Source organism: Dipodomys spectabilis, unplaced genomic scaffold (assembly GCF_019054845.1).
Source record: "Dipodomys spectabilis isolate Male_0828 unplaced genomic scaffold, ASM1905484v1 ptg000050l, whole genome shotgun sequence".
Lineage (NCBI taxonomy): Eukaryota > Metazoa > Chordata > Mammalia > Rodentia > Heteromyidae > Dipodomys > Dipodomys spectabilis.
The window spans coordinates 14,215,244-14,287,332 of record NW_024870727.1 but is presented as its reverse complement, the minus strand read 5'-3'; the positions used below and the strand labels follow the sequence as shown (position 1 = coordinate 14,287,332).

At 41.9% G+C, this 72,089-nt stretch overlaps 1 protein-coding gene across 1 annotated transcript; it reads left to right on the top strand.

Moving 5' to 3' along the window:
* The first annotated feature begins 26,313 nt into the window (after positions 1–26,313).
* Positions 26,314–38,189, top strand: Otol1 (otolin 1). The gene is made up of 4 exons (XM_042678821.1): positions 26,314–26,677; positions 31,904–31,993; positions 36,400–36,471; positions 37,285–38,189. Exons 1-4 carry the CDS (start codon positions 26,314–26,316, stop codon positions 38,187–38,189), a joined length of 1,431 nt encoding a protein of 476 aa, XP_042534755.1.
* Positions 38,190–72,089: the final 33,900 nt, after the last annotated feature.

The following is a 72,089-nucleotide window of genomic DNA, read 5'->3' as shown; positions in this document are numbered from 1 at the left end:
TTTTAAAGCTGGAAAGGAAAAGAGTTGGCTCTTTCTGCTTACCTGAATGCATTGAATATTTATGCACTCAAATAGTTGATGAAAGAAAGTCCTCTTTTTTATGGAAAATTTTATTACACAAATCATGTTAAAATGGTTAGCAACAGCATTTTATTATTCATGAGACAATACACCATATATATATATATATATATACATATATATATATATATATATATATATATTTATCATACGAAAACCCAGGAAAGCAAAATGGATGTTGGTTTAAGTTACAAAGTAATCTATGGAAAGCAATTTGGCTTAACATTTCTTCATGTTCTTAGGCATTATTTAATTTGATAATTGAGATAATGTTGGAGTTTTTTTCTCCCTTTGGCCTATCACAAAGTGAAAAGATCTCAGGAAAGTCCATTTAAGGCAGAAAGAAGTTACTCTGCAAAGAAAATCCGGTGCCTGAAATTTTAGTACTCTGACTCATTGACAGCTAAAAGATCAATCTATATTGATCACCAGTATCGGAAATGAATGAATATTCCTATTGGAGAAATCCTATGAAGATATGTCAGCTATGAGGTAAGTCAAGTTTGGTATTGACGTAGGGCTGAGCCACGAGACCATAAAATATTTGAGTATGTTTATATTATAGGTCATTCTGTGGAGTCAGAAAGTAGATTAGGGATTGCCTAAGGCAAGGCTCCCCCCCTGGTCATTTCATAGCTTAGAAATTCCTTAAAATACATTACCTTTTCATGGGCACTTATGTCCCACAGAATGCAGTAGGTACTCTATAAGAGCTTGTGGATTGAGAGAATTAGAATTCTTCCCAGTGTCTGACGCATTGCAGGAGCTCTATGTTTGGAGAGAGCACTGTATGTACCTCTTCCATTTCTGTACATCTCTGAGCAGCACTGACTGCCTTTGTTATAAACTCTATCTCAAAGATGTTTGTATAATTAACAGCCTTGGGGGAAAATATATATAAAAAAGATTAAGTACTTCCCTCTGGAGTCATGGACAAGCTTGTTTATTATTGAGTATAATGTTGAAAGGGATCCAGATACATTGAATTCATAGACTGCTTTCTTACTTGGCAACTCCTTTATACAACTATGTAAAGATGAAGAAGAAGAAGAAGAAGATGATGATGATAAAAAAAGATATCTCCATTGGGAAGAAAGTCCAGGTAAATGGACTTCCTGTTACAGAAGACAGAATCTCTATGCCGAGGGTCCGTCTCCTGCAGTAGAGCGCATGGCATAAACAGGCATCATTTACCCTCTTGATAGTACACTCTAGGAACCCGGGCTTAGGAAACTGGCACAAATGGATGCTCTGATTATTGCTCTTGCTCTGAGCAATAAATTGTCCTTTGTCTCTGACCCAGGAGTCTCATTTCTTCTACCAGGACTCATTAGACTGTGGGAGGCTAATGCATTGCTTTGTAAGTAGGTTAAAATCTCAAGTCCTTCATGGTTCTTGATTCTTTATTCATGCTTCTTTCCTTTTTCTTTTTGGTACGAAAGTGCATAGTCTCAGGAAAACCTTGATAAAGTCAGAACAAGTAGCCACATCTGTTGGATCAGGAAAACAAATAAATAAGCAAAATAGCACCACAAATTCCCACTCCCTTAACATGCAAAATCAAGCCTACTTAATTAAGTAGGCACTGCATTGCTGTGGGAAAGAAGGAGACAGGTATTCCTAAAAGCTGGTTCTGCTAAAATGCACTGGTTCCCCACTTGAGTATTCAAATGCCCAATGGGAAACCAAGACAAAGAGAGAAGCTTGGTTCTCCTCCACCATTTTGTGTCTGCATTTGCACTGAGCACTCCAGCCATTTGGAACCCAGCAAGGACAGGAGAGATCAATAATGCCTGGTGACAAGAGTAAAGCCACCCCGTAGGCCACAGTGACCTTCTGTGGTGTTCAGTACCTGACCAGTCCTGAGATGATTTAGTAATTCTGCATCCCTTGAACCACCTGCTACATGCCTTCTGGTCTGTACCCCATGGATGGGCTGTAGAACCTACTTTGCCTCTCTCTGTGATGAACTCATGCTGTGGACCGAATCTTCCTTTTCTGCTCTGCTCCTCCTCCTCAGTCCTTTACCTGGTGTCTTGGGGTAAGCTGTGGGAGCAGACATGTTGGAGTCCACAGCTGGAGCTCTCTGGTCTAGAAATCCTGTTTATGAAGGAGTCTAATGCGTAGTAAAAGTAGCAGATGGAATCAATGACCGGCACTGGAAGAAAATGAAGAAACTAGAAGACAATAGAATGTGGACGTGTGACTCTTTAGGAGAGGTTGATTCAGAAAGCTTCCAGAGAATGAATAAACAGGCTGTTCCTCGGTTGTGAGTCATCTTCATTTCTGGAAAGAACCACAGACTATCTCTCTGAGCGTTGCAGCTTCTGGATGCAGGATGGAAAGAAATGGATTTTGTGTATTTTGCATTTTGTACCACCAACAAGTAATATTTATTTGAACAACACATACAAAATTTAACTTAAAAGACTGATAATGAGTTTTGATGGAAGGGGGCATTGTTTTTTAAATATTAAAAATGACTTACATTGTAGAGAGAGATTTACTGAGGATAATGTTTCTTTCAGGATTGACAGCAGGCTGGTTTCAAGGAGGTAAACGTATCTTTACTTTTGGAACTGACTACAGTTGTTAAAGAAATTCTTCAGAATAGGCTCTTTCAGTCCAGGCATGTAAGATGAGTAAATTCCTCCCCTGCTTTCAAGTAGAAGTATAAAGTTACCTTGAGCCAGAAAGCATACATTGTATTTTATTAATAATGCCAATTATGTGTGTTGTTTTCACTTCTATAAGAGGAAGGAAATTTATACATAAAAGCTAAAAGACATAAAAACAGGACTGTTAGTGCCCTTGACTTGGGTTTAAGATGAAATCCGTATGAATCTGAGACCTTGCTTGTAGCTGTATTTTGGGGGATGTCAAAGGGATGTAATTTGTTCAGACTTTGAGAAATTCTTCTAGTACTCTTGTTCTAGGCATGGAGTGTAGCTTATTCTTGAACTTTTCTGGCCCATTACTGATTGGAAAACTACAGTAGCAAATTAATTTGGATGGTTGCAGTTACTCTGAGCAGCAAACTCTTGACATTGCTTGACTTTCTGAGGAGGATCAGACAGTAAAAACCACGAATGGATCCTTTAGGCTAAATAAATCGTGAAAGAATCCTTAAGAATCCCGGGAATAAGACAGGGACTTTTTTAGAATTATAGATTGGGATGGACTTAAACTAGTACTGGACAGTCCTTCCTTTTGGGTATTCTAAATGTCTAATATTTCCTTTATAATTACAAATTCATCTTACAAATGGGAAGCCTTTCATTGTGATTCCTAGGTCTACCTTTCTATGTCTGTTTGATGTTGCTCTAATGAATTCTACAGACTGAATAATTTATAAATTGGAGACATTAAGGTACATATAGAACAAAGGCACACAAGACAGAACACTAAAATCACCCTGTATGTCCCTCTTTTTTTCTTTTTGGTCAGTTGAGGGTTTTGAACTCAGAGCCTGAGCACTGTCCTTGAGCTTTTCTGTTCAAGGTTAGTGCTCTACCACTTTGATCCACAGTGGCACTTCCAGTTTTCTGGTGGTTCACTGGAGATAAAGAGTCTCATGGACTTTCCTGCCCGGGCTAGCTTTGAACCACAATCCTCAGATCTCAGCCTCCTGAGTATCTAGGATTACAGGCTTGAATCACCAGCACCTGACTTTTTTTTTTCAATAAAAGAAGGGTCAGGAAGCCCCATGAGTGATAGCCATGTTTGCTGTCACAGCATTCACCTGTTCATGGGTGCGGCCCTTAAGACCTCATCCTGTTATCTTCTCTGTCTCACCCACCTCTCAGCTCTTCCAGTGTGTGGACGTGGGGATCTTTATTCATATCCGGTCTCAGCAGCCCACTGCTGGCTCTCAAACGCCGGTCCATTTCACCCACAGAATGCATTCATTCCATCGCAACGGTTCTCATGTACTAAATCACTAATCAGTTACTTCAGCAGCAACACAGAAATTCAAAGTTCAGCGTCTCATGTGAGTTGGGTGTGGGAGGTCCAGGCAGGATTTGTCCTGAGGGAATTCTTCTTCCCTATGAGTCTGTGAGATGAACAAGTTCCACCTTCTTAAATAAGAGAGGGGATCGGGCTGAGGACAGAAATCCTCATTTCAAAAGGGAGAAACATGCAGGAACAGAGAGATACTGGGTCCAGAAAGGTCTAAAGCCCAATAAAGAAGACACTAATAATTTAAGATTATTTGTCAACACTGGGGATTGAAGTCAAGGCCCATGCTTGTTATAGGCAGGTATTTTACCACTTGAGCCACACATGCAGCTCCCTTTTGCACTAATTATTACTACTATTAGTGTTTTGTATGCTGGTCCTGGGGCTTGAGCTCAAGTCCTGGGCACTGTCATTGAGCTTTTTTTTTTTTTTTTTCTTCTCAAGGTTAGAGCTCTACCTCTTGAGCCACAGCTCCATATCTGGTGTGTGTGTGTGTGTGTGTGTGTTTAATTGGATGAGAGTCTTACACACTTTCCCTCTCAGGCTGGCTGTGAACCACAACCCTCAGATCTCAGCCTTCTGAGTAGCTGGGATTACAAGCATGAGCCACCAGTACCTGTATTTTTGAGATTGAGTCCCACCTGCACACTAGATAAGCCTGGGCAGTGATCCTTCCACGTGGGCTTCCCCATGTCACTGGGATGGCCTGGATGTCACTGTGGACAGCACACCCATGTGCTTCTCTTATAGCTGGGTAGTAGGTGCATAGCACCATTCACAAGCCATTGGTTGAGACTTTTTTTTTTTTTTTGGGTCCAGTCGTGGGGCCCGAACTCTGGGCCTGGGCGCTGTCCCTCAGCTCTTCAAGTCAAGCCTAGCACTCTACCACTTGAGCCACAGCGCCACTTCCGGCTTTTTTCTTTTTGCTTATGTGGTGCTGAGGAATCGAACCCAGGGCCTCAGGCATGCAAGGCAAGCGCTCTACCACTGAGCCACCTTCCCAGCCCCTGGTTGAGACTTTTATACCAACACTAGCTTCAAACTATGCTCCCTTGACCTCTGCCTCCTATGTAGCTAGGATTATAGCCACTCAATTGTTTTCAGTTAGCATAAATTAATTGTACAGAGGAATTTCATTGTGATGTTACATACTTTGATTAAATTCATACAGTCTAGATGACTATTTCTTTTCTTTTTTCTTTTTGTTTTTGGTCGGTCATGGGACTTGAACTCTAGGCCTGGGCGCTGTCCCTCAGCTCTTCAGCTCAAGGCTAGCGCTCTACCACTTGAGCCACAGTGCCACTTACGGTTTTCTAATGGTTTTACTGGAGATAAGAGTCTCACAGACTTTCCTGCCCAGAGTGGCTTTGAACCCAGATCCTCAGATCTCAGCCTCCTGAGTAGCTAGGATTATAGGCGTGAGTCACTGGCACCTGGCTAGATGACTCTTTCTTAACTGCCCTACACCTCCATCTTAAACAATATTTTTGATGGGTTTCATTATACGATTTTTTTGTACGTACGTCCCTTGATTATGGAGTGCCTACCCATGGGCACATGTCTAGAATCTCAGCTCTCTGGATGCTAAGGGAGAGGATAGAGTTAGAGGTCAGTCTGGGATGTATGTCTGGGGCCAACCTGGACTACAGCCAACAAACAACAATGATGCCAGTGACAACAAGAGGCAACATATTCTGCACTCCCTCTGTCATATTTTAGGGGTGTCCTGAGCCCCATCCCATAGAACTGGTGAGTAGGTGGGTGTCAGGGAAAGGCGAGCTGAGAAGCATAAGGACTAAGACTACTCTGGGAGAGGAATCCATTCTGGGGATATGTTGCTGGTTAGAAAGAGTAACTTGTCCCTACGAGATCTATGTGACTTAAATTTATCCTTCAGGCCACCTGGCCCTCCTTTATCACATGTCTGGGTTTTACATGGAGAAGGAAAGAGAAACAGAAGACGTTTCTCACTTGAATTCCAGAGGGTTTCTAGTGCTGGCAAGATGGTCTAGAGCAAAGGGGAGGCAGTGTCATTCCAGCTGTGTGATTCAACATCTATCTCTAATGTTGGAGAAGCAGAGATGGAGTCTACTGACGAGACCCCTCCAGGGAAGGCTTACACATGCCTAGGAGGTGCTTGGAGGATACAGATGGAAAAGCAACTAAAATGTTCATCGCATCACACTTAATGGAGTGTAGAGCATGGACAACCATCAGTTTGAGCATATGTTTTACTTGCAAGCCATCATTACATTGCTGGGGTTGTTTTGCAGCAACACAAAACCATCTCTTCTGCACAAACTGTGGCTCTGACTGAGTTCAGATCACCAAAATTAGTTACTATGCATTTTAAATAAGCAGATATTAATGTAGCTTAGTGATGGATGCACTTTAGCAAATATTAATTGGTTTTATAGAAGGATACAGAAGTATAACTCTACCAGACCATAGAAGAATGTGTGAGATGAAAGAACTGTTCTTAGTATTGAAATTAAATTGCTTGCTATACCCAAATATTTCAAAAGTCCCTGGTGGGAAATTTGCCTATATTCTGGAACTCTACTTTATTGAAAAAAGATCCTCAATGTTATAAAACTTGAATATTTCAGGAAGCCAAAAGCATTTTCAAATATAAGTTGTTCAAGGAACATTAGGTCTTTTATTGCTTGGATCAATAGGAAAAAAAGCTTAATGGTTTTAAAAAAAGGTTTGAAGAAACCAAAAAGAGAATCTTTCTTTTCTCCCAGCAGTCAGCCTGAATGATATGAATAACTACAGAGAAATGTGTAGTTGTTAAATTTTGACTTTATTTACACATTAAATTATAGAACAGAAAAGAAAACATCTCCCTACTCTTTTGATTTTTTTTCCTACCATAAGGTTTGAATTTTCCCAGAGTCAGAAACAAATGAATATATTTTGCAATAAAATTTGCAGTAAGAGGAAGGACGAAACAAAGCTTCAGAGCAATTAAAATCTTTTTTTTTATAAAGAGTAAAATTAATTGTAAAACAGTCCCTGTTACCAATGCAGCCATAATTCTTACATAGCTAAGTTTAAGGAAAATGTCTTTGTAAAAAACAAAAGGCTCTGCTACCAGACACTTTCTGTTGGACATAGTACAAGGACGCTTTCTTCTTTCCTCTTTTGTGTTTGATCAAAGTAGGCAAGGTCGAGCGTGCAGATCTTTGACAACAGATATACAGCTGGAGAGAAAAGGTCAGGGAGAGATGAAGTGAGAGAGCTCAGAGAGGCTATATGGATGGATGCCCGACAAGACCGATGGATTCATGTGGAAACAGAGAAAGCTGAGATGCTCTTTCAGTTCAGAGTCAGGAATACAGTCAGCCTAGAAAAGGAGCTTTGTCCTAGGCCTTCCTTAGTTTCTTTCTAATAAATTACACTGGGTACAATGCTACACTGAAGAGGAACACACAAAATACTTTTGTGAAGCTATTGAGAGATTATGCATCATATAGAATGAACACCCAGATCTGATTTTTCTCCTGCTCATAATTTGAATCCCTTCCTCCCTCCCTCCCTCCCTCCCTCCCTCCCTCCCTCCCTCCTTCCCTCCCTCCTTCCTTCCTTCCTTCCTTCCTTCCTTCCTTCTCTTACCTTCCCCCTCCTCCTCCTCCTCCTCCTCCTCCTCCTCCTCCTCCTCCTCCTCCTCCTCCTCCTCCTCCTCCTCCTCCTCCTCCTCCTCCTCCTCCTCCTCCTCCTCCTCCTCCTCCTCCTCCTCCTCCTCCTCCTCCTCCTCCTCCTCCTCCTCCTCCTCCTCCTCCTCCTCCTCCTCCTTCTTCTTCTTCTTCTTCTTCTTCTGCTGCTGCTGCTGCTTCTGCTTCTACTTCTCCTTCTTCCTCTTCTTCTCCTTCTTCCTCTTCTTTTTGTTCCTTTGCTCCCTCCCTTTCTCTGACTCCTTTCCTCCCTTCTTTCCTTTTTTCTCTCTTTCCTTTTTTTGTGTGTCAATACTGGGGCTTGAATTCAGGACTTTGGGTGCTGTCCCTGAGCTTTTTTGCTCAAGACTAGTACTCTACCATTTGAGCCACCGCTCCATTGCTGGCTTTTTGGTGATTCTTTGGGTTCTCGAGTCTTATGTCCTGAGAGGCTCTGAACCAAGATTTTTCTTATCTCAACCTCCAAAGTAGCTAGGATTACAGATGTGAGCCTGGCCTTTTTTCTTTCTTTTTTAAAATCATGTGTACAGGGCAGGGAGGTAGTTCAATGATAGAGGGCTAGGCTAGCATGCACCGGCCTTGGGTTCAGTCTCTAGTATAGCACACAGAAGTAACTCAAGGAAAGACTTTAAGCAATCATTAGGCTGACATAAAGAGAAAGGCATTACTGACCCTCTCTAAGTACTCGGAAACGCGTCTGGGGAATTTTCACAATTTTCTCCCGTACTAGTAACGTATCCTAATAAAAACTGGACAAAACATTTAATGAAAAGACAACCTCTTCCATAATTGTGTTAGTGCAAGAATGCCAGTGGTCAGGTTAAGATAATGTAGTCAGGGGGAAAGTGTAGTTTATTCTGAAGTAAAACATGAATCACAGGCATGGCTCATGGTGTTCTTTTCTTTTTTTTTAATCCCCAAGTGCCTGATGGATAATCCACTCCAGGTATGAGGGGGTCTGCTTTAGCCTCGTGTTATCTGAGATCTGGGGTGGCTGGAAGTGGCTGGTGTTCAATGAAGGACACTTTTATCAACATACCTTACCTCACTGCTCACCTGTCATCAAAACAAATTAGAATGCTTGACACCTGTATGCTTCCATCGGATTGTCTATTATAACCTGAGTTCTTCAACAAGGCTATCTTTAATTAGTTAATTTTTATTTACTTATTTTTACTGGTACTGGGTGAGTTGAATTTAGGGCTCATGCTCTCATTCAGCTTTTTTATTCATGGCTAACACTCTACCACTTGAGACATGCCTCAGGTTCTAGCTATTTTTTGTTAGTTAATTGGAAATAAGTCTTGACAGTTTATCCACTGGGGCTGGCTCCGAACTGTGATGCTCAGATCTCAACTTCCCAAGTGGCTAGGATTACAGGTGTGAGCCACTGGCCCCTGGCAAATCGTACTTTCTTTTGGTGGGTGTATGCTGGTCATGAGGCTTGAACTCAGGACCTACATGGTGTCTCTGAGCTTCTTTGTTCAAGGCTAGCACTCTACCACTTGCGCCACAGTAGCACTTTTGGCTTTTTAGAGGGTAGTTTATTTGATGTAAGGTCTTATGGATTCAAAGCCAGCTTTGAATCACTATCCTCAGATCTCCACCTTCTGAGTAGCTGGGATTACCAGTTCTTAGCCAAATTGTGCTGATAAAGAGACTGTGTTGACTGGATGAACATGGTCTCTTCTTTAGTGGTTATCTCCTGCTGTCCCTGTCCCCCTTTTCTGTGGTACTGGAGTTTGAACGTTGGGTCTTGCTCTTGCTAGGCTTGCTAGCTTAGTTTAGTGTTCTACCCTTCTAACCAGTGCTGTTGTTTATTTTGGAGACGGAGTCTCATGGAGTTTTCTCTGCCTGGACTGGCTTTGAATTGTGATCTTGTGGGTCTCTGCCCCCTCGAGTAGCTAGAACTACTCAGTGTGGGCAATTAGAACCTGGCTCATGTCTCTTTTAAGCCCAACAATCCAATCAAAAGGTCTCCGTCTTCAGGAATGAATTACCCACCACCCCAAGCTCCCACTTAATGTGGAGATTTGGGATTCAAAATTTGAACGTATAAACAGTGAGTGCCATATTGAGCCCACAGAAGGGACTTCTGTGCATGCAGTTACATTTGAATTGGCTTATAAATGATGAGGAAGTCTCTTAATTCCATCTGCAAAGAAATGTATAAAAATGACCCGAAGAAAATCACATACTACTTGAGCAAAGCCAGTGTGCATCAGACGTAACCACAGCTAGTCCCCAAGCGAGCTGCAACTAGCCAACAACTGCTTGGAAAACATTATTTTCAATTTTATTAAATGGAAGTAAAGATGAATGATTCATAAGTGCAGCTGCATATATTTTATCAGCATTACCAAGGGCTCAGGCAATGAGGTGTTCTAAGCGATCTAAGTTTAGTGGTACATAAATCCATCCAGTGCCAACACGCTAGGGAGTGTAAAGAATGATAGGCTGGCATGCATCCTTAATGCGGCTCAGGGTAATGTGCGAGGTCTGGTGAACACTCGCATGTGAATGGATGAAGATCCTACGGGCCAAACTCCTTTCAGTTTCACACTCAGAGAGGTTGTTTCTTGTACAGCAGCAGTAAACTCTGGCATTAATATCTAGAAAGAAGGATTAAAAGCCATAGTTACATGTAGATCTGAGAGGGAAAAATAATACAAAACATGCTGTCAAGTTTCACTTTGACACCAGACAGATCTGTGTTTAAATGCTGTCAGGTTGAACTTAAATTTTTTTCAGTTAAGGCTGGTGCTCTACCACTTGAGCCACAGCTCCATTTCCCATGTTTTGCTGATCGATTGGAAATAAGAGTCTCATAGACTTTCCTTCTTGGGATGAGATTCCTACCACTATCCTTAGAGCTCAGCCTCCTGAGTAGCTGAGATTATAGGCGTGAGCCACTGGTGCTCGGTTTTGAATAAACTTTTTAATCCCCTCTGCTTGATTTTTTTTTCATCTATGAAGCCAGGGTAATAATACATGCTGAACAAGATTTCAGTAATTGCGTTGAAGGTAATTAGTAGCGTGTTTGTACTTACAGATCCTCCGTCATCTTTCTGGCCCCAAACAGACATGAATCTTTAATTCATTTAGATTCCCTCTGTTCCCTCTTTCCTGTCCTCTCCTTTCCTCAGAGGTCATTTAGGCAGGTGTAGTACACCTTTAAGAGATGAAATGGTTGTTAGGACGGTGGCTATAAGCCATGCTCCAGCAGGGGGCAGTGCGAATTAATTAGAGAGATAACTCATCAGAGGGGTTGGGAGAGAGCTGATGGCTGGGAGGATGGGACCTCAAGGAAAAGGACCTTGCTGTGGGAAGGATCGCTGGGTCCTGGGTTCCTTCTGTATCTCAGTAGACACAAGGGTGTATTGGAATCCAGGTTTAATGACAAGCCAGATAAGGTTCTGACCAGGGGAGTTACAGCTTCACAGGGAGTGTGTGAACCTTGTAAACTATTTTCCCCTCCATGGAAGAAGTAGTTACTAAAATCACTTAGAGTCACCTACTCCAGGGCTTCTGCAAGGTTAGTGGAAAATACCTAAGATGCGTGTATATGAAGAAGCCTCGGCTCTCACCCACAGACTCCAGCTCGCATTCTGGGGTGGAATCAGAGAAGCCGAACTCCAAAAACCATGTTGGAAATAAACTATATACAGCTTGGCGGGGAGGGATGCTGGGAAGGGAAAAACTGGGAGAGAACGAGGGAGGGGTGACACAGTTCAAAAGGAAATGTACTTTGTAGCTAGGTACTTAGTATCTGGGTTATGTAACTGTAAACCCTCTGTGCATCACCTTTACAATAAAATTTAAAAAAATCTAAAAAAATTTAAAAAGTATCATTGTTCTTTTTTATTTTTATTTTTGTTTTTTGTGATTTGGGTGATGAACGCCAGGACCCCCCCCTTTTTAAAAGTATTGAGCTACATTCCTAAATAGTCCAAAGTAGACATGAGTCTTTAGCTTATTTAGATTCCCTCTGTCCCCTCCTTCCTTCCCTCTCCTCTTTCCCTGAGATTATTCAGGTAGGTTTAGTAGAGTTTCGAAATGGTGGTCAGGTGAAATGATCATATTGTGAAATGGGGTCTCTCTCTATGTAGCCCAGGCTGGCCTTGAACTAATGTTTTTGTGCTTTTGCCTCTGCCTCCTGAGTGCTAAGATTACAGGTGTATGCCACCATTCCTGGCTTTTACTTTGTTTTATTTTATTTGGCTGATATATGAAGCTAGATTCAGGCTCTTTCATTTGATAGTTCCTCTTGGTGTATCCCTGTATTGATAATTTTATAGGACCTGTGAAAGATGTAAATATCCAAATGGCCATTGACAGAATAAAGCTTTTCTCATGCTTGACTGGTACGTGGTTTAAAAAAATTACTGTTATTATAAAGATGATGTACAGAGGATTACAATTTCATGAGTCAGGTGACGAGTATATTTCCTCTCATACAGTGTCTTCTCTTCCTTCACTCCCGCCCAGTCCCTCCCTCCCATCTCCACCCATGAGTTGTGTAGTTCGATCTCATCAGTGTCCAGTGAGCTCCACCACCACACTTTCCCGCCCTTTTCCCCTTGAGTTCTGTGCTCTCTCCCCAATCCTCCAGAAGATGTACACATGAACAGACCATAGATAAATAAAAAGACAGAACAATCAAAAACTAAAAAAATTTAAAAAGTTAGAAAAAGAGAGAACTCTTGTTTCCATTATCTTGGAGTTCATTTCAATATATATGTTATGTTATACAAATATGAAGAGGCACCTATGCATTGTGCCTTTGTGTTTCTCACCTAAGAGTATCCTCTTTTGGTCTCACTGTGTTTGTATATCTAGAATCCTGTATGATTTATCATATCCCAGCGCATTTTAGATCTAACTTATGCATATCAGGGAGGACATGGGTGATTTGTCTCTCTGAACTTGGCTTACGTCACTTAACATGATCTGGCCTAACTCCAGCCATTGCCCTGCAAATGGCATTATTTTATTCTTTCTAATGGTTGTGTAAAATTCCATTGTGTATTGATACCACATTTTTTTTTTGATCTGCTCATCTATTATGGGGCATCTGGATTGTTTCCAGTACTTTGTCCTTTGGCTTGTAGTAGTTCACAAGTCAGTTTGTTTAAAGAGTGCCTCAAGGGGTAGAGCACTTTTCTAGCAAGCGTTAGGCCCTGAGTTCAAACTCCAGTACTTCCAAAGAAGAAAAGAATAAAAAGCCTTCCTGAAGAATCCATTGTCATAAAGCCACACAATAATCCTCTACGACTTCACTTTATTTTAGTTTCTTCTTGATGCTTATCTGTGTCTTAGTAGTTGTTAATTACTTTTAGAGCATATTAGATTTCACCAGAAAACCATGCAGACATCCAGGTACAAAGAACAAAGAAAGGTTTATTGCCGGGAAAGGGACTGGCAAGACCCCTTCTCACAAGGGAAAAGTGAGAAGAATCGCCAGCTATTGTGTGAGGTGACCTATATAACCTATGGAGGCTAGGAGGGGCTAGAAGGGGCTAGGAGTCAGAGACTTTGGTGTAGATGTGAGGGCCAGCGGCTTCATCATGGCGGACTAGGGTTTGTGGCTGCTGTCCAAGTAGTAGATAAGGGTCCTGCAGCTGCCCAGACCTGAAGGTCACTCTAAGGGGCTCTTGCTGCCTTGTTTGGTGGTAGCTGCCCCAGAGGAGTGCCATCCCAAGGTAAAGGGGTGTGGAGGCTGATTGTTTACTGCCTTTACTACATGGGCCTACTGTTGCCTAGGAAGGGAGCGTGCCAACCTGTGGAAGGGGGAAGGAGCTTGCTAAGCTATGGGAAGGGAGCTCATTGGGCTAACAATTACTATTTATATACGTGTGTTTAATTTTTTGTTGCATTTTCCTTTAGGATATAAGCCCCACAGAACAGGGTAAATCTTTCTCCCTCTGTAGGACTAGCATGTTGAAGAGGTCTGGCACTTGACAGGTTCTCATGAATGCTGCTGAATGAATAAATACATGCACCAATAAATGAATAATTGCATCAATGTACCAGTGAATGGTCTGCAAAGGGGCTAGTGGTATTTCTCCCATTTGTTAGTCTTTGGGTCACATGTAGCACTTGTGGTTACCCCCAAATGACTGGAATGTCTTCTTAGAAATGCAACTAGCCAATAATGAGCACATTTTGGTTAATTCTTAAGGGCCGGCAGGCTTACTAAGTAAATGAGGGTGGAAGTGGGGGTGGGGGTAGGGGGAATGTATGTGTGTGTTCACAAGTGTTGCGCATGTAGTTACTGTCCTAATTGAGGCCTCACTACAGCGTAGACAGGTCTGGTTACCCACATGCACCCCAGCAGTAGAGTCCAGTGCAGGGTGTACTTCAGAACCCTGTAATCTTAGTAAACGGGACAGTTGCTTTGACAGGCCAGTGCCCGCAAAGTCAGAGCAAGGACAGGAGTATTCCCACGACATTTGCATGTCATCAGATTTCAGGGCCTTTCTGAGAGTCTGAAGAAGTTACTGCTTCCTTTATCAAGGGAGCTCTTGCTTTTCATTGGGTAAGGGCAGATAGTGAAAGAAATAAAGCGGAGCCCCTCCCTCCCATCTCCTGACAAATGAGATTGAATTTTTCAATGTGCTGTCAGGAGAAAGTTTGCTGATAAGAGAACATCCGGAAGGTAGGAGATGATTACAGACATTGATTTATTCTATCTTCCATCAGGCCCTTTGCAATAAGATCCCAAGCATAGAAAGATCCTGCTCATAGCATTTAACTCAAGGAAATAAGAATATGAACAGACTTAAAATCATTTTTCCCTCCATGGTATTAAATCCATTTTTTGGTATCGATTTTTGAAATATGGAAGTCTGGGGCAAGGCACATAGAAGAATCATTCTTAATTTTAGAGTTACTAAGTTTGTGAGATAAAAAAAAGCCATGAGAGAAATAGAAAAAGGAAATCGTAAAAGGAATTACTTGAGGAAGAGTTACATAGTTTAGGGAACTTGAAATAATTAATCACCTTTCAGAGATGATATACAGGGAAGTTAAGTTTTGTCTAGAATGTAAGAGATGTGGATAGTTGTATTCTGTGGTTTCTTTCATAACAGCTATTTGATCAGGAGAAGATATTTTTCCATTAAAATATGATATGCCTGTGATATTCTTCAGAGCCATTATGAATAATAATAAAAAATTTAATATGCATTTAGTTGCCTATGATAGAATTAGTGGAACATTCTATTTGTAGATCTATTGGTCATTTAATTTCTGCCCTCTCCCATAAGGAATTTATAATTCATGAATAAAAATTAACTGCAGTGTTAAACTTGTCTTGAGGGTTTGTAGGACAAAAATTAATTTTTATATATGATATTCTTCCTATCATTATTCATAGAGGAAGCATTATGGTCATTTATTTGGATGCTAAATGCTACGTGCACTTTGAAATTTCATGAGGGAAACATTGTCATTTATTTTCTGTTTTGAAGAAGTCAGTTTTTTTTTTTTCTAATCGCATCTGTTTGAAAAGAAAAAAAAGAGAAATGCTCTGCTTTTAGGAGAACGAATTCAGGCAAATCATTAGCAGAAAGATTTTATCTAAAGACTTCTTTTTTCTCCTATAGTTTTTATTCATTTTTATTCATTTCCCATCATCCTGAAGCCCACTGGCAGAAAGTTAAGAGAAAACTAATAAGTGTATTTCTGACTCTAAAAAAACCAACAACAATTAACTAAAAAGATACAAGGCATTATTTAATTAGGCCAAAAGCAGGAAAGAAGATAATCAATTCAAGGCGGATAATCCTTTATTCCATTTTCTTTATTGTTGAGTATAGCCTAGACACTTGACTGCTCTTTTCAATTTCAAGGATTTATGAGATATCAGGCCTGGGCCCTTGTTAAAAATGAAACTTTATTTTCATTTACCTACTGTACTAATATGACATTTACCATAATTTAGTCTCACTGGGTAGCTCATAAGATTTGGACTCTAAGTGCTCAGCACAATGTCCTTCCAAGTGTTTTAATTGACATTCTGCTATAATGAACCCCACAGACCATTACCTGGCTAATTGCTTGAGTTACAGTGCTTACACAATGCCATTCTTTGTCCTTGGCCTTTTGGGGTATTAAGTAGCAAGTCTGTCCCCCCCCCCCCAGAGGAAATGACTGCTGTTTTTCAGGTGATGCATTAGCGTCTTGTAGTATTTTCAGAGACAGGGTCCCTTCTGTTCTTCTCTGGGTGATACCAAGCCAGAAATGGATCAGACGGCTGTTATTCGGGTATTCTCAACTCTTTCTAGGCCTCTGACCTCTAACAGTGTCCCCAAGCTACTGCTGCAGGCAGACCATTCCTGAATGGCCTCTCAAGTCCCACCACAGGCCCGGAACGAGGGGATGTGACATTACTGAATTCGGAGTAGTCACGATTCGCTGGGAAAAGACTCTCCAGACTTCGGAACTAGAAAAGGGCACAAAATTTCAGCTCATCGTTGATGTGAGGATACTAAGCCTTGTGGGTAGACACTGATCTCATGTTCCCAGGCTCTCGGTTCCTTTTTATGAACTCAGGACTTGATGAAGTCTTCAAGCCTGATTGCCAGTTATGGGGTTTTAGCAGGGCAGTAAAGTCTAGGGCCCACCCCAACCATGATTCCTGCCTGTTGTCCAAGATGGTCTGTGATGATGACTTCAGGAATGCTAAGCAAGGAATAGACATTTGTAAAGAGCTTTCTGAGAACTAGAGGCAGGCTTAGAGCCAAACTCTGCTACCTGTAGATCTAGGCTGATTTTCTTCTGGTTAAAGTATTTCACTGACAGGATCTATTCTTTTTTGTCGGTTGTAGGGCTTGAACTCAGGGCTTGGGTGCTGTCCCTGAGCCTCTTTGTGATCAAGGCAAGTGCTCTAGCACTTGATTCACAGCGCCACTTCAAGTGTTTGAGTGCTTAATTGGAGGTAAGAATCTCGTGGGGACTTTTCTTCCCTGGCTGGCTTTGAACCATGATCCTCAGATCTCAACCTCCTGAATAGCTAGGATTATAGGCGTGAGCCAGCGGCACCCGGCAGGGTCTGCTCTTATCTTGGTATGGGATGGTAAATGTGTCTGAAAGTAGTTGAGATGCCAATGAGTGAGAGAGAAATTGGTTTTATCATGGAAAAGTGTATGTGTGTGTGTGTGTGTGTGTGTGTGTGTGTGTGAGAAATATATAACCTGACTTAAATGATATTTTTGCCTAAGTTATTTCTGGGCCCAGGAATAGATCTTTTAATCTTTTTGGATTAAAAAAGAAAAGGTGGAGGGGATCCTCAATATTGCAGAATCAGAAGACAGATGGACGTTTGATCACTGGACGTCATTTTTATGAGAAAACATTCCTTTCGCATCATGTCCTTTGCATTCCTAGCCGTGGGTGTGGGAGGAGGAAGCCCAGATCACCAGAAATCAGCTCGGACCTTCCTGCCTCACGGCTCGGCTGGGCTGTCGCAGACAGTGAGCTGCTACTGGGGATAGAAATTCCAAATCTTCACCTTCTCCAAAACAACAACAAAAGTCCATTTCTTCAAAGACAAACTTTCAGCTGTCTTTCTTCAAAGCCAACTTCTTCAAAGCACAGCTGGCTGTTAGGCTGTGCATCCAGAAGCATCCCCAGGGCTTCCGCTTGGGGACCTTTGCTCCCTCTGGAGGGATGATGCAGCCTGCACCAGGCCTTCTGCTTAATGTCTTCCACTGAGAAGCAGCCTTGGGCTGGCATTCCGCTTTCTCTCCAGAAAAGGCAAAGAGGTCTGCTCAAATTTGGTTATACTTATAAGAACTGTTATTAGTATGATGATGATGATGATGATGATGATGTGCCCATCCTGGGGTTTGAACGCAGGATCTGGGCACTGCCCCTTGAACTTTTTATTTGATAAAGGCTAGCACTCTAGCCACAGCTCCACTTCCAGCCTTTTGCTTGTTAAGTGGAGATGAGTTCCCATGGATATTCCTAACTGGGCTGGTTTTGAACCATGATCCCAGATCTCAACTTCCTGAGTAGCTAGGATTACAGGCATGGGCACCAATGCCAGACAGTTATTCTTATTGTAATGAATGTATAGATGTTCCTATTAAAGAAATAGAAAGTACTCAGTGACTCTACTTTAACATGCACTCTGGTTCCGTGTAAGTTCTGTCTGGTGGATACTGTGATGGGAAAGAAAGGATTTCTCTTGATCTGTGCGTGTGGTTTAGGGGAATGAGGAAGGCCCCCTTCCCCCTCCCCCCCCCCCCCCCCCCACCTCGAGATGACGCCTTGGAGCTCCTGAATTTCTATCTTGGGTTTTTAATTGGAAAGAAAGCATGAGTTAGCTTGCAAACTATGTTTATTGCAGCATTATTGACCATAGCTAAGATATGGAACCAACCCAGATGCCCCTCAGTAGATGAATGGATCAAGAAAATGTGGCATATGGAATTCTGTGCCTCCATCAGAAAGAATGACATTGCCCCATTTGTTAGGAAATGGAAAGACTTGGAAAAAATTCTATTAAGTGAAATAAGCTTGGGGCATTCTTTACAGATGGAGGTGCACATTCCAACAGCAGATGACAGGATATGAGGATGTAGAGAAGCCTCAGCACAGGAAGGAGCAAGCACTCACTGGATCAGGCTCTCAGAATCCTGGGTCTTCGCTCAGAAACAGGACAGGACACACACTCTGGTGTCTTCTGCTGGCTTTCTCCTGGCGCACACTCTCTGCTTGCGCTGCCTGCACAGATCGGAGCTCTCACGGAGCTCCAGGGTTCCACAATCCAGGAGTGAAGCTTTTTTGTATATCAAAACTTAACAAAAATGTATTATGGCAATGTGTAACCAGCAACTTGGATACATGATTAAAAGATGTCACAATCAACTCATAAATAAATAAGTAAATAAGGGAATAAATTAGTCAGCATAGTCAGGGCCTTTCTTTCTTTCTTTCTTTCTTTCTTTCTTTCTTTCTTTCTTTCTTTCTTTCTCCCTCCCTCCCTCCCTCCCTCCTTCCTTCCTTCCTTCCTTCCTTATTTCCTTCCTTCCTTCTTCCTTTCTTTCTTCCTTCCTTCCTTCCTTCCTTCCTTCCTTCCTTCCTTCCTTCCTTCCTTCCTTCCTTCCTTCCTTCCTTCCTTCTTTCCTTCCTTCCTCCTCTTCCTTTCCCTTCCCTTTCTTGATTAATAGACCATATATATGTATATATATTATATATATATTTTTTGTTGGTCATGGCTCTGAACTCTGAGCCTAGACACTGTCCCTCAGCTCTTCAGCTAGTGCTCTACCACTTGAGCCACAGCACGACTTCTGGCTTTTTCTGCTTATGTGATGCTGAGGAATTGAATCCAGGGCCTCATGCATGCAAAGCAAGCACTCTACTACTAAGCCACATTCCCAGCCCCTACACCTTATATTTTACAGCAGCTTTAAGTTTACAGAAAAATTAAGTGGAAAGAAAAGAGAATTTTCACATACTACCTCCTAGGAACTTATACCTCACTCTTGGTGCAATGTCCCCATTAGCATATTTTCTTTTTTTTTTTCCTTTGTCTTTCTTCTTTTTTCTCATTTTTTTTTAAATTGTGAAAATACCGTACAGAGGGATTACAATTACCTGAGCAAGGTAATGAGTGCATTTCTTATGAAGCATTGTTGCTGCCTCCTTTGTTTCCCCTTTCCAACTCTTCCCCCATCCTCTCCCCGCCCCCCCCCCCAAAGTTGTAAAATTCGTTTTTCGACATAACATCTTGTACCTCTCAGGGTCCACCTATATCCCTATTTAAACAATTTGTTTTTTCCCTTCCCCTCCACAAATTATAACAACATCAAATACAGTGAAAACAGGGGTTATACTGTGGCTGAGGGACATACAAAGCAACAAAGAAATCATCTTATAAATAGGTTAGAAACATTCGCAAGAAAGAAAAACCATTTGAATCCTTATCTCGGGCTTCATTTCGCCTAACATCAACTTATCTGGCCGTTCTGCTTGTCTCAGACATATACTAGTTACTGCAAATAAGTGAAACCATGGGACCTATGTTTCTTTGGGCCTGGCTTACTTCACTTAATATCATTTTTTCTAAGTCTTTCCATTTCCTAACAAATGGGGCAATGCCATTCTTTCTGATGGAGGCATAGAATTCCATTGTGTGTGTGTGTGTGTGTGTGTGTGTGTGTGTGTGTATTACATTTTCTTGATCCATTTATCTACTGAGGGGCATCTGGGTTGGTTCCATATCTTAGCTATGGTAAATAATGCTGCAATACACATAGTTGTGCTGGTAGCTTTAGTATGGTCTTCTTTGTAAACATTTGGGTAAATGCCCAAAAGTGGGATTGCTCGGACATAGGGGAGGTCTATGTGGAGTCTTTTGAAAAGTGGTGAACAAGTTTATGCTCCCACCAACAATGAAATAGGGTTCCCTTCTGGCCACATCCCCTCCAGCATCTGTTGTTAATAGAGTTCTTGATTATAGCCATTCTAACTGGGGTGAAGTGGTATCTCCATGTTGTTTTGATTTGTATTTCTTTTATGGCTAGGGAGCTTGAGCATTTCTTCATGTGTCTATTGGCCATCCTTCTTTCCTCTTCAGAGAAGTTTCTCTTTAAGTCTTTAGTCCACACTTATTTATTGGGCAGTTGTTTCTTTGAGGATTTGTTGTTGGGGGATTTAATTTTTTGAGCTCAAGGTATATTTTAGATATGAGACCCTTGTCCGTTGTATGGCTAGTGAAGATCTTCTCTCAATCCATGGGCTTTCTATTGATCTTGCTAGCTATGTCCTTTGCTATGCAGAAGCTCTGAAATTTCATGCTATCCTATTTGTCCAACCTTCCTTTGATTTGTTGTGTTTCTGGGTCTCTATTAAGAAAATGTCGGCCTGTGCCAAGGGGACCTAGGGTTTCTCCTATTCTGTCCTGTAATGTTTTCAGGGTGTCTGCTTTGACTCTGAGGTCTTTAATCCATTTGGAGTTGATTCTGGCCCATTAGCACATTTTCTTCAGGTGCACATTCACAGATTTATGCAACCTTTTCCCATCCTCTTTTGCTTTAAAAGAAAAGTAAGAAGGAGGGAAGAAAAAAGGAAGGAAGGGAAGAAGAAAGGAAGCCATTATACTAGTCAAAAGCACACTGTGAGGGAAATAATAACAATGAAATCATGTAGTAATACTTTCATGTCTGCTTTTACTGAATCTCATTTTTAAATGCTTTGATTTTTAGACTCTGGAGTCTTGTTTTTGTGCCTATATTCAATCTGAATTTTTTTTTTTTATCTCTCAGCTCATACATGAAGGTGATTTAATTTTTCCATCCAGCAGTCTCCTGAATTATTACAACCATTATTATCATTACTACTGCTACTACAGGGTCCTGCCCCAGTTTGAGGACTCTCTCAAGAACGTTTCCTCCTCCACACTTATCTCTATGATGTGGGTCTCGACTACCACTTTCAATATTCAGCTTCCTCTGCTCCTACTTTGTTTTGATGTTGGGTGGGAAGAGAAGAGGAGTGACTAGAAAAAATGGCATGCCTCGAGGAGAAAAGGTACCCGTATTTGCAGATGGACTCTTCATTAGGTCATTCTCTGAATGAAGGCCAGTGTTCTTTCCATCTGACAAAATTGCTGAGAGAATGTTTTCTCTTAATTTTTACTGCATGCTTTTCAAACACAAGAAACACTTAACTTGGAATAATGGAATGTTATATTCAATGTGCTTAATAAAATTGCAATGGGATCATTTACTTCGACACTGGAAACAATCGTCTCCCACGGGACCCTAGAAATGATGGTGCTTTTGAGGTATCTATCAATACAGAGGGATGTGTGAAAAGCCCATCAGAGCTGATTGCAATTACTCTGGAATTGCTCTTAAAAATGAAATGGGAGGGCTAGGAATGTGGCTTGGTGGTGGTGGAGTGCTTGCCTGGCATGCATGAAGGCCTGGGTTCTATTCCTCAGTACCACATACACAGAAAAAGCCTGAAGTGGTGCTGTGACTTAAGTGGTAGAGTGCTAGCCTCGAGCAAAAGAAGCTCAGGGATAGTGCCCAGGCCCTGAGTTCAAGCCCCAGGACTGGCAAAAAAAAAAAAAAATGAAATGGGAAACAGGAATCTGTAGACACAAAGCTTTTCCTCCTTCCTTTCGGTGTGAATGAAGTCAAGATCTGAACTCTAAAAGGCTGGCTTGTCTGAATTTACAGAAGAATCCAGGCAGGAGGGAATAGCTTCTCAGGAACTGTCTCTTGAACATGCAACTTCTAAAGGAAGAAAAAGAAAGAAAGAAGGAACGAAAGAGGGAAGGAAGGAAGGAAGAAAGAGTACAGTGTAAGATAGATTTAAATGCAACACTGTGAAAAATTAAAAACAGCTATTCAAATGGCAAAGGCTTGCTACAGACATAAAGGCTCACTGTATAATTCTTTATAACTGCACAGATTTGGAGATAAAAAATGCTTGGTATAAGAATAAAAAAATCTCACCATAAATGCAGTCCATATAGCTATGCACACAGGTCCACACATCTCTGTGCATAAAATTATTTCAAAAGTCTTTAGAGGGGAGTTCACATCAAGAATATAATGGAAGTAAAATACTGATACGGATGATAAATTCTAAGACTCAGAACATTGTGGGAGGATCTTTTGCCAAAACTTTGTCAGTTGTCTAACAGATAATGATACAAATGGGTAAACAGTAGTTGAGTTAAAAGTAAAAAAGAGAATGTAGCCGGACATGGCAATGCATGCCTGTAATCCCAGCAGTCAGTGGGGAGGCTAAGGAGATCATGAATTTGAGGCAGGTTTGGCTACATAACAAGACTCTGCCTCAAAAACATCCAGTAAATAAAGAAATAAAGAAAAGAGACCGTAGAATCGAGTACAGAAAAATTGAGTCAGGAAGAGGTAAACAGACTTGGAGCTCATAGGAGAGATGGAGGCAAAATTAAATGGAGAAGAAGAAAATATGACAATAGGATAGTGCTTGATCGAAAGGGATTTAATATGGGAAGAAAGGATTTTATTCAATGAGGCCGAACACAGGTGGCTCCTATCTGTAATATTAGCTACTCAGGAGGCTAAGATTTGAGGATTGAAGTTCAAAGTCAGCTTGGGCAGGAATGTTTGTGAGACTTATCTACAATCAACCACTCACAAAAAAGGCCAGAAGTGGAGCTGTGACACAAGTGGTAGAGCACCAGCCTTGAGCAAAAAAGCTCAGGGACAGCATCCATGAGTTCAAGGCTGAGTACACACACACACACACACACACACACACACACACACACACACACACGAATCCAATGGGAAATTAAATTAAAATTAAATTACTCTGCATGGTCTGTTTGAAGGCTTAGAAGACCTAGTATTCTAACAGATGGAGATGAGGATGGAGGAGGCATGATTTAGAAGGAAGAGAACGTAGCAAAGGCAGGTCTGCCATTTGCTGTCAGATTTGCCTTCAGCCTGCCATCAGGATATTGCTCCTGTCGTAAAGGTAGGACCTACAGGCTACTGCTGCTGGTACTGAGCGCCACCTACAGAAGCAAGGTGGTATTTCCTGTGGTTGTAGCAGAGGTCACTAGGTAACTTCCCATCAGCCAAAACCCATGCCTTCACTGGCTATTTCCTGAAGGAGAAGAATGGCTTCTACTTTCTGTCCTACCTATCTTCCCGTAAGTATGTTCTTATGGGCAGAAACCAAACTGGGACCCTCATTACATGAGATTCTGGAATATACAGGGCCCAGTCTTTTGCCTGCAGGTAAAATGGGAATAGTGGCAACTGGAAATGACAGAATAGGAAACATTTGTCATTACTTTAATGCTGGGTGCCAGTGGCTCACTCCTGTAATCTTAGCTACTCAGGAGGCTGAGATCTGAGGCTCGTGGCTCAAAGCTAGCCCAGGTAGGAACGTCTGTGAGAATCATCTCCACTTAATCACCAGAAAACTGGAAGTGGCACTGTGGCTTAAAGTGTTGGAGTGCTCGCCTTGAGTGAAAGAGCTTAGGGATAGCGCTCAGGTCCTGAGTTCAAGCCCCACGACCAACTGACAAAAAAAAATGCTACTGCTAGTTAGTCTTGTGGATTACTCTGTGCTCACACAAGCAGTGTTTCACTTGTGGTCTTCTGCCAGCTCTCTGATTTCTCTCTATCTGAAGCACTTCTCATAGTTATAGCTCAAAAAATCCTTAGGGAAGGGGTCAGTTTTACTTGTCTTTTGGTTCTAGGACGTTACATAGAACTTCTTTTTAAAAATTTTTTAAATTAAAAAAAATTTATTGTGAAAATATCGTACAGAGGGGTTACAATTACATGAGCAAGGTAATGAGTACATGTCTTATCAAGCATTGTTATCTCCTCTTTTGTTTCCCCTTACCATCCTTTCCCATCTCCTCCCTTACCCCCTCCTCCCCTGTGCCCCCCTCAACCCTGCCTCCCCCAGAAGAAATGGTCAGATAAGTTGATGTTAGGTGAAATGAACCCCAAGATAAGGACTCAAACGGTTTTTCTTTCTTGCTTTTGTTTCTAACATATTTATAAGATGATTTCTTTGTTGCTTTGTATGTCCCCCTCCCATGGTATAACCCCTGCTTTCACTGTATTTGATGTTGGTATAATTTGTGGAAGGGAAGGGAAAAAACAAATTGCTTAAATAAGGGATACAGGTGGATCCATTGCAACAATGAGATGTACAAGACGTTAGGTCGAAAAATGAACGTTACAACATAGAACTTCTTAGATGGGCAAATAAATGTGTGTTGAACAAATGGACACTTTAGTGAGTGCAATTGTACAAATGAACGAAAGGTCTGTTATTTTATATTCAAATAATAGTCTGCTGTCAGTTTTTGCCAGAGTTGGGTTTAGCAGGAGGACACATGGGAACTCCATTTTGTGTGTTCACTTTTGAGTGGTGGGTGATGTTTGTGTGTGTGTGTGTGTGTGTGTGTGTGTGTGTGTGTGTATGTGAGAGAGAGAGAGAGAGAGAGAAAGAGAGAAAGGCAGAGAGAGAGAGAGAGAGAGAGAGAATGCTTTTCACATTTTCTTCTCTCATTCCTCTTTCGTAGCCTGTGTGGCATCCTGGCATATAATTTCTCACTGCTTGTGATACCTCAGATTCAGTTGAATGGATGACAGTGGTAGCAAAACTAACTCAAAGAAAAGCCAACGGTGCTGGTTTTTTCTGTGAATCTGCAGATGAAGTGTCCTATCTTTGTCTCTTCTCGGCGGTTCTGATTTATGTCTGTCTGCTCCGTAGCTCACTTCCACTGAGCTTCCCTTGGGTTTGCTGTGCTATGATTCCATTCTCGTGTGGGGTATGATTGGTAGGAAAGCATTTAGACTTTGACATTAAGCAGACCTTGCGTTAAGTCCTAAGTCCATATTTCTGTGGCCTTGGGCAAAGCATATAACCCTTTGGTACCTTTTGCCTCATCTTCAAAGGTGAGAAGTGTGATGTCAGCCTGGCACAGGCATTTTGAGAACCAATCGGATTGATAAAATAAGGAACCTATTGGAGGCAGGGGCTGTGCATGCGTGGGAAGGTTTTAGTTTCCTATCTTATTTTCATTCCCTGTATGATATTTATTGTTCATACTAATTTCTCCATCCTTGTATCTTAAAATACAAACCCAGAATCTTGCTAGCTGTTAGCAGTCACCCGAGGGCTGGGAGTTAATAGGGAATGGAATTCTGTGAATTGTCACAATTTTGCTTCATTAGGAATCATATTTTTTATTACCTCAGACATTGCTAAAAAAAACCTTATTAAGGATCATCATACTTTGCCTCATTAAAATAATACTAAGATAAATGTGACTTTTTTTCAGAATCATCGTAGTTTCCCCTCATTAAAATAATGCCAAGGAAAATGTGACTTTTTTTTTCCTCCAGAAAATTTCCCTAAATTCTAAAGCAAAGAGTTGGAGAATTAAACAGTGTGCAAAGAATCTATGCACAGAGCAAAGATTCAAATTTATGATTTTTTTACTGTCTCCCTCTCCATTTATTATAATAGATCCTGAATGAGGGCTGTCCCACAGGAACATTAACCCTGGTAGATTTAAGGACTACTTCACCAGTATTTTCTCTAAAAATAATTGAGTTTGCTGGAATAAAGTATTTAGCTCGATATTTTTCATCTCCCTCTAATACAAATGTATTTGATTCCTATAAATCGGAGTGAGGTCAGTCAGGAAATTATACATATTTGTTTTCCACAGGGCATAGGAGCTATTAAGTCATGTTGCATTTATCATAGATCATGTTTGCTATTTGGCAAGATCATTGGAATGATTGAGAGCACCATTTTAGAGCATGTTACATGGAAAAAGCAAGCAGGAAGGAGAGCGGAAGCAAAGTGATCCTTATAAGAAATACTTTAGGTATCTAAAATATTCGGTTAGGATTCAAGTACACACTTAACATTTAAAATAACACCCACAATATATCATTCTATATTATGCATCCTGTTCACGATTATGGTTTACTTATTTTTCTCATATAATCATGCATTTATGTCATTTGGTGGTTTCATTAGGACCTCAAGTAATTTGCGTGTATTTTCCTATTCTATCTTCCTTCCAGCATCGAAAATGTCTGTGTGTTCTTGGCTTTGCACCATTTTAATGGTTTTGGTTATTGCTGGTATGGACACAATAGCGAAGACCACACCACATGCCAAATTTATGAAGATATCTGAGGGAAAAGAGTTCCCCAAGGGCCCGAAGCCAACCAGGGGTCCTGCTCAGGGGGAAGAGGAACTCCCCCCCACCAACCCTGCTGGAGTGGCTGAGCCCACCATCGCCCCTTCTACCCTGGGCTCGCCCTGGGCCTCCACTACGCCCTTTCCCTTTGCAAACGTCACTCCGGACCCAGCTGATTTCCTCTGGAATTGCTGTCACTGCTGCTCACCTGTCACTGGGCAGAAAGGAGAACCCGGGAAGACTGGAAATCCAGGTATTTGAAAATATCCAGGGCCCTCTTTTCTCCCCTGTGCAGCCTTGGAGAGGTGGGTGGAGGGGTGGAACTGCTTCAAGGGTGTCATTGTCACGCTCATGACTGGGTATGGGCCCAGGTGGCCCTTATGTGTGTTATTAATAAGTATTAAGATTAAAATAAATATGATAACATTTTGAACAATCACAGCCACAGTCCCAGAGGACAGTGGCTACAGGTATGCTGGTGGCGTCTGCCAAACGGGGGGGGGGCACAGATATGAGTGGACGTGTCCATCACTGGTCAGTATGCATTAGATTCCAAAGTCTGGGGCTACACACTCGACTCTGGTACTGTCCTTCCTCAAGATTCACACATTTATTATTAGTATAATATTTTCATTGAAGGCTGATTTAAAAAGGGTCAATTAAAAAAGGGTCTATTGCTTGGTAAAATAGATGCTAACTGATGGACTTTTATTTTTATTTTTTGAGTATATGTGGTTAGAATTACAAGTCTGTACGGTAGACAAGGAAGTCTTGGATAGAGTTTAGATCAAAATGGTGCCTTTGTCTTGCAGTTATCTCCATAGATTGCTGTGGTTATATAGTTCACAAAATTCACATGTCAAGCTGGGTGCAGGTGGCTCACACCTGTAACCCTTACTACTCAAGAGGCTGAGATCTGAGGATTGTGGTTCAAAGCCAGCCCAGACAAGGAAAGTCTGTGAGGCTCTTATCTCTAACGAACCACCAAAAAGTTGGGAGTAGAGCCGTGGCTCAAGTGGTAGAATGCTAGCCTTGAATGAAAGAGCTCAGGGACAGCACCCAGGCTCTTAGTCCAAGCTCCAGGATAGCACATCTACGCACAAGAATTCAGATGTCTTTAATGCATATATAATGAATCTACTGTTTTATTTCAAATTTTTGACTTTTGCATGTCATCTAGTAGAGCAGTCAAAATAAAAATTAGAATGTAATTTTCAAATTTACCATCCTAAGCGTGCGCACGCACGCACACACACACACACACACACACACACACACACACACATGCTTGCTGTGTCTTGTCTGATGAATTTAGTCATAAGATCAGTAATTAGGCATTGTTACTAATCGTTTGATTCATCTCATCCCACTGCAGGATCCTTCGAGAAATTCACTCAGCATTTATGCAGAATTGGATTAAGGCATAAAAAGAATGCACAGTGGCCTGGGGCATTAGATTTCAGGGTTGCTAACATAATACTGAAACTGTAATGAGATGGGAAAAGTCATTTTGACCAGAGCTTCGCTCAGTTTTATTGTCTGGCAAGCTGTGTGCGGCTGAAAAACCCAGAGGCCTGGTCCACGACACCCAGCTGCTCATTCAACTCTCTCCTAAGGCTGTGGAGTCTCAAACACCCAGACGTTGGTTGAACCCAGGGGTAGATTTGCCGCAGTGGTTGATCTTTATACAAATGATAAACATATGGAGTTCAGCCTTTCCTCTGTAACAAATGTTTTGAGACTTGCTGGGGAGTTCATGGGTCTTAGTCTGAGTGGTTCTTTCTTGGAGCAGCATGTTCCAGAGCAAAGAACATTGGATCTATTACTAGCTTAGGGAAAGCTTCATTACTTCTTTCGTTCTCATTTTCTAACACGGTAAATGATATCTACTTCATAGAACTGCTAATGCAATAGTTCCTACAAGAACTCGATGTGCTGACTGAACAAATGGTCAGTATCTATCTATCTATCTATCTATCTATCTATCTATCTATCTATCTATCTATCTATCTATCTATCTATCTGTCTGTCTGTCTATTGTCTCGTCCTGAGGCTTGAATTCAGGACCTAGGTGTTGTCCCTGAGCTATTTTTGCTCAAGGCTAGTGTTCTACCACTTAAACTATAGCTCTACTTCTGGCTTTTTGGTGGTTACTTGGAGTCTCATGAACTTTCCTACCTGGGCTGGCTTTGAACTGGGTTCTTTGGTTCTCAGCCTCCTTAGTAGCTAGTATTACAAGCATGAGCTACCAGTGCCCGGCTTCAATAAACTACTTTTATGTTTTTACGTACCCATAGTAGGAGAGTGGGCCTATCTTCTAGGATATGCTGAGCCTGAAATGACAGGACATTGTTTTTGGTATTCATAGAGAGATTTGTTCCAGATTTACTAATATATATATATGTCAGTCATGGGGCCTGGGCCTGGGCTCTTCAGCTCAAGGCTAGTGCTCTACCACTTGAGCCACAGCACCACTTCCAGCCTTTTCTGCTTATGTGGTACTGAGAAATTGAACCCAGGGCCTCATGCATGTAAGGCAAGCACTCTACCACTGAGCCACCTTCCCAGCCCCTACTCATATTTTTTTTTCCCTACTCATATTTTTAAAAGACATCACTTTTTCCTCTCTTTGTCTCTGTTTCTCATTAGAAATCCAGTAAAAACCTGAAAGGGAAAAAGAGAAAGGGAAAAGGGAAAAAGAAAGAAACCTTACTCCAATCTACTGTTTTAATTTCTTTTAATTTTTCAGTCCTTGGTCCTATGACCACACATTTACATACCGTAAACATTGTATATGAGCTACATTTAAAAGTTGCTAGTCTTGCTCTATCAAGTTTTGAAATGAAAATGTGAGGTGCATCTAATAGCTAGCAAAAGTAATATTCTATTTAAACTTAGACTTCTACATTTTTACACATGTCAGGAATAGTTGAGAAGCACATTGGTTCTGATCTTTATAAAAATGATAAAAATATGGTCATGTCTCACCTAGTAACTTGACTGCACTTCAGGCAGTGTTTGGTAAATCTAGATGAGGCATGATGGCACACATCTGTAATCTCCTACTCAGGAGACAAAGGCAAGAGGATCACTGGTGTGAGACCAGCCCAAGGAAAAATAGCAAGAGACCCTATCTCAGAGGGAAAATGAAAAGAACTAAAGGGTTGGAGAATGGCTTAAGTGGTAGAGCAGTTGACTAGCATGCATGAGGCCCTGAGTTCAATCCTCAGTCTCTGTCTCTGTCTCTGTCTCTTTCTCTCTCTCTCTCACACACACACAAAGAGATCACAGTCAAATTTGCTCACCTCAAAGCTTCTGGGGAGGAGGCATAGCACAGTGAAATGTGAAGGATTATCTTGTTCTTTGTTCCAATCTCCCCACTCCTCCCCTCCTCTCCCTCCCTCTCCCCTCCTCCCCCCTACCTCTCCCCCTCTTCCTCCTCCCCCTACCCTTCCTCTCCCTCCTCCTCCTCCTCCTCCTCCTTCTTCTTCTCTCCTTCTTCTCCTTCTCTCCTTCTTCTCCAAATGTAATATTAAATTCATTATAATTCATGTTTTTAGATATAAATCTGTGTAGTCTAATTCATTTTTCTCTAATATATTGTGTTGAAAAACATAGTGTTGAAAAACACACACACACACACACACACAAACATAGCAGTGATTTTCCCCCTATATATTTTAGATTTTCTTTATTTCTTAGAATTTAAAAATTTGCTACTGTATCTCTTGTCTCCTTTTCTCCATCTCATTTCCTATATTTATAGTATCCAGCCTCAGAAACAGGAGAAAAGGTGATTGAGAGAAAGAAAAAGTTTTAATTTCTGTTTGAATAGCTAAATGAATGCATTAGTGCCTTCTGAGGGTATGGATGAATCCACACCTAGGTATTGGTTTATTTATTTACTGAACTGAGTATCTTGCTAGGTAACCCCTTTAACAGTAATTTTTCCTATGTTTGTGAATACATGATGATTGCACAAAGGAAATTTACCGTGATATTTCCAGACGGGCTACCCTCCCCTTCATGAAATTCCCCCTTTCAGACATGGGCCTTCCATTATCTGAGTCTGCCTACAGCCTCAGCCTCCATATCAAGCACCTAATTAAAGGTTCTCTTTCAAATAAATACAGCATACTTGCAAAGAGGAATTCTGGTGGATGTAATTTTCTCCATTCCATCCATCTTAATTGTAATAATTAAGACTGAAGTTTCGAATTTCATCTAGCGTGTTTACAGGTATGGTTAACTTTCAATGAAACTAGCCTAAAATTGTTCCAACTGGGAAGTAATTCTTATGTTCCAAATAGGGCTGGGAGTTGAAGAAAGAATTATTGTCTTAGTTTAGGGTCCCTGTGGGGCCCCACGTGGACTGGCAGGAAGTTGGATTGCTTGAATGAACAAGAATGCCCAAGTGTGTCCCTCCTCCTTCCCTTGGGCCCCCCTCCACCCCCTCAGCCCCAGCCTGCCTCATGGTTTCCTCTAGTTGTTTAAAAACACCCTGGTCTATTCTACACTCATCTTTCTGGGTGTCATTGCTTCTTCATTTCTTGCTTCAGGAAATCTCAGGTCATTTATTAAAGCTTTGCCTAGTGCCACATTCTTGGAGAGTATCTTCTGATTCGATACATATACATTAGTTAAGATTTTTTTTTTGTCGGTCGTGGGGCTTGAACTCTGGGCCTGGGCGCTGTCCCTCAGCTCTTCAGCTCAAGGCGAGCGCTCTACCACTTGAGCTACAGCGCCACTTCCGGTTTTCTGGTGGTTTATTGGAGATAGGAGTCTCACGGTCTCTCCTGCCCGGGCTGGCTTTGAACCGCGATCCTCAGATCTCAGCCTCCTGAGTAGCTAGGATTACAGGTGTGAGCCACTAGCGCCCCGCTAGTTAAGATTTTAACTGTAACTCACCATGCAGGTTTTCCTGTTGTTCTTTGAATCATTCACTAGAGCCTGGTCCTGGGGTTATTTGTTGAATGCTGACCATCAGTAGACTCTTAGCTCCTGGGGCAGGGGTTGCTGACAGGCTGACAGCTGCTTCCCTGTACCTGGCTGGTTGGCGTGGTGTACAGGAGGTCTCAGAAGAGAGACTCTGAATCAGTGAATCAGCTAGCCATCGGGAAATCTAAAAGCGTTAAGTAGTGTGCTTTGACTTCCAAGCCGAAAGGCTGGCTCCTAGGTGAGGAAGTGTCAGATAATCATTTTCTTCTTGTTTGATGTAGTGCCTCTCCCCGAATCATTGGATCTCTGCTACGAACACAGTGACAAGTACTAATGGCCTCAAGTTATCTCCTCAGGTACTACAGCACTGCGAAGCAGGCGAAAATATTGCCCTTACAACTGTGGGAGAGTGTATCGTCACCAGGTTTTATCATTAGGACCTTGACAGCTAGAGGTGACAATGAAATGACTGCTGTGAACTAATGAATTTCAAAAGATGATTTTTTTTCTAATCTGATGGTTTTTAAAACCCCATTTTTAGGCTCTAAAGGGGAGGCAGGTGATACGGGGGTCGCAGGACCACCAGGAATTGGTGGGCCCCAAGGCTCAAAAGGCCAGAAAGGAGAGAAGGGTAGGTAATTCATCTCATGTCCATGCTTAAGGGATTTCTACACCATCAGTGTGTGTGTGTGTGTGTGTGTGTGTGTGTGTGTGTGTGTGTGTGTGTGTGTATGTGTATGTGTGTCCACATGTACCAGTCTTGGGGCTTGAATTCAGGGCTTGGGCGCTGTCTCTCAGCTTTTTAGCTCAGGGGTTACTCTTTACCACCTGAGCTGCAGCTCTACTTCCGGCTTTAAAAAATAATTTTGTGATTAATTGGAGATAAGAGTCTCATGGACTTTCATGCCCTGGCTGGCTTTGACCCTTGATCTTCAGATCTCAGCCTCCTCCGTAACTAGGATTACAGGCATGAGCTACCAGTGCCTGGTATATATAATCATTTTTAAGGAAAGTGATTTGCTAAGTAAATACCTAGATTCTCAAAAATAAGTCCATCTTTAAAAACTAGAAAGAATTGACCAAAGCATATTAGGAGTTGATTTCATATAAATGATTAACTTTCTAAATGCCAATTGGGAAAATTAAACAGCGATAGGCCCCTCTCCCTCCCTCCCTCCCTCTCTCTCTCTCTCCCTCCCTCCCTCTCTCCCTCTCTCTTTCTCTCTTTTCTCTTTCTCTCTCTCTCTCTCTCTCTCTCTCTCTCTCTCTCTCTCTCACACACACACACACACACACACACAGGCACACACTCACACAGACTCATGCATATCTTTTCCATCCCTTTACAACCTTCTGAGCCAGGGACTTCAAACCACAAGATATAGTCTCTGGAGAAGGGTCCTCCTCTAAGTAAACCAAACAGGCTCTTACACATTATTTTCATACTAGATAGAACTAACTAGACCAAGCAATCCTCTCGAATACTGTTTAAGTAGGAAGACTGCTTGCTGAGATGAATTTGACATATCCTTCGGCTCACCCTGAAATCAAAGGCAGTGTCAGTGGTAGGCAGAGAATTGGATTAAAGTGAACACATCAAGCTTACAATAGTGACTTTGGACTCATCCCTTCAGGTTGCCTGGAAGTTGAGGAAAATAGACCTGCCATTTATCTCTATCTTGTTTATTATCAAAGAAGATTTGTAGCAATGAGGGCTTTCATAGATCTTTTCCAGCTCAGAAATCCTGTAATTCCAGAGGAATATCAGTAAGGAGGATTTGTGTCCCAGGAAAGCCCTCTGTGTCAGTGCTAGAAGGTACTGAAGGAGGGTTAGAGGTTCACAGGACAGTGAATACTGACATGGGTAGAAATGCCATCTGTCCATCAAATTCAGTGTTTTCAACAGAGACTTAATATCATCAATATCTCACCTGCCATCTCGGCTTCATATTCAGTGTGAAATAATTGCTCCAAAAATGGTAAGCCAAGAAAGAGCCAGCCGCTTCACACTTGTCCATTATGCAATTTCCATTCATGGAAACATTTAATCCTTTTGTGACTAAATGATGTGAGCAGAAAACCCTGTGAAATACAGATGAAGGCTGAGCCTCCCCAGTGATTCATATGTGTTGGAAGCCAGACTTCTGGAAGTCGAAGAAAATACCAGGAGCCATCATGAGATGAGGTTCTTAAGAAGATTCTTTGAAGAGGGATCAAAAGTAGAAATTCATTCAGCCGGTCTGGGGAAAGTGGTAATTCTTACTTTACTTCCAGACTTAGCTTGCACTTGTAGTTAAGGCTGAAAGTTAAATAAAAGGGACAAAAGAAAGAAAAGAAAAGAATGAAAGAAAACACTGGGTTGAATGACTGAGTTCTGATTCATCACTTCTCTTGACTGAGTAAATTCTGTACAAGCAATTAAACTCCTTAAATGAGGTTGACAGAAAAAAAAATTACTCTGCAGGTGAAGATTAACTTTTTTTGTTGTTGTTGGATGTGGAGCTTGAACTCAGGGCCTGGGTGTTGTCACTGAATTTTTTTTTTTTTTTTTGCTCAAGGCTAGCACTCTACCATTTTGAGTTACAGTTCCACTTCCTGTCTTCAGGTGGGCAATTGGAGGTGAAAGCTTCACAGACTTTCCTGCCTGGGCTGGATTAGAACTGCGATCCTCAGATCTCTGCCTCCCGAATAGCTAGGATTACAGGTGCAAGCCAGCAGCTCCCAGCTGATAGTTCACATTTGATTACTGACAGAGCGAAAATAGTATTGGTCCTTCACTTCTAGTTAGAGTTTGTACCTTTCAAAATACATCCATATGGTAGGGGAGGATGATGGGAGGGGTGAAATTGATCAAGATGCATTTAGCTCATAAATAGATGGTGAATTGAAAACCTTTTGAACAAGTATTTACATTAAAATACTTTTATCTAGTTTCCTGATGGTGTAATAGGTAAAGTTCCAAATTTTATATTTTATGTGGAGTGTTAAGAGAACAGCTAGCTACTTAGAAAACTGACAAGTGACCAGTGGAATTTCTTTAGTTGGTCTTGTGAAATTGGGGAGAGCCTATTTTTTTGTTATCACTTTTAGTGACTTAGGATCTTTTTTACCCAGACAAAAATGTTGAAAAAGGGCTGGGAAGGTGGCTCAGTGGTAGAGCGCTTGCCTTGATGCTCAAGGCCCTGGGTTCAATTCCTCAGCACCACATAAGCAAAAAGAAAAAAGCCGGAAGTGGCGCTGTGGCTCAAGTGGTAGAGCGCTAGCCTTGAGCTGAAGAGCTGAGGGACAGTGCCCAGGCCCAGAGTTCAGGCCCCACGACTGGACCCCAAAAAAATGTTGAAAAAGATGTTAATCATAGCTGGGTTTTGATGGCTCATGCCTGTAATCCTAGCTACTCAGGAAGCTGAGATCTGAGGAATGGGGTTAGAAGCCAGTCTGGGCAGAAAAGTCCCTGAGACTCTTATCTCCAATATGTTTCCCACCACCCCACAGAAATGCGGAAGTAGAACTGCAGTGTAAGTGTTACAGTGTTATTCTTGAACAGAAAAGCTCAGGGACAGTGCACAGGCTCTGAGTTCAAGCCTTGGGACTGGTGCGTGCTCTCTCTCTCTCTCTCTCTCTCTCTCTCTCTCTCTTTTTCTCTCTCTCTCACACACACAGATACACACAAGTTAATCTTATTATACCTTGGAAAAATTGATTCCCAGGAAGGCTGTATGCAGTCACGTTCATGCACAAGGTAAATATTTTTCATACTTCAATTTATTCTGTGATTAAAAAGCAATGATAATACTGCCAGCCTGTCAGGTGCGAGTGACTCATGCCTGTAATCTTAGCTACTCAGGAGGCTGAGATCTTAGAACTGAGGTTCAAAGCCAGCCTGGGCAGGAAGATTTAGAGACTCTTATGTCCAATTACTCACCCAAAAGCCAGAAGTGGAGCTGTGTCTCAAGTGGCAGGGATCTAGCTTTGAGCAAAAAAGTCCGGGGACAGTGCCTAGGCCCTGAGTGCAAGCCCCAGGACCAGCACAACAAATCAAAACAAAAATATAAAGAACAAACATTTGGAAGGGGAGGGGGTGATAAAAGTTGCTAAATTCAAATGTTCCAATTGATGAAATATGCTGTTATATGAGCTTCCTTGCTATCTAACTGTTGATATTAACATCAAGTGCAAATTTTATTAAATACAAACTACACTAAAAATGTTAAGATATTGGGAAAATACTGGGTGCACAGTAAATTCTAAATGCAATGATCTATTGTTATTATTGCTACTGCCACTGACAATTAAGTCTGCAACAGGACAGCTGCTTTGTCACAGGATTAGCTTTTAGTCAAGCTCGATTTAAGAATCCATTTAATGGAAATATAGCAAATAAGTGAAATTCCAGTGCTTTCATTGTTTTTCAAATACAATTTCTCACAGTGCTGTAATTCGTCCGAGCAGAGTACGAAAAAAATGTTCCAACATGTAATGCAAATTGACTTTCCTTTGATGCTCTTATGCCAAGGAAAAATTTCCATTCCTGGATGAGTTTTAATGACTAGTTTCAGCCAATTGAGATTTTTGTCTCAATTGTAGAATATTATATTCGGTGTTTAAATTTGTATCGTGTATGGCATTATTTTTCGGGCACGTGGGGCATACGAAAAAAAAAGACATTGTAACTACCATCAAAATTCATAATAGTAAAAACATAAGTGCTCACACACCCAGCATGGGAGGTGCTGTGAACTCAGTGAGTGCCGTGAGTAGCCACAGGCAGAGACAGAAGGATTGGCATTCTTTCCAAATCTCCTTGAAATGGTTTACCATGAGTAAGAATGAAATACTCCCGACTCTCTATGAATCCATTTTTGCACACTATTTTCTTTCCTTTTTTATTTTTTTTGTATTGTAAAGGTACTGTACAGAGGCACAGTATTTTCTTTTTTGAAATAACTTGGGTAAAAGAAACACCGGAATGTGACATGGCTGTGGGAAGGGTTAGCTATGTCCTAATCGGTAAAAACATGGATCTTGCTACCATTTTAGGACTCAAAGGAGAACGTGGGGACCCAGGAGCAAGTGGAGTTCCAGGATACCCAGGAAAGCCTGGGGAACAAGGTAACACACCCAACACATGCACTGCGCGCGGTGGCGCTGCAGCAAATCCTCCTATCCTCTTCCTGCTTGCACGGTGTGATGGAGAGAAAGCCCCACCATTCCTTAGGTAGCTAGTGGACAATACAAGTGGGTCTAGTTGTTCAGAGATCAGGCAACGTTTCTTCTTTGATCCAGATGTTCAGGCGACAAGGCCTGAATATTTCCACTCTTCAACTTCGGTGCCCGTAGGGCTTTGAATTTGCGCAGACCATAGTCCTCATAACCCTGGGTGGATGGATGGATTGGCGGCACTGGGGGTTGGATGTAGAGGCCCCAAGTTCGCCAGGCTGGCTCTCTACACCCCAGCCTTCTAATATTCTTCATCATCTTAAAATTTAACAAAAAGAGGAGCACTGAATAGATGGGTTCTGAATACGAGATCTTGTTTTCGTGGAAGCATCAACTTTACCCCTTTTGAGATGATGACAGGTTATCAATTGCTAATTGCGTTTAATGGCAGGGTGTCTGGGTCCTAGTTAGTAGTTTCTGTATCATCATCATCATTATGATCATGATCATCATCATCATCGTCAGTATCATTGCTATTGGTAGTACTGGGTTTTGGACTCAGGGTTTTGGGCTTTTTAGGAATGTACTTTGCAGCTGATCCATGTCCCCCCCCCCCCCCCCCCGCTCCTTTTTGTGCGGGTCACTGAGGCTCCATTTATGGAGCTGGGGTCAGGGTCGCAGGCCGGGCCGTGAGCTGGCGGCGGGGGCTGCGGCCTGGTCCACAGTGTGCAGCGCCCTGAGCCCCGGTTTTCTCCTTCCCGGCAGGTGCACCCGGCCCCCGAGGCGAGAAGGGCAGCGCGGGGCCGGCGGGAGAGAGAGGAGAGCCGGGCCTCCCGGGGGCCGCGAGTGGGGATGGCACCAAGGGCGACCCGGGGGCCCCGGGGGCGGTGGGCGCCCCGGGCGCGCGCGGGGAGCCGGGAGCACAGGGTGCGCGGGGCGCCAAGGGCGAGAAGGGCGACCCGGGGCCCCCGGGCGCGGGCGGCGCCCCCGGGCAGAGCGGGGGGCCGGGGCAGCAGGGCGAGCCGGGGCCCCGAGGAGAGAAGGGGAGCAAAGGAGACGCGGGACTCCCAGGCCAAAGAGGCCCAGCCGGCCGGCCCGGGGCTGCGGGTCCAACGGGCGCCAAGGGCGACCGAGGCGAGCTGGGCTCCCCGGGCGCCAGGGGACCCGCGGGGCCCAAGGGTGAGCCTGGGATCAAAGGGGCCCGGGGCCCCCCCGGGAAGAAGGGGGCGCGGGGCTTCAAGGGCTCCATGGGCGAGCGGCCCCTCGCGCCCCGGTCTGCGTTCAGCGCAGTTTTATCCAAGCCGTTCCCTCCCGCCAACGTCCCCATCAGATTCGACGGGGTCCTCCACAACGATCCCGGGGACTACAGTCCCGCCACCGGCAGGTTCAACTGCAGCGTGCCCGGGGTCTACGTCTTCTCCTACCCCGTGGCCGTGCGCGGCCGGCCTGCCTGCGTCCGCCTGGTGGCCCGCAGGGCCGGGCCGGCTGCGTCTAGACCGGCAGCCCAGCGCCAGGGCCTCCAGCGGGCCTCGCTCCTCACGCTGCTGAGCCTGGGCGCCGGGGACCAGGTGTGGCTGGAAGGGACCGGTGTCCACTGCAGCGCGGACGACGACAGCGTCTTCACTGGCTTCCTGCTGTACCCGCGCGGGGCTCCGGGAGTGGCGCCCTGACCTGGACGAGTGCACCGCGCCCTGAGCGCAGGGAAAAGGCTGGGCGACCCGGACTGAGCACAGGGCTTGGATCGCTTGGCTCCGGTGGAAACAGCTGCCTTTGGAAATAGTTAGATGCACTCGGGAATGAGGCCTGCTAGTCTAGCTGGTGATGTTCATGTATTGTCTTCTCGTCATGACCGATGCCATGGAAGGGATTAGGAATAATCACATGGAAAAATAGGAGTGAGATTTAATAGAATAAATATATTCTTCTAATTATCTCTCTCTCGTCTCATCTACCGGTGTGTCACTCCTTCCTGTGTGTGTGTATTACTCCTGTGTGTGTGCGACACTCTTACACGAGTGTCACTCCTATCTATAGGAATTCCAAGCCACCGGATGAAAAACTATGCTTCCAGGTGTTTCTTAAAAGTCCCTGCTCCTCTAAGAAGGGTTGCATCTCAATAGGATGGAACTATTCTTCCATGTTAGCCAAACTCAGGGCAAATACACATGCGGAAAGGGTGGCAAACACCAACTCGTGAATCTTCAAAACTTATGCACATGCCAAGCTTTCCTCATAAAACCTGGGCTTCGTGGAGTAGAGGATTAGGCAAACTGTGAACAGAAAGTTGATAAAGATATTGCTCAGTCGTCCCAAAGACACACAACTATGCCTCGCGTTATTGTTGTTGGAAGAACGGAGTGTTCCTGAAAGATTCAAGAATAAAATTAAATCGTTATTGATCTAAATTCCAGCCCTTTCTTCACGAGAGAACATTTAATTAGGATAAATTCATTGGCACCATTATCATCATCTCTGGGATAATTAATTCTAGTTATTCTGTGATAACATTGCCGGAAAAGGTGGGGGCCTGGGAATTCATCGGCAATCTGAATGTTTAATAACCACGACTATTGGATAATACAGTGGCTTCACTTTTTTTTTTAAACGAAGGGAAAAAACCCTCTTGTTTCCATTTCCTGGAGTTCATTTAGCTAGATACTATTTTATATGATCAGAGACACATAGGCATTATTATGCCTTTGTGTTCTTCCCCTAAGAATGTCTCCTTTAATTTCATGACTCCCTTCTTTTTCTTTTTCTAAAGTGAATCCAAATTGAATTCTGTTTTATGAAGGTATATTTATGCAGATGTGAAAAATCTTGCTGTATCAAGCTAGGGAGTGGTGTTGGGGGACTCTTCTGTTGGTATTCTGCCAGCTTTGACAAGCATCCACGTTCGAGGTTCTCATCCACATGTATCTCAGAAGAGAGCACCCACAAAGGTGCTCAGAAGAATGCAATTTCTGGTTGTGGTCATTATGAATTGCTATGAGAAGTGTAGGCTCCACATAAAATGAACACCGGGATTGCCATAGTTGACACCTACCGCTCGATGATTCATCAGACACCCTGGTGTTGTCTCTGTCCATTCCCCCCAGAGAAAAATGTCATTTCATTTTGTTTTATTCAGTAATTCCCAGCATAGAATTCATCAAGTAGCAATCTACAGCATACAAATGCATTTTCTGTAATAGGATGTGAAGTCTGCAAATGGATGAATGTTGGCTGAGTGGAGGTAAAGTTCACTGGTGACATTTCCCCTGTCTTGGGTGCTTCTTTCTGATTGAGATAATCAATATTGGTTTAGTCATGGCTCTGCTTGTGTTTATCAGAGGAAGAATACGATAATATACAAGAGGTTAAAAGAGTGGTGCTTGAATTTGAATTTTCTTTTTGAATTTGAAGTTTATATTAATGCAAGAATTCTGGATCTTAGAGTTTTATCCCTTGTTTGTATGTTCCCATGGTTTTTCCCATGTCTATGTCATCTCTACCAATGGGATGGTACAGAATTGGGAAGAATGATTGCAGGAAAGCATTCGCTATAAAGGCAATCGATCAGAGAACTGACAAATGAGCAACACATGGCATGTAGATTTTAGTTCAGGGTTAGTAGCCAGGATTGATAATTATGAACTTCTGCCACTGCTCCACCCCCTCACCCGGGGGCTTACCCCTACTTTGGTGAAAATTTATACAGCTGAGTTAGCTAGAAATCTTGGCCATGAACCTGGAATTTTATATATCATGTTCAAAGGTTGGAGTGGAAGGTTAGATAATTCTCATAGGGTCACCATTTTGGTATCACTGAAGACAATGCTTTACAACCTAGACCCATCATGGATTTTTTTTCTGTCTAAACGTGCATAAATGTAATTTTGAGTGATGTGAATTAATGATGGATAATATCTTTTAGTTATTAAGTGTCCATTTTTTAAATGCCGCCCAGTTGATGGGTATGTCAAGAAAGATGAAGAAGGGCAAGAAAAGATTCAAGAAGATGGGTTCCCAGCCCCAGTGAGGTGCGGTGCTTTGTTATCTGTGGCAGTCATGCTTTTTAGAGGAAAGGATTGATGTTGTATTCTTCTTAATTAAATATCCTCCAAAGCAGCGGCCGTACCTACAGCTACAGAAGCCAAACCGCCGCTCTTGATGGCATTTAAAGAAGGTCAACTTTTGTTTGATGCACTTTAAAAGGCAAGAATATGTTCTCAGGACATCTGAAAAGTGCATGCGACAGAGCATGCATCGAACCCTGCATATTAGGCTGTGAAATAATTGAGTCCTGATTTCTTAAATCCAAGTTTTACAGTACTTTATATCAATACAGCCAAAGAAATTTAAATATGTCCTTGTATTATGGAGAACTCTCTCAAGCATAAGGGCAGAGATCACCCTCTCCCCCACGTCTAAGGGAAGTTAAACTTATTTCTTCTCTGGACTCTTTTCAATCAAACAAATCCTGTTAAATAGAAGTTGGCTCATCTCACTTGTTTGCTGAAAGCCTCTTGGAAGCCTGCATCTCATTTGGAGAGAAACCAAATCATTACTCTGACCAGAAAGGCCTGCTGTGGTCTGACCCCTGTGTCTCCTCTGTCTCCATCGCTTCCATTGCCTCCAATCTCAGCCTGAATATTGTTCCCAATGCTTCCAAGTCACTAGGCATCTTGGCACTTAGGGGTTTGCCAGTGTCATTTGTCGAGATGACTTTGGCTGCAGGTAACTATGGTTGGTCCCTTCTCTCTCAGTACTTTATTCTGATATCACCATTCTTTTTTTTTTTTTTTTTTTTGAGTTGTTCTTGGACCATTCAAATGTCCTTATGCCCTGACTTAGCGCTGCTTTGCTTTTTCTCCATTTCCACTGGTCATCCTTGGATATATTATGTGTTTCGTGTGTTGATCTTGTTTATTTGCTTTTTTTAGCCTCACAAAGGAAGTGGCTTGAAGCCGAGGATTTTTGCCTGTGTATTGCTGTATTTCCACTGTCACTGAATAAGAGCTGTTCGGTGAACAAAGATTGAGAGCTTCCAAACTGATAGGGTGGTTGCAGATCTGTCCACAAGGTGGCACTCACAGATTAATTATCTTTATTTAGCTTCCATCTTTATTTTTTAACAGAACCAGACCAATCTCTCCACCACCCAAACCTTAATCTGTTGTTGCAAGTCAAATAAGAGGGGTGACTTAGGTTCCGCCATGAAGAACTTGCTCTGTGTTTTATTGTGTTTCAGAGAAACACAATGAAATTTTCCCCTCGGTTGGGAAATAGAGTAATTGGGCAAATTTGTGGGTTTCGGTGAGGAACTTACAGCCTGTGCTTCTGTGGAGAGGCTCAGCCATTCTTAAAAAAAATTAACATGAAAAGGTTTAAATTATCTTCAAAAAGTTGTACAAATGTGTTTCAATGGAACGTGCAGATTTATGTGTACAATGCATCTCCATCAAGCCTCAAACCTCCCAGTTCCATGATCATATCCGTACAAGGGAGTATTATGGCTGTCCTCACCCACCATTCCTCTCTCCATTCTCCCTTAACCCCTATAAGCAAAACACGTTTTAGTCTTCTCATATTCATTTTGTGAAATGATCAGCCAGTTGTTCCAAGGAGGTACAGTATGGGAAAGCACCCCTGAATAAACCATACTTGAATCAGTTTGATCGTATACATATACATACGTGTAGCCCACTGTATGTTTTTATGTTTATATTTCAGTTCTAACTCCACATAGGAGAATAAATATGTTCACCTTGTCTCTCTGAGCTCAACTTACTTCACTTCACATAATTACAGATCTACCCCTTCCTTGTAAAGATTATTCTTTCTGATGGATAAATAAAACTTTCAGTGTGCATAGAATACCATATTTTCTGGACCTGCTGATTAGTTGTAGGACATTTGGGCTGTTATACAACAACCTATGTCCTGAATTGTAATCATTTGGATAAATGCCTACAGGAGGTACTGCTAGATACAGGGTAGTTCTTTTTTTTTTTTTTTTTGGTTGGTTGTGGGTCTTGAACTCTGGGCTTGGATGTCCCTGGGCTCTTCAGCTCATGGCAAGTGCTCTACCCTTGAGCCACAGCACCACTTTCAGTCTTCTGGTGGTTAAATTGGAAGATAAATGTCGCACGGACTTTCCTGCCCGGGTTGGCTTTGAACTGTGATCCTCAGATCTCAGCCTCCTGAGTAGCTAGGATTACAGGTATGAGCCACCGGTGGCTGACTGGCTAGTTCTTTTTTTTAATGTTTTTAATTGTGAAAATACTGTACAGAGGGGTTATAGTTACACGAGCAAGATAATGAGTACATTTCTTAGCAAGCATTGTTGCCTCTGCCTTTGTTTTCCCCCTACCATCCCTTCCCTCCCATAATTCTTTTTTTTTTTTTTTGGGTCTGGTCGTGGGGCCTGAACTCAGCCTGGGGGCTGTCCCTCAGCTATTCAGCTCAAGGCTAGCGCTCTACCACTTGAGCCACAGCGCCACTTCCGGCTTTTTTTTCTGCTTATGTGGTGCTGAGGAATTGAACCCAGGGCCTCATGCGTGCAAGGCAAGTGCTCTACCACTGAGCTACCTTCCCAGCCCTCTCCCATAGTTCTTATATTTTGTTTTTGAGAGGAATCTCCATACTGAATTCCATCATGAATGTACATTTTCACCAACAGGAACTGTTAACTAGAGGCAGAGGAAATATATTTACTACAGCAGTAGCAGCAAACTTCCCAAACCTTGAAAAAGGAAAGCCTAATCAGGTACAAAGGCACCTGGAACATCCAACAGAACAAAACTCCAGATCAGAAAAAGCTCTCTTTGACAGATTACACTTAAAAAAGACATACAGAAACCAAGGAAAGATGATTGGAAGCTATATGGGAAGGATGTATCGTGTGCAAAAGAAGGTACAATGGAAGAACAGCATGTTTCTTAACAGAAACCTTACAAGCAAGGAGAACTTAGAACCATGGTTTTCAAGTCTTGACTCAACAATTGCCAAGCCAAGATTCTTTACCTAGTAAAGCTATTATTCACAACTGAAGAGCAAATAAAACTATTCTGTGGTAAGCAAGAGCTAAAACAATCATTCCCAGTCAACCAGTACTGCAGAAGATACTCAATACATTCTTACCTTATACCCAGCACCTAGGTCATTCTGAATCCTGGGGGATGTTTTATAGGCATAAGCTCACTTTCAAAAAGCTTAAGGAAAAAGCCAGAAGGCCACAGCTAAGGATTTATTGAAAGGGAGCATTTGAGAGCAACATAGCCCTGACAAAGGTGGGAGAGAGGGGCTGGGAATCCTAGAGGAATAACAATTGCTATTTCCTGGTCCTCACAAGGTACCCGATGCAGCACTTTACCTGAGGCATATAACACGAGACATATAACAGGTGAAGAGATGGATGCAAGGATCTGTCAAGCCATATGCCCTAGGATGCCCATGTGAGAGAACAGTGGGAAGTCATGAATCCAGGCAATGTGGATCTAGGGCTCACATTCACTCTGAACCAACAGAGGAGGGCAGAACAAAGATTGGCTGGCAAATGACAGGGAGGGGGGGGGAGTGACTATAACTTGTTCTCAAGGCTACACCCCAGTGGGAAGGGAATAGGAGGAGACCAAGCATCCACTGGAAGCTTAGCAAGGGAAGCTAACATGGAATTCATGTGACCCTATGGTTAATGCCAAGGAGATTCGCCACTAGGAGAGACTGTAGGTGCACACGGCATGTATCATCCTAGCGTATGGTCCAAGTGAATTTGGTGGGAAGACTTAGGAATATTTGATTGTTCCAGAAACTATAGTGTAAGAATTATGTCAAGTCTAATGGAGAGCACGAAGGCTCAGGATGTTCAATGTTCATAATGCATTTTTTTTGAGATGGGAAATACATGAGAGGATATCCCTCTGGACCTGAGCTTGTGGAAGACATTGAAGTTTTAAAAGCCTTGGTTTCTTGCTCTGTCTGTATACTCATTAATTTGACTCAATTAATTAGTTAATTAATTAATATGTACCAGGCTGTGCTCTTGGTACTAAGGAGAAATCAACTGAGACAAACAGGGGAAGATAAACCCTGAAAGGGAAAGATCAAGATGTCTACAAGGTTTTGATGGCTTCTGAGAAGATGATAAGTGCTCCAGAGAAAGATGAAATGAGAGGAAAGGCCTGGAAATGGGGAGCGGTAGGGGTAGAGAGTAGGGGTCAATGTTTCATTGAGGAGGCAGAGTTTGAGGACAGATACACAGCGGGAAAGGTATAAGCGGCTACTGAAGAGAAGAAGGGGACACACAAGGATGGCCCTGGAGATGGGATCTGGGCTTTGCCCAGCTTGTCTGGCTGTGTGGTCAAGGGCCCTGGAAGTTTCCCTGAGGTCTGAGAAGCCACTGTACAGGAATTTTAGGCTGTTGTTAAGATCTGAATGTTTACTCCACGTGTTGAACATATGGAGTTGAGCTCCATGATCCCCTGCAAGATAAGGACCTCATCTCTTACCCAACACAAGGACTGTACTTGGCAGGCAGGCTCCAGCTGTGGAGCCTCAGTTTACCTCAGCTGCAGAGCTGACTCCCTTGTTGTTTGGGCCTTTTCAGAGCAGCCCGGTTCAGCCAAACTCGGTAAGCTGGGTATAGAACGTCCTGGCATTATTGGATTGGCAAGAGAGCTCTCTGTCTATTGGCCAAGAGTGTGTTGGGACTTAGCATAATTCAACTTCCTTTTGGCTCCAATCTGTCTCTTTTGTCTTCTCTTATGTCTTCCTTAGTTTATTCCTAATGGACATCTTGTACTCCAAACTCTGCCTCCTTATCTACTTCTGGAGACTCAAGAGGTAATGATGAGATGCAAAGAGTTAGAAAAAGTAATAGCACATGTTGTAGACCATTCCTTCATCCATCCTCCCCCACTCTCTGCCTCTCCTTTGTTCTAAGAGCCAGGGCTGAAAGAGTAAATAAGTGAACAAATTAATTTGTTCTTGGATACTCTTGGAAGCGTTTGGCCTGACATTTAGCCCAAGGAGCCTCAGCTTTGATTATGGTGGGAGAGAGCAGAAACTCTGGGATCAGGAGGTCTGGGTGAGAATTTCTTTGACTAACAATACAGCCTTGGGCAAGACACAAGTCTGTCTGAGCCTCGGGCTTTTCTACAAAAAATGAGGTAGTAGTGTTAGAAACAAGTGTGTTTGTTTTGTGAAGCTCTCTAGAACTATAGTATGGAAGGCATAGTAAGTATGAAATGTTTCTTAACTGAGAGCAGGCTCAGCTCTATTGGAGTCCAATACCAGAGAGAATGCATTTTGCAGATGAAGCGTCCTCAAGTCTGTCTGGATAGGACTTGGGCGAGGGGAAGATAGAATCAGGACTGGTTTGGTGACAGGGTTGGTGCAATTGGCGCTGCAGATGTCATCGTAGAACCTCCGGATTGTATGTCTAGACCTACAGCCCTGGGGTTTATTAAAGATATATGCAAATAAGGCACTCCTCCTTGGAAATTGAGATTCCTTCTTGCTCAGAACCTCTATGAATGGAGCTGCCCGGCGGAGGCGCAGATGGAGAGTCTGCCTTCCTGCGTGGGCAGCCAGGGTCACTCTGGTGAGCGATCACGCTGTCCGCGTGCTACCTGCACACTTCACCAGGTTGCACGATGGGGCTCCCCAGCCTCCACCTCGTCCCCCCAGAGATGGATGTTCCGCTGATCTGAGTGGTAATGACGGTGACAAACGAGGCCTCCCAGCAGGAAATCACGTCCGCGCAGTGGCAGGGTGGTGGCCTTGGTCTGGCTGCTGTCTCATCCGTGACCCATCTCCCATCTCCCAGGGCGACGGGGCTGAGACAGGTCCACCTCGCCTGAGAACACAATCCACTCCTCTGCTTTCTTCACCCCAGGATGAAGGAGCCAGGAGGAAGTTGGCACATCCAGATTATTCAATGTCACAGCATTGCCAAAGCAGCACGCCCACTCTCCTTGGAAGGGGAATGCAAGTGAAAATTGCCTCTGGCGAGAGGTTTCTCGAAGGTCTGAGGCATTCATTTTAATTCAAGAGAAATTAATGAGCACCTACTATGGACCAGGCACAAGGCACCCGGGCCAAGGATACGAAGATGGATGAGATAATTTCTTGTCTTCAAGGAAGTCACAGTTGAATGGAAGAGCAACGAAGTAAAGGCAATGGTTATTTTTTTTTGTTTTTTGTTTTTTTCCTGGGTTTTAGGGGTTTCCAAAGAGCTAAACACCAAGGCTATTATTATTGGAGAAATTGAGAAAGCACTCGATCCCACAAGCGGCTTGATGGATGCTCTCAGTTAGCAATCTCAAAGAATATGAGGTGAGCCATTTATTTCAAAAGGTTCAGCCCCAGCAAGAAAAAAATAATATTACACACACACAAAAAAACCCCATGAACAACATCTTCACAATTGAGTATTACCTCGTGGGAGGCTAAATCATCTGGCTAAGAGCATGGATTGATAAGGAGAGAGAAGACTAAAAACCGGACAGGGGAAATGAGAACAAGAGAGTTGACAGAATTAAGGACCAGAAGAGAGGAGGCATTATTGTGGGTCTCAACAGAGCCTGGGAAGAGCTTAACAATCGACTTACTAGCTCCTCTTTAAGACAAACGGGGTCAAAGCCTGGATTCTAACCGTGTAGATCATGCAGTTACCTTGTAGCTTTCACAACCCAACCAAAGACTACTGATTGAACAAAGAAAAAATATTGGCATGAGATATACTACAGAAAAAGAACACGTATATCATAGGTATAGCTGGGTGACATCAAATATACTGCTCCACTTAGAAAGCAAATACCCTTCATGCTGTGGGAAATTTTTATTACCTAGGGAGTTTCTTTGCACCTACACCTGGTTGTCTCCCTCCACCCTACTGCTCTGAACGTTAGAACCACAGATCCTTTGTCCACATTCCTGAGTTTCATGTAAATGGAGGCATGTTTGTTTATTTTCCCCTTGACTTTCCATCTAGGAGGTGGTACTTCAGAAGTTGCCTTTCTGACTGGATATGCTAAATGGCCATTTCTATATCCTCTTCTTTGAAATAGAGACTTTATTTTATTTAATTTTTTTTGGCCAAATTTTTATGGGATTTTTCTTTTTCTTAGTGATTTATAGGAGTTCTTCAGACTGCCTGCATTCAATACACCTAATTTAATCTACTTCTTAAAAAATATTTTGTGGTATTGGAGTTGGAACTCAGGGCCTTCTACTTGCTAGGCAAGTACTCCACCACTTGAACCATACCCCTAACCATTGTTTGCTTGTGTTATATTTGAATAGAGTTTTATATTTTGCAAGTACTGGTTTAATCTTTGATCCTTCTGTTCATATTTCCTCACTAGCTGGAGTGGTCACCCTGTCAGCTATTTATTTCTTTTTCTAATTGGTTAAGATGAATTCTCACCAGCTTTTGCTCAAATTGGCTTCATACTGCAATTCTCCCTACCCTAAGCTTCCTGAGCAGTTGGGATTACAGTCTGACCCACCAGGGCTGATTCTGATCTACTTTTCCTGAGTAGGCCATTTGTTTTCTGAGTCCTGTCTTCCCCCAAATCCTGATGAGGTTCTATCTTGGTCAGATGAAAAGTTATGTGTCTAGAAAAAAAAAGATTATATGTGACTGAAAAGCTTATGTTATACCAGCCCTGCTTATTTATCTCTCAGGAAATGAAGCTGACAGACAGAAAATCTGATGAGTGAATTTTGGGAATCAGAAACTAATGTAGAATAATGTGAAAATGGTGTGTTAGAATGGCTGAAGACAACTGGGTGCTGACGGCTCACACCTGTAATCTGAGCTACTCAGGAGGCCAAGATTTGAGGATTGTGGTTCATAGCCAGCCCAGGCAGGAAAAGTCTATGAGACTCTTATTTCCAATTAACTACCAGAAAATTGGAAATGCAGCTGTGGCTCAAAGTGGTAGAGTACTAGCCTTGAGTGAAAAAACTTAAGGACAGCACCCAGGCCCTGAGTTCAAACCCCATGACTGACCAAAAAAAAAAAAAAAAAAAAAGGAGCATGTGCATCAAGATCTAAGCATTTCCTATTTGTAAGTTGAGAGTGTTCCAGAAAAGAAAGTATAATTCTCAGGTGTCCATCTTAAGCAAATTGGACTTCTAACTCAAAAAAACAGTCCTCAGATTTGTACCAATTTTTTTTGTGTCACAAATAATTGTACCCCACCAATATTCACTGGCTACTTGCTAACTCTCATGTACTGCAAATACTTCACAGCACTTATTAATTAGGATGGAACAAAGGAGATATTGAAAGCAACCTTGGAGGAAGTGGGGGAGCTTTAATATTAATTTATTCATCCATCGATTAACTATTTATGAATGCCTACCTCAGGCCAGGCAGCATGCCAGGTGCTGAAGACACAGCTGTCAACAAGAAAGACATGCATTTACCTTCACAGAACTAGAAGCTTAGTGGGCAGATGCCCACTGAACATTAAACAATGTCTGGAAGGAGTCATGAAGCACTCCTGTGAAAAACAAGCAAATAAGGAAGCCACTCCCAGAAGAGGCTTCTGTAGGGAGAACTTGAGTTTTGTTTTGTCTGTTGTGGGGCTTGAACTTGGGGAGCTTTTTCACTCAGGGCTACTTCTCTACCACTTGAGCCATAGTGCCATTTCTAGTTTTCTGCTGGTTTATTGGAGATAAGAGTCTCATGGACATTTCCTGCTCAGGGTGGCTTTGTAATATGATGATCAGATCTCAGCCACCTGAGTAGCTAGGATTACAGGTATGAGCCACCAGTGCCTGGCTAAGAAGAATTTTGAAAGAGGTTGGCAGATTTGGAAAACCACAAATAGTAGAATGTGGCTAGAAACACGTGGAGTCCATTTGATGAGAATTCTGTGGAGTAGATTCCTAAAAAATGTTGCAGAAGCAGGGCACTGGTATGGCCCAAGTGGTAGAGCACTAGTCCTAAGCACAAAGAGGCTCAGGGACAGTGCCTAGGCCCAGGAAAAAAAGGAGAAAAAGGGAAAAAAAAAACAAAGAAAAAGTGCTGCAGCTGCTGGGTGCTGATAGCTCACACCTGTGATCCTAGCTTTGCAGGAAGCTGAGCTCTGAGGATCACTGTTGGAAGCCAGCTAGGCAGGAGAGTACATGCGACACCTATCCCCAGTTAACTACCCAAAACCTGGAAGTGGAGCTGTGGGTCAAGTGGTAGAGTGCTAGCTTTTGAGCAAAATAAAGCTCAGGGACAGTGCCCAGGCCCTGAATTCAAGCCCCAGGACTGGCACCAAAACAACAACTATACTGCAGTCCTAATCTATGGTGGGCTAGGCTAACCTCCCTGGCCTGTCTTCCTTTCCTCTGTCCATGGTGGTGACGAACCCTGGGGTGATTCGTTTGGAGGTGAATACAATGAAGTGTGCATCCTTTTATAACAGAATAAAGGACTATCACATCCAAATAGCACGAATGTGAGGGAAGCTGAGAGCTGGAGCAAAACGGAAGGTAGGATTTTGAACTTTGCCTTAGCGATTTCTCACCTCTTACTTTCAGGTGTTCAAAGACTTACACCACCGTTTCGGGCTTCTTTACCTAGAAGAGTATGAGGAGGAAAAGAAAGACAATGCTGGAAGAGTGTCAAGAGAAAATTGCCTCTTTGAGATTCCAATGCAATGGAATGTTTTCTGGTCAAGTGACTTAACTGTCAGGCTCGAGTTTCTCATGTCGTCTTCCATGCTGTTCCGAAACATCCGCTACGTGTTAGTAGTGACACAAAGCCGTTAGCCTTCAATGACTGGCACAGTGACACAACTATTTCTCGTTGCCTTTGGAGGAGCTTGGTTGTGCCTTGTGCTGGCTTTGCAGTTTCTCCTGCACTGGAGAGGCGGAATAGGTGCAGAGGGCACAGCTTCTATTCACTCAAATTTCCTTTCCTGAACAGGTCATGTAACAGAGCTCCTAACTGGACTGAGGAGTAGCTGGCCCTCCGGATTGTATATTCCTGGAGCCAACCACACGAGCAAAGCAAGCTAGTTTATTAGATTGAAAGCGTTAGAAAATTGAAACTATTAGATAAAAGATCTGAGTCTGTAACAAATGTGTGGGAAAGATTGCCTGTCATCATGCCCGAACGATGCAGCATAGAATCATGTACACAACTACATCATAACGAACATCAGTTATATAATAGTAATTTACATTGGATTAGTTCTTGTAAGAAACCTAGAGAAGATTTTAAAGTAAAAAGGAAGACGTGTTGGTTTTATGCAAACATGATGCCACTTTCTGTAAAAGACTTGGCCAATTGCAGATTTTAATGTTGGGGGTACTGGGATGAGTAGCCCATGGACAGTGTGGGGTAATGGTACCCCGTGGGGCAAGTATGGGAAAAAAGTTGTGTGAGTATTTGCTAATAAGTACAGTGTCTTACTATGAATGGAAAGACATTTATGTTTACAGAATATTTCAGCAGATAAATGTAAGTACCCCCAGAAATGTGACCAGAAGCTATTAGGGAATGCTACGTTCAGAAGACATGTTCTTTCCAGGATTCTCTTTCAAGTTGTTCTAGAAGAGATACTTGAAAGAGATGCATAGCAATGATCTGAAATACTTGACTTGGTGTGAGCTTTTTGTGGGAGAAATTAAAATCTAAATGACTGTAATTTGGCATTGTCCAAACTCAAGCAGGTAGGGTGCTGTATGGGTCTTCAAATATGGGACTGTATTTCTGTTTTGACAGTGGTAGGAAGGACTGGAAAAGTGGTGAATACTTTCAGTAGATATACATATACTCTACATATAAGACATACATACACACATATACACATTATTATGCATATTATATGCATGCATATACAATATGTATTTGTCTATATACATTATATCTATATGTCTATATATGTGCATGTGCTATATTACGTAATGTCTGTGTTTTGTTTGCTGTTTCTTACACTGCAAAGTCGAGTGCTCTATTAACACGACTTCTACTCCAAGCTGACCAGACCCTTGGTTATTTTCTCCTACATGAAGGAAAAGCATAAATCAATCTTTGCAATGGGACAGTAAACAGGGCTTTGGCTGAAGAATGGACTGTGAGTTAACTTGGTAGATTAAGTTGAAAATAAACAGCAGCTGATTTCCCCTGAACATTTAGAAGGCTAAGGACTTTATATAGCATGAGGAAAGCATTGCACTTTCAGTTCTTATACTTTTATTTTGTGTGTGTGTGTGTGTGTGCTGATATTAGGTGTTGATCTTAGTGGGCAATGATGCTGATTATAGATTGTTCACACTTCTGCAGCTTCAGCGAACACCACTTAAAACGGAGCCATTGAGCAATTTCAATAGGCTTAGAAATCACAATGAGCGTCTCTAATTAAGAAATATCACCGTATGCCTGGCTCCGGCAGACTTGCACTTCAGTGCAAGGCAGTGCACCCTGCTAACTTGCTTCAGACCAGCTCTGTTTTCAAATACAGGTGATGCGAAACACTCCTATGAAAAGCTACTCATCAGTATTGCCATTGGGTAGTTCGAGGGTAAACAGGCAAAGGAATTTGACTGTCTCATGAGAGAATTAAAAATACTGTCTGCTAGGTTGTTATGAGGCTATTGAAGTCTAAGGTACTTTTTCTTTTCCCTCCTCTTTCTGATTGGTTTTTTGCATTTTCTGCTAGTGAGGGTCCTTTTAGCCATAAGCAATGACAATCCTAATTCAGCCAATGAGAAAAATCTAGCATCATGTGTAACAGGTAGTTTTGAGGCAGGCTGCTTTATTTTTCCTTCTCTCTCTGTCTCTGTCTCTCTAATGCAATAATGCAATATATCTCATTGCATTAAGATCATTGCTCTGGCATTTGATGAAGTATGTTTCCTTCCTCCAATATGTCAGAGACTTCGTTGTTATCTACTCTCTCTTGCTCCATACCAATCGCGGATTAGTAGATAGCAAAGATTTCAGTGGGAGGTGGTGAGACCCCTTCCAGCTTACACTGCATTTGAACAGCCAAGAGATGTCAATGTTACTAGTGGGTTGGGATGGGAGCGCTGGGTTCAATTTTTTGGCTAAATCCTGGAAGGGAAAGACAGTATTTTGCCCTCTTCGGTTCCCACTGGAACCATGCTTTGTCCTCCAGAAGAAAGTCTGGTGAGAAAAAGAGGGGAGTAAAAACAGAAAGTAGCAGTGTTGTGCCCAGGTCACAGGACCCCCACCAAGAAGACCACCGAGAGTCAGACTTTACAGCTGTTTTAAGGTTTTATTTAGACTGGCTGCAGCTTGGGCCTCGTCCTACACTCCGACATAGCGGAGCCTAAGAGGAGAGCCCTGAGCTAATGATTTGCAGGGCTTATAAAGGCACACAACCAACCAGGTGTTTGGATTACCACCACATGTTGCTCTGCTAGACAGAATTCTTAGGTTTAGTTTAAACCCTTCAGCAGGAATTGGGATGTGTGAGCAATTTACGCTCATGAAGAAGCTGCCTTACCTGCTTCCATCTTGTGTGAGAGAATAATAAACAACCATTTCCAGTTTCACCTACAGAACAGATAAAGTATCCATGGTTCTATAACTAAAGTGTGGATGGCAAAGACTGGAGGTGTCTCTGATAATAAGCTGGCGATTTCAGTCCAACATAAGACAGCATGCTCCAAAATTACACCTTAGATGTACTTAGATGCCTATGTTCATGGTGAGTTTTGTCTTTAGGAGGCTCCCAATGAGTGGGCAGATGATCATTTATCAGTGACGTGATTGATGGTTTCATACACAGTGCATGGTTAGACAAGGTAACTGCTAAACTGTCACCCACTTTTGAGAAGCTCTGTATCTTTAATTCCTACTCTTGTCACCATAAACATATCCTTCATCTGAATTTGATCTATCAATAAGCCAGCATGTACTGTTTGTTGGAAAAGCTACTTTTAAAAACTAATCATTCAAAGACAAAGCTTAATCACCCTGGGGCTATGGTTATTGAAGCAAGCATGAAAAGAACCATAATATGACAGTAAAAAGCAAATAAAAATTGATGAGGCCAGTGAAAGGTAAACACCGTCCTTTGGAAAGAATTAAAAAAATTCATGCATTTACCTTTATTCAGTGCAAAAACAAGGTAATTATAAGACTTTTGACTTTTTAATTATATTGTTGCCACATATTTTAACTTTAATGTTTTGAAGAGTCTTGGATGAAATTGTTTTAATTGAGGCCAACTCAATTTTTGGTTATTATTTATAATTAGGTAGAATTTCCCCTTAATGTAATTTTGTTGAAGCCTTCAAAACATCTAAAAGAAAGGCTAGCAGTATATGCAATCAGCAGTTATTTATAAACCTCTATTTTCTCATCTAATGAGCTTTGCAACAAAAAAATAAAAGGGAAGAAGAGAGCTAATATTTATTGTGCCATCACTTTTTACCAAATGCAGACTCTTATTTAACATCTAAGTAGCTTGGGAAGATAGACATATGGCACATATTTATAGTTATCACCTTTCTCTGCGCCTTAGAAATAGTACCTGTTTTGTCTGTGGTCACTAAGCCAATATATCCTGGAATCAGGATGTTGACTTGACTTGGACTGTACAGTTACTGTAAAGTGGAGGCCATCTCCCTTCAAGCTCAATGCATCCATTTGAGGAGGCAGAGGTAGCGCTGAGTCTTAGAGGTGGGAGGGAGGGAGACAAACTAGGTGTGATTGGGGGAGGAAGGTGCCTAATTTTGCCTCAGGGCATTTAAACTCCGTTTAAAGAAGTCATTTCGCAGCTAAACGCACTCATCTCCTAACCCAATCAGGTATGCATGCTAACAGTTTGCAACCTTGGAATGCTATTAAATTCCCATGCGATTATAACTTCCAGATTGAAGAAATAATGTGAGAGACACGATTAAAATGCAATTTTGCTACTCTCTCCCCTCCTGACTCCCCTGAAATTTTATGTAGTGAGAGGTGCATTGCTTTTTTTTTTTTCTCCCCCTAGCCTCGGGATAAAAAAGCAGGGGAGTTCAGTGGTCTTTCTGCTTACTCACACTTCACTAGGGGACTAATTCACTATGAATTTAGGTCACCAACGATTTCATTGAGCCTTCACTCTGCCATGAATCAAAATGTCACAATTAGCCATCCTTCCTTTGGGCCAGGCCCTGGCAGTGAATGACAGGGTCCTAATCTTCCTTCTGTGGTTCGTTCTCATCTTTTCTCTGCTCAGATGGCTCAATGGACTTCATAGGGGCAAAGGAAAGAGAGAAGAGAGACCAAGGGAGGGAGGGAGAAGTAAAGTGTCTGCCTGAAAAGTACACACACACACACACACACACACACACACACACACACACACACACAAACAGGGGCTCTGCTTCAACTTCGCTCACAGCTTCTTTCATGGTCCCATCACGAGTACTTTTCTCAGGAGTTGGCAGAGGGGATGCATCAGTCTCTGTGGGCCAGGATTTCTGCACTGCACTTCCAACTTGGTGTGGTCGTATATATTTACTTAGCTGTATTTTTCGTTGATCCTTAAGAAGTTGCACAAAGGGGTGGAGTCTTTCTCGGGACCTGGCACCGGCAGGGAATCACCCAACAGTGTCTCAATTATAGGGACACACACTCACGTCCTCTACCCTCCTAACTCTGGACGTACAGGGCAAGTTCAATGAGCAGCTATCTCAGTAGCCATTCCAGATTCTCCCAGGGTCCCCACTTTTGCTTACCAGACAGAGGGTGAAGGAACACAACATTTACGGCTGAGACCATGGTTTTTCGCAAAGGAGAACTCCTTTCCTCGATCGCTTTGATCCCAGAGGGAAGGAATCAGGGCTCATCATTTTTTTTTCTTTATAGATTCAGCATTTTAATCATCTCCTGATGCTTCAAGTGCAATGTTCATTTTAATGTGATGTTATTCCCCACTGTCACCCCAGGTTAGACTGAAGAAGACCAAGAATAGGGTATATGTTGTTTGGGAGTTGGCCTTTTATGAGAACCACTGAGCACAGATGTTTGGAGACTCAAGACAGGCCCCTGGGTGGACTTCGCAGAATGTGGGAACTACCTGGGGAGGTGTGCACAATTACAGTGTGCACAAGTGCATGTGTGCAGGGCACGGTCACAGTGTACACAAGCACACGTATACTGGGTAGGGGTTTGTGAGGCAAACAAGTGAGGAATCTCTGGAAAAAATACAGGATTTGTACACAATTGTGTTGTTCTTTCTCTTTGTCTTTCTTTTGGTACTGGGTATGAATGCAAGGCCTGGTCCTGTCTAGGCAGGTGCTTTGTTCTATCATTTTGTGCCATGTCCTTAGCCTTTTCTTGCTTTAGTTATTTTTCAAGTGGAGTCTCACGTTTTTACTGAGGGTCAGCCTCAGATCATGATCCTCATACCTCTAGCCTCCCAGGAGCTGGGATCATAGCCATGTACCACCATGCCAGTCTAGTGGCTGCCTTGTTTATTCAAGATTTGCTTGACTTCAGCAAAGTCAGGGAATCCAGAAATGTCAAGGATCTTTCAATCTCTCTCTCTTTTTGTTCCCGTACAACTTAAGACTTTTGATTGCATGATTGTGGGAGTTAAACTAGTTCCTAAATCATTTATGTTCATTTCCTTCATGCAATTTTATAGAAAATATAGCAGCAACAGGGCTGGGAGAGTTAAATCACATTTTTGGAAAAAAAAAAGCCATTATCTCTTATATATGTATTTCTAGTTAAATCCATTTCCTTGGCTACTTTATTCTCAAAGTGATACTAAAGGAATTTACAACTCTAGAAATCTTTTTAATGCAGTTCAGAGTAGAAACTATTAAGGCAGCAAAAATAGAATTAGGCAAAAAAAACCCCACATGAAGTAATGGGGCAGCTAAGATGTTCTAATTAAAGTTATAATTGTGACTTGAATGCGTGAAGATAATTTAAATTTTTTTTTCACCTGGGCATTTTTTTTCATGGTCTATGCTTTAATTTGTGATATCTCATGCTTAAATTTCTTACTGAGTCTATGCCAAACCCTAAATAACAGGTAGCTTTACAAATGAAACTTTTCAGAAGTACCAAGAATCAAAATAATAATGGAAGTCTTTATTTCTCAAACGCTGCTCTGCTTCCCCTTCAAGTGGCTTTTCAGCGATGTCAGACATAATTTCCCCCCTAAGATGCGTAACAACACATCACCAGACGATTTGGGGTTCCTTGCCGCTACTCTTCAGTTCCCTCACACGTGTGTGCGGTATTTTTCACACCCTCTTGGTCCTGTCTCCACTTTTTTTCCTTCACTCTTTGCAGGTAACTTGAATGCAATGGCCTTAAACAAGCCAAGACTTTCAGCCAGCACCTTCCTCTCCTTCTTGCTTTTCTCTGTGAAAAATACATACACGAACACCTCATCTTTTCTTCCTGTTCCCAGAGGGTGAGATGTCTGTCTTCTTTTCCTTTTAGTTGAGCTCCTATCTGCTTTTGGCCTTCTGCCTTTTCTTGCTGACTTTCTATCTGATTTCCTGTCTCTCATATCTCCATCTTTTCCAGTTTTTTTTTTCTTGTGGAGCCTGCAAACATGATCTTGTATTCTTCATGCCCCAAAGGACTGTTTGGCCATGCCCAATCTCCTTATTTATTCCTTCTCCTTTTCTCAATTTATATTTATCCCCCATTCCCTTGATGCTGCTGACTACAGACATGGTGCTTGAAAGCTCTTCTATCAGTCTCTCTATCTATTCATTTATATTTAGTGCCGGTCTTGGAGCTTGAATTCAGGGTCTGGGCATTGTCCCTGAGCTTTTGGTCTTGAGGCTAGTGTTCTACCTCTTGAGTCACAGATCCATGTCTGGCCTTTTACTGGTTAATTGAAGATAAGAATCTTATAGACTTTACTGCCCAGGCTGGCTTTGGACCATGGTCCTCAGATTTCAGCTTCCTGAGTAATTAGGACGACAGGCATGGGCCACCAGTGCTAGGCAAGAGACTAAAGGAAGTAAAAAACAAACAAAAACAAAAAACAAAAAAAGGAAGTAAAAAACAAATAAAAACCACTCTTAGACATGACATTCTAAAAAGTCTTTGACCATATATATGCATATGCATACAATTTATCTTTATAGTACCTCACAATTCTGTATCTTGCTCTTCTTCCCCGAACATTATGCCCGGTGCATTTAGGTTCCTTAATGAATGAACTCAGTGGATGAATTCTTTTTTTTTTTTTTTTCTGATCAAGCTGCTCACTTTTTTTTTTTAATTTAATTTAATTTTATTTGAGAACATACTGTACAGAGGGGTTACAATTACATGGGCAGGATAATGCATACATTTCTTACCAAGCATTGCAGCCTCCTCCTTTGTTTACCCTTCACCTCCCTTCCCAGCCTCCCCCCTCCCCTCCACCCAATCCTTCCCTTCCTCCCCCCCCACACCGACATTGTAAAGCTCGTTTTTGACATGATGGATGAATTCTTATTTTGCAGTTCCTAACACCATGTCAATTTTCTTTTGCCACATAAATGCTGTATAGCAAGAAACTATAAAAGTACTGTGATGTGCGAAAGTGAATCTCTCAGCCAGGTGCTGATGGCTCACGCCTGTAATCCTAGCTACTCAGGTGGATGAGATCTGAAGATCCCAGTTCAAAGCCAGCCTAGGCAGGAAAGTCTGTGAGACTCTTATCTCCAAGTAACCAGCAAAAACCTGAAAGTGGACGTATGGTTCACCTGGTAGAGTGCTAACCTTGAGTGACAAAGCTAAGGGAAAACTTGAAGCCCTGAATTCAAGCCCTGATACCAGCACATGCACACACACACACACACACACACACACACACACACACACACACAGACACACAAACACAGAGTAAATATCTGCTTAGTTCATAGTCTTTTTTTTTGGGGGGGGGGGGTCCGGTCATGGGGCTTGAACTCTGGGCCTGGGCGCTGTCCTTCAGCTCTTCAGCTCAAGGCTAGTGCTCTACCACTTGAGCCACAGCGCCACTTCTGGCTTTTTTCTTTTTGCTTATGTGGTGCTGAGGAACCGAACCCAGGGCCTCAGGCCTGCAAGGCAAGCGCTCTACCACGGAGCCACCTTCCCAGCCCCTAGTTTATACAGTCTATAGAGTTGGCCTTCCTGGGCTGGCCTGGTTATTGTTATCTGGTTGCCTCTTAGCTCTGGCTGTTGAGGCACTTGTGTTGATCTTGGTTGGACTCCTTCATGTGTCTGCAGAAGGCTGTTTGGTTTCCAGATGTTAGAATGGCTTCTGGCCAGTCATGGGGAAGACTCAGCTGCATGCCATGCCACTCAAGCTTGATAGAAAGACAGGCTAGCATACAAATCATGCCTCCATCCCTTCTTGTTTTCATCTTATTTTTCAGATAAACTCTCACTTTTGCCTGGAGCTAACCTTGGACCATAATCCTCCTATCTATTCTTCTCCTGTAGCTGGGATTACAGACATGAGCTACTACAGCAGCTTTGATGTAACCTTAGAAGGAAACATCTTTTTTTTTAAATGGGCATATATTAGTTGTACAAGGAGAGTTTCATTGTAACATTTCTGTACATGTGTACAATGTAGCCCATCCAGCTTCCTTCCTCCATTTCTCTCCCAGATCATTTCATATATGTCTATAAATGATTTACTGCAACCACACCCACCTTCCTTCACTGTCTCCATTGACCTTCTCCTTTCCAGTGGTACCTCCTCTCAATGGAGCCTGTTTAACTTGTCTATTATTATTATTATTTAAAACATATTGCTTGTTAAGCTTTTCCTGGGCCAGCCTTGAACTATGATGCTCCTGATGTCCATCTTCTGAGTAGCTGGGATTACAGATGTGAGCTGTTGTGCCCAAGCCTTTATTTTCATCTGATAAGAATAGACATCATGAATACAATCAATCTACCACACTCAGACCTCTAGCTTTACCATCGCAATGTGGTGATGATCTTGAGGCGTTTGTCCGGCACCTTTTAGAAACACTAGTCACCCAGTTCTGCGAGTTTTCTTTGTGGATGTTGCCTGTGTATCTGTGGCGTCTTCTTAGGCTACATCCACCTCCATCACTGACTTTTACATCCCTACTTACCTCCCTCCGAAAGAGTCAGGGAGGAATCGTACAAATGGTTAAGTCACACAAAAAGAAGATTATTAAGAAATAGGCACTGCAGGAGACTAAAAATAAAGCATAATTGACTTCGGAATCAATTAAAGCCATTAAAAAAGGTGTCTGTGCGAGATTTCCTTCTTTGAATTAATTAAAGGTAAATTGAAGAGTATATTGCAGTCACTAACAGTAATAACACCCAAGGCAGGTTATCAAACTGAAGTTTCAGACAGAAATTTTAACGATACTTTTGAAATTAGGATAAACTTTACTGAACAACGTGTTTGTAAACTGAGTGTTTCTCAGGATGCACACTTTTCATTATAACATTTTATTAATTGTGTTATTTTGTGAAATCACTTAATTTTTATGGATGTCAGTTTCTATCTGTAAAAGGAGCCAATAATATTGAACCTGAATAGCTTATGAAGGTGTTACAATCATTATCTGAAAAGGAAGTAATGAGGTCAAAAGGAAGTAGTAATCTAACAACACATTTAACTTTTCAAGGCTTAGTTTGTGTAGCTGATTTTTAAATAATTGAAGACAGAAGTACCTTCACTACAGTTAAAAATAAAGTGATTTATTTATCTATATGTAGCTGCTCTAGGGGACAGTCAGGCTGAATTACATAGTTTGGTAAAACTCAATATGAAAAGGGAAAGCTTTGACTCTAATATTAACTATAACCCGAACCTTCTGGACACTCACTTGATTTGGCTTTAAGTAAGAACCACAACATCCAGTACCTAGATCCTCTCTGATTCCATTTAGACGCTGATATTTTTCTTTCTTTTGCCTTTAGTGATCTCAAACTTCATCAGTAGATTGGTGGATATGCATCTGTAGAAATGATGTTTGTGGTAGTTTGGTTAATAAGTATAAACATCTTTGGCGAGGCCTTCACAGAAGCCCAGAGGGCAGCATACACCTGTAATCCTAGCAACTTGGGAGGCAGATACAGGAAGATCCTGATGTGGAAGCCATCTTATAGGAAGGTGGGGGGAGGGTCTTATCTCAACAAAGCACCACCAGCAAAGTATAATTTAAGTGGTGCAACTCACGTGGCAAGCTTGAGGGCTGGATTCAATCCTTAGACTTGAAAATAAACCAACAAAGCCAACCAATACAAACATAAAAAACTATATAGCTAAGCTTGTTGTCTAGGCAGAGATCTTTAATTCTGCTATAATTTTCTCAAGAGCAATTTCTGTGTTTGTTATTTAAATGACAAGAAGTCCATTTTTAGAAGCTCTGTGTGTTTGTGTGTGTGTGTGTGTGTGACAGAGAGAGAGAGAGAGAGAGAGAGAGAGAGAGAGAGAGAGAGAGAGAGAGAGCAAGAGCGCCAGTCCTGGGGTTTGAACTCGGGCCTGGGCACTGTCCCTGAACTTTTTTAGCTTAAGTCTAGTGCTCTAGCACTTGAGTCACTGGACCACTTCTGGCTTTTTCTGAGTAGTTCATTGGTGAGAAACATCTCATGGACTTTTCTCCCCCATCTGGCTTTGAACTGCAATCCTCAGATCTCAGTCTCCTGAATAGCTAGAATTATAGGTGTGACCTACCAAATGTTCAGCTAATCATAGACATTCTGAGATATATCTCATCTTTTCCATACTTTCTCAGCATGAGTTGGTATCCAGGTTGTTCAGTGTCCTATGCCTCATTGAAAGGGGAGGTCAGCAGATTTGAGAGTGGGGAAATATTGGTGAATGCCATGGTTGGAGGTGAATGTGCCAGGTGATAACCGGAACACCACAAGTCACAATTTGTAGAGTCTTGCTTTTAAAGGTTATCATAATTACAGCAGGTCAGTTGCTTTTAGTTGAACAAATGCATAAAATCTTAACTAGAATTCTGGTTTAGACAGCAACAGTCATCACTGTAGAAATAAACACTAAAGTGATAAATAATCCACTCACAGTAAGATGATGTAATTCACCATCGACTGCCAAACCATACAGTAATAGTACACTGTTATAACATTAGGGTCAGTGTTATTAGTTTCATCGACATACTATATTGTTTATAAGCATAGCTACCATTCTCCTTATTTCTCTCTAACTATCTATCAACTTTTATATTAAAGAAAAGCAGCTTTCATGAAGTTAAATTGAAATCATTTAAATTTATTGCATGTTCCCATGTCTTCAGTATAGTCCACTAAATATCAGATAATCAAGGCTCTGCAAAAGAAAGATTGGATTTTGTTATAGAGTAAGACAGGACTGATTAAAGAAATACTGGTTTTTATTTTGGATGGATTAGGTTTAAAGGAAAATTGCAAAGTTTTATAGTGTCATTGGAGTATTATTCTGACATTTCTAGTGATCTCCATAAACTTTCATTACCCTATAACAGTTTAGTAAGCTACAGGGTCTTCATAAATATGCAAATTAGCTTAATAAGATTGTCACCATCATTGCTGAAGTATTTGATATTGAAAGAGCACCCACCCTGCTGATAGAAATGACTGATAGTGGGAAGGTCATTCATAATCTCAAATTCATAATCTCAAGGCTTATTTCCCCGAAAGAGGGCCATAGCTGTTAAAATAATAGAACCACATTATTCCTAGAGGAGGGATGCCTATTTTGTTCATTAAGCTTTATAACTTTTGTGTAGCTACCTCTCACAAACCTGTAAACAGTCTTTATAGATGTAAATTTCCCTCCTGGTAATTTTTATTTCTTTGCACAGGCATTTATTATTTGGGAGATGAATTATTGAAAAATTAGGAGGACACCAAATGTTCTTGAACTAAAATGCATGTTTATAGAAGAAAGCATAGAAGGAAGAACTTACTCAGGCTAAATACCCACCTTTCTTTTGGGAGACATGTATATTAGTATTTGAAAAAAATCAAAGAGCTTTCAATAGGAAACCATCTTTAACTTTCAATTTGAACTAATTATAGATTCACAAAAGGTTACAGAGAAATGTACAGGGAAGTTTCCATGTCTTCTTAAAACTCAACCCCACATTCTATACGGCCACAGAATAATATCAAGATTCTGATATAACAGAGTGCTGGTGGCTCACATCTGTAATCCTAGCTACTCAGGAGGCTGAGATCTGAGAACTGCACTTCAAAGCCAACAAGGGCAGGCAGTCCATGAGATTCATCTCCAATTAACCACCAGAGAGTACTGGTCTTGAGCAAAAGAGCTCAGGGACAGTGCCAAGTCCTAAGTTCAAGCCCCACAGATGCGCCCCCCCCCCCAAAAAAAAGATTATATTATCAAACTCTATGGGGTTTTTCTAAATGTCTCCAGTTATCATTATTATTATTATTATTGACAATAATACTAATTTGTGATACCATGAAAAAATAATATTTGTTTAACTTGTATGTTGCATGTGTCAGAAGTGCTGTCCTTTTTTATTTTTATTTTATTTTTTTTGCTGTCCTTTTTTTAAAGCCACATAATTGTTTATATCATGGGGTTTCCCTCTCCATCTTTTAGTGTCTTCTTCAATTTCCTTCTGTAGTATATTGCAATTTTTATTGTAAAAGTCCCTTAACATTTTTAAACTTATATCTTGATATCTCTACTGTGAATGGGATTTTCTGGGTTTCTTTTTCAACAAGTTAATTATTGGAGTATAAGCTATCTTCCAGGAGTTTTATGTCATTTATTCTCTTATAAGGTATATGAAGAAACTAGCATTCAGATAAGAAGATCTTCATAAGTCCATGTAAGAACAGGGCCGGGCTAGGGTGCTGCTGTTGGATCTGAGGCATCCCCAAAGGCTCATGACTCGGTTCTTAGCATTGCTGGAGGTTGGGCGGAGCCCCGTGGGGGCTTTTAGGCCACTGCGAAGTGGGACCCTGGGCACGCTCTCTCTGCTTCCTGGCTGTCGCCAGGTGAGCAGCTCACCCTCTTCTGCACCCCCTCTCCCCCCTAGGCCATGATACATTGTCTCACTGAAGCCCCAGAGCCATGGGGCCAGCCAAGCAGGGACTTAAATGCTGCCCATAACTGAGACAGAGTTCTCCCATTCTCCCAAGCCCTTCTAAAGCCGCAGAGCACACAGCTTCAGTTTCTTCGAGTTCTTAAAGGTCAGTCACCTTTGCAGGACGTTCTGTCTTACTCAGTGGTTTATTCAGTCATTCAGTTTTTCTTTTAGAAAACATGGTATGAAAACATTGCTGCCCAGAATACATCCTAGGAATCTATATTTTATTTTTCACTTCTATTGTAGATAATCGGGTTACATGTACGCTGCATACAGGGAAGCATCTCCCTCTAGGAATGGAAGGGTTACTTACAGGCGTTTTAAAGGTCCAGCTCTTGGTGTAAATGACAAGTAAACGGGAATAGACCTGGTCCAGGGACGCGGCCCCCAGCCCAGCGTCTGGCCAGTGCTCCCGGGGACTGCTGTCAGCCCCAGGGGGCGACAGGTGGCTCTGTAGCCAGGGCCGAGGTGCCACCTCTCAGCCATTCAGGAAAGTCTAACTTAGGTAGGAGTTCTCTTCATGACATTTTTCTCGGGGCTACAGGCTGACAGTTCATCATTCTTGATTTGCTGGAGATTTCTGTCCTCTCGCTTTTAGCTGGAAATCTCTTAGCCTCGCTTTCTCGAGGTGAAACTTTTCTGTTTTCTGTTGAGAGAGGTTGGCCCCGGGCGGCTCAGAGAAATGTACATTTTCCATTGGAGGGAGAAAAGGGGAAAGTGTGGCTTCTATGTCTGTTCCTTTCCACCGAAGAATAAACAAGAGATCAGGTGTATGTACTGACCCCACTTTCTCATTGAGTCACCCTGGGGCTAGAGTGTCTGCACACGTGTTTTGGGGGGACAAAGGCCTTTCAGTCCATAGCATTGATGACTCTTGCCATTTTCATCTGGCTATGAAATCTATTTCTTTTTCTCTCCCCAAAGACAAGCAATTGATGAGTGATCACCTCCGTGGAAGATAGAAGAGTCTTGGGGGAAAATTACTTACTTAATTCTTTAAAAAGCGGTTTACAAATGTGAGGGGTAGAGCTTTCCAGACAAAGGCAGGAAAATGCTAACACAGCAGGCAAGATGCACATTGTCTCCTCTTAAGAAGCCGAATGATATCTGGCAGGCTGTGACAATTCCTCCTTTTTAGTCATTACGTGAGGCTAAGAATACTCATTCTACTAATACCTTAAGCCTTGATTTTCAAAAGGATCATAGGAGCTAAGTACTGGTGGTGGCTCTAGCTGATAATTCTACCTGCTCAGGAGACTGAGATCTAGAGGATCATGGTTCAAAGCCAGTCTGGGCAGAAAAGTGCGAGACCCTTCAGTTTCCAATTAAGAAGCAAAAAAGCTGGGCTTGAGGAATAAAGTAAGATCTATTAGCAGGAAAGCCCAGAGAGCTTGAGGCTGCGAGTTCAAACCCTGATACTGGAAAAGAACAAGAGTGGATCATAAGAAAAGATTCTGCAGAGCAATTCTTTTTTTGGATTTATTATTATCTTTATTGTAATGATGATGTACAGAGGGGTTACAGTTACATAGGTCAAGTAATGAGTACATTTCTTTTAAACAGTGATCCTCAAATCTCAGCCTCCTGAATAGCTAGGATTGCAGGCAGAGCAATTTTGAAAGTAATCACAAAGTAGCTTGCTTCCATAAAATAGTGTAATAGTATTGAGAGGGAAAGTGCGTGATTTAACTGTTTTTACTGTTATGAATGATAACTAGGTTGAGCTGACACATTTGTGATTCACATTAGAGGATTGTTTTAGAAAACAATCATTTAATAATTCTCAGGGAAGACAGCTGGAAATAAGTTCTAGGATCCATTATGTTTGGAGGTAAAAAGATTCAGTAGTGAGATACTAGTGGCTGGCTCATGCCCATAATCCAAGCTACACAGGAGGGTGAGGTTTGAGGATCATAGTTTGAAATCAGCCCAGGTAGGAAAGTCTATGAGTCTATTATCTCTAGTAAATCATTCAGAAAAAGCCAGAAGTGGAGCTGTGGCTCAAGTGGTTTATGCTAGCCTTGAGCAAAAAAGCTCAGGGACAGTGCCCAGGCCTTGAGCTCAAGCCCCAGGACAGGCACAACAACAATGACAAGAAAAAAATTTGACTTTTCTACTTCAAAATCAGTAAATATATTTCCTTTAGAAGTTCTTTGTGGAGACCTAAAAGGTCCAGATCACTTTCCTTTTTTATTTTATTTATTTTATTTTATTTTTTTTCACTTTCCTTTTTGAAAATAATGTTATCTTAGTATAAAAATTATTAAAAATGTGAAGCAAAATATGCTCAAAGAAACTTAATCAATACTTTTATGTATCGAAGTTAGTTTTGAATCACTGGTCTTACCTACCCACAGTTTTCAGCAACTATGGTAATACCAAGAATACATCTTTATGGTCTGTATGTTTACTTGACATTATACTATTTTTTTTGGTATTTTATTGATCTTTAATTATTATTGGCCTGCAATTTATTTTCTCTTATTCCACTGCTGGTGAGCAGTGTGCCCAGCCTGCTCTGGACTGGATCATCTAATTCCTTCTCCATCCAGAACCCCTGGACTCAGCAGCTAAAGCTGGAACTTGCATTTCTGCAGCAGCCACCTGGCACTCTATAGTGAGGAATGCATTCGACCCTCCCTTTACCATGGCTGGCCTGTGTTTCTGTGCTGCGTGTGCTCCAAGGCCTGCTTCAGGCCAGCCACAGGCATCAGTCTTAGGAGGCATTTGTGGGTGAGGTAAAGAATGTCGGCCCTCATGGAGACAACCAGTAAATAATAAACAGCAAAAATGTGGCTGACTGGGTGTAAGAGAACAGAAGACAAGGGAAAGGGGGTTGAGCGTATTAGGGATTGGGGCCGGTGAGTTGAATTTTAATTTAGAGCTTAAGATTGGCCTCATTGGGAAGAGGAGGGTGCGATAAGATGGATTGGATAGTCCTGCTTTATATGAGTATCTGAAAAGAGAATAAAAAAAAAACATTTCTTTTGTTTCAGGCTGGGCGTCGTGGAGCACATCCATAATCTCAACTATAGGGCAGGAGGAGGCATTCTGGGCTTTGACCTCTTCAGAATTAAGTTATAGCTTGTAGTGGGAATCTGGCTTTTATTTGTCAGTCAGTTTTGTGTCAACATTATTTATGATTGTATGTGTGTATGTGTGTGTGTGTGTGTGTGTGTGTGTGAATGTAGTAGGCAGGATGATGGCCTCCCATAAACATCCAGAGTCAAATCGTTAAAAACTTTGAATCCTATTTTACCTTATAGAGCCGAAGAGATTTTGCAGGTGGAATTGTTAAGGTTTTTGACATGGAAAGATTATCCAGGCAGGTTGAAGGTAAATCACAAAGTGTCTCATAGAGCAAGAGGCTTACAATCAGTGAGGAAAAGAAGAGGACAAACAATGAGGTCTGCACAAACCACATACCTGGATGATGATGGCATCCAAATCTGGCAATTCTACTTTTCTACCTACCTAGCTATCTATCTACCTACCCATCTTTCTGTCTGTCTGTCTGTTTATCTATCTGTATTATTTGTATAGAAGTAAGATTAATGGAGTTTAGGAGATTTACATTTGTAATTTTATTTAGATTTTCCAAATTTGATACAGGAATTCACATTTTTACTAAAATGTCATACACAGTCACTATTGGTACAGATACACAACGGAGTTTTACACATATTCTTTAAAAAGAATATTATGTCATTTTCAGGGAAATGGATGGACCTAGAACAAAATCATGTTAAGTGAGGTAAACCAAGCCCAGAGAGACAAACAGCACATGCTTTCTCTCACATGTGGAAGATCTAAAATACACTGGGACATGATAAATTATATAGGACTCTAGGTTTCACACACAGTGAGACCAAAGGAGGATTCTCCTAGGAGAGGATCACAGAGGCACAATGCCTATGTGCCTCTCATCATATAAAACAATAGTTATTGAAATGAACTCAGGAAATGGAAATAAGAGATTTTTAAAAAAATTGTTGGTATTTTTCTTTTCTTTTTTGTCTTGTTTGTTTGTCTTTGGGAGGGTAGGGGGGACACAGAAATGGAGGGACAAAGGGAACAAATGCAGCAATGGTGCTCACTAGACATTAGGTTGGAAATGACCTATACAACTTGTGAGTGGAAATGAGGGGTTCAGAGGGGGGACTGGGAGAGAGACCAAGGAAAGGGGCGACATTGTCTAAAAAGAAATGTAAGCTTTACCCAACTTACATAATGTAACTCTCCTTTACATCTTCTTTATTATAACAATAAAAATTTAAAAAATGAAACAGTTCACACTGACAGGTGAAGAAAATGGCACCTCACTTGAGCTTTAATTTGCATATCTGAAATCTAGTAAAACTGAGCATCTTTCCAAGTGTGTATGGGTTATTTGAAATAATGGATCAATGTGTCAATTTCTAATATTTTTCTGTTTTTTTTTCTTTTACTCATCCTTTTTAGGGCCTGGGCAATGTCCCTGATCTTTTTTGCTCAAGGTGAACATTCTACCACTTGAACTACAGTTCCATTTCTGACTTTTTGGTAGTTTGTTGGAAATAAGAGTCTCGTATCCTTTCCTGTCCAAACTGTTTTCTACTTTTCTAATTGCCATCCTCAGATCTCAGCCTCCTGAGTAGCTAGGATTACAGGTATAAGCCACTAGCACCTATTCATCCTTAAAAATATAAATTTGTAGGAACTCTTTGAATTTTATGTATAGCTCTTAGTCTATTGTCTGTGCAGCAAATAATTTTCTCTATTTCTCTTCTTTTAATATTGTTTTTGGACTTTATTCAAGAAAATGTTTTTAATTTTGATGTATTAAAATTTCTGTCTTTTATGATTTATTGGTTTCGTCTCCTGTTTTTAGTGTAACATAGATAAGATTCATTTTTCTTAAGGACCGTTCCAGGTTAGAGCTGTTCATTCTAAACTCATTCTTGGCTGAGAAAAGCAATGGCAGCATGTTGAAAAAGAAATCTTGTTAAGTTAATATGAAGAGTAAAGATTCTGTCGCTATTTTCATTTTGTCTCTCAGTCCTATCTATGTTTTACAGCCCTGGGAGGACATATCTGACATTGAATTTAAAACAATTGCTCCCATGAGCAACTGAGATCAATGCTGAAGTGTTTTAGGAAGCTCAAATTATCGCCATTTTTCTTCTTTTGTGTAGATGGATCTTTGGCCCAGTCTTTACTGTCTTTGTTGCTCAAACCAGTTAGATGCTAGAAACACACAACAGATTTTCGGTATACCTATTGCTATAACTTTTTATTGTGCTAATTCCGTTTCTTTGCTTTGGTATCACTGGTGAAATCACTTAAACCAGTAAGATGGATCTTCAGGGAAAGATGGATTTGACAGTGTCTGTTGGGGAAAGTTGACACATGTTGGAGAATAGGAATAAGTCTTCCATGTACATTTTGTTGGGACCCTTTCGAAGACGGCTGTGTCTATAGAAACAGATGCCATTGTGGTGAGGAGATGATTTCTTTTCTTTTTTTTTGTGATTTTTTTTTTTTATTGTGAAAATACTGAGGAGATGATTTCTATCGAATACACACTGAAAGTAGGACACTCATGCTACTGGGTGTTGACTACAAACTCTTTGTGAAGTGCATTTGCCAGTTAGACTTTGATTTTGATTTGGGTTGAGATTTTCATCTCAAATTACAGACAAAACTGGAAGCTGGGCACTGGTGGCTCATATCTGTAATCCTAACTACTCAAGAGATTGACATTTGAGGATCACAGTTCAAAGCCAGGCAAGACAACAAAGTCTATGAGACGCGTATCTCCAATTAACCAGCAAACTAAGCTCAAAGTGGTGTTGTGGCTCAGGTGGTAAAGTACCAGAAAAAAAGTGAAAACATTCAGGGACAGCATCCAGGCCCCAAATTCAATTCAAAGCCCAGGACTGGTGCATGCGCGCGCATGTACACACACACACACACACACACACACACACACACACACACACACACACACACACACGATTCATTCAAGTTACAGAGCAAACTGGATAAATTTCCCTCATTCTCATGTGACTGTGAGAAATTTACTTCACTGATCCTAGCTTCCATTTCCTCACATATATATGACTATACGTATGACTATATACAGTATATTTGTATAGCACACACACACACACACACACACACACACACACACATTATTGCTTATTTTTGGACTTATCTTACAGAACTGGTGTAAAGAGCAAGCAGAAAAATGCATGCAGATTTTTAATGACTTATATTACCCAGGGTTGTATTTGACTCTTCTGAATTAATTACTGATGTCTTTTTTCTTGGGTCAAGATAGATGTAGCATCTTCAAAGGAATAAAACTCACATTAGAATGTGACTTAGGATGTTTTTTCCTTGATGTCTGTAGAGAAATAACCCCAGGCTGTCTGTTATGGGAGTAAGCGGTTGCATCATCTACCATAAATGGTGTGTATGTGAAATACCACAATTGATGTATATATCAATAGACATGTGTCAATATGTAATGATGTTGTCAGTCATGACACTCATCAATCACTTCTAAAGAGTCACTTACTCTTTGAAGCATTTAGCATAACATAATCTGCTAAATCCTGCAATAGTGCTTAGAGTAGAATGCTTTCCTTGTTCCCATTTTACAGATGTTGGAGCACAGAGGTGTGAAGTAACTTCTCCAAATCCACACAACACTATGGAGAATGGAACCAATCAATACTATAGGCAGGGGCTGGCTGTGACTCTAGCTTAACTCTGTGCTCCTAACCACTACCCTGCACTTGGTTAATTTATTTTCTTTTCTCCCTGACAACTCTGCTGGATCGGTTTCAATTTCTTTACCATTAGAAAGGAGAAAAGTTTTGGCTCAGCGTTTTCAGACATTTTCTCTATTCAGCCATGGAAAGTAATTTGAAGTTCTTCTTGTGGCAATAGATGTGAGAATTGGGCTGGATTTTGCCTTGCATAAGCTGTGTGTGTAATTAAGGAATCTTTCAGACACAGAGGTTCTACAAGTAAGCGGCAGTCAGATTGCTACTGCCAGTGGATGGGAGAAAAGATAATTAATTCCAATGTGGCTAGTTTTGCTGCTTTTATTTGATGGGAAAAAAATGAGAGCTATTAAAATCATTTTTAACTGATTTTGTTTCAGGAGAGAGAAATAAATAACAGTGATGATGATTTCAGCCTTTATTAGAAGACATTTGAATAGCACGGATTTGAAGCCTTCTCTCTGCATTGAGTTTCCATTAGAACAGTATAAAATAATGGCCAGGTGCGTTCGCTAAGTGTGGCAAGCAATCCCTTTGCTTTGGCCGGTGGGTTTTCCCCTCTTTCCCCCAGCTCCCTTTCTTTTGTTTTGAGAACATATGTTCAGGTAGGACAGAATGCTCCTGAGGACCGTCTGTCCCCTGGAGCAGAAGGACAGATGGCTCAACACCCACATCTCCCACCAACTGTTGCCTGCGCTCATTCCTCCAACCCTCTGTTTAGGTATAGGCAATTTGTTTACATGATCCGCAGTCCCATCTTTCTTTACATTTCTTTAAATTACATTATTTTGTTATGACAGATTTTAAACTTAACAGCTAAATTGCAACCATCGAAGAGCTTCTTTCCCTTGAGCCATCCTCTACCTGGGCATCTGGGTTGATTGCCCGAGTGAGTGCCAATCTTTCCTGAAGCACAGTAGACTCGTCGGTGTCAGGCTGCTGGTGTGGGTGTATCTCTCCGGCCTCTCTTCCCACCTCACTCCACATTTGCCAACTGTCTCCAGGATGTTCCTTCAACAGGAGGATGTGGTTTATGATTCTACGTTGCTGGTAGACATGGTCTGCTTTCTTCTAGAATCCTGTCTGTCTTTGACCTTGACTTGCCTTTATAAGGTCACGGGTAGTTTTTCTTTTTCTTCTTCCTTTTTTTAATCCCTCATCTAGATTTGTCTGATGTTTCTTTATGAGAGAATTTAGCTCGTGTAATTTGAGCAGGGTTATTGAAGGAACATGGATCTTTTCTCCTTGCATCCTGTCCAATGAGATATAAATTCTGCTTGCTCTTGAGCCAGTCATGTTAATGTTAGTCTTTCTGTTGAGGTTTGTTTTTCAGGTTTATCCACTGCAGAGTCACTCTTATTCTGTACTCAATATCTATTTTGTAGGTTCTGTTAGAGACTTTGGAATCCCCCAGTAAGAGGGATTATTAAATCTCACCTACCTGCTCATTAAATCTTGCCTACCAGTTTAGCGTTCAATGATGTTTAGTTAATACTTAAGTTGGTTATTATAATGATAGTTGGTGGCTGGGAAGGTGACTCAGTGGTAGAGTGTTTGCTTTCCATGCATGAGGCCCTGGGTTCGATTCCTTAGCACCACATAAGCAGAAAAAGCCGGAAGTGGCACTGTGGCTCAAGTGGTAGAGTGCTAGCTTTGAGCTGAAGAGTTGAGGGACAGTGCCCAGGCCCAGAGTTCAAGCCCCACGACCAACATTAAAAAAAAAACAAAACCAATGATAGTTGGTGTGTAACGCTTTTTTACCCCCTACTTCTATTATTC

Excerpts from the sequence above, each read along its gene's own strand:
- Otol1 (XM_042678821.1), top strand. The coding sequence starts at position 26,314 with ATGTCTGTGTGTTCTTGGCTTTGCACCATTTTAATGGTTTTGGTTATT. Across the intron at positions 26,678-31,903 it reads CGGGAAGACTGGAAATCCAG|GCTCTAAAGGGGAGGCAGGT; the intron begins GTATTTGAAAAT and ends CCCCATTTTTAG. Across the intron at positions 36,472-37,284 it reads AGGAAAGCCTGGGGAACAAG|GTGCACCCGGCCCCCGAGGC; the intron begins GTAACACACCCA and ends CCTTCCCGGCAG.